This window comes from Talpa europaea (assembly GCF_964194135.1).
Source record: "Talpa europaea genome assembly, chromosome: 16".
NCBI classification, from domain to species: Eukaryota; Metazoa; Chordata; class Mammalia; order Eulipotyphla; family Talpidae; genus Talpa; species Talpa europaea.
In genome coordinates, this window is record NC_140084.1 from 42,025,388 (window position 1) to 42,095,020 (window position 69,633).

The 69,633-nt window shown below is 54.6% G+C and overlaps 4 protein-coding genes across 7 annotated transcripts in view; 1 reads left to right on the plus strand and 3 right to left on the minus strand.

Annotated features, from left to right (window-relative positions):
- Window positions 1-23,143: 23,143 nt before the first annotated feature.
- Window positions 23,144-35,709, minus strand: LOC311186419 (uncharacterized protein C19orf47; the record flags this gene model as incomplete). Of its 3 annotated transcripts, XM_084257434.1 has the most annotated exons (9): window positions 23,144-23,350; window positions 24,006-24,354; window positions 25,630-25,700; window positions 27,386-27,535; window positions 29,800-29,937; window positions 31,410-31,491; window positions 33,081-33,195; window positions 33,295-33,382; window positions 35,667-35,685. In XM_084257434.1, 9 exons carry the CDS (start codon window positions 35,683-35,685, stop codon window positions 23,253-23,255), a joined length of 1,110 nt encoding a protein of 369 aa, XP_084113560.1. The 3 variants fall into 3 exon arrangements, with proteins under 3 accessions (XP_084113560.1, XP_084113561.1, XP_084113562.1); XM_084257435.1 differs by lacking the exon at window positions 23,144-23,350 and having other exon boundaries at window positions 23,860-24,354; window positions 27,386-27,538; window positions 31,413-31,491; window positions 35,667-35,709; XM_084257436.1 differs by lacking the exon at window positions 23,144-23,350 and having other exon boundaries at window positions 23,860-24,354; window positions 35,667-35,688.
- A 14,239-nt stretch (window positions 35,710-49,948) lies between these two features.
- PLD3 (phospholipase D family member 3) lies at window positions 49,949-57,223 on the plus strand (the record flags this gene model as incomplete). Of its 2 annotated transcripts, XM_084257431.1 has the most annotated exons (11): window positions 49,949-49,981; window positions 50,069-50,143; window positions 50,228-50,370; window positions 50,832-51,015; window positions 52,530-52,650; window positions 52,734-52,861; window positions 53,913-54,113; window positions 55,419-55,558; window positions 56,062-56,227; window positions 56,619-56,718; window positions 56,806-57,223. In XM_084257431.1, the coding sequence occupies 11 exons, from the start codon at window positions 49,955-49,957 to the stop codon at window positions 56,991-56,993; spliced, it is 1,473 nt and encodes a 490-aa protein (XP_084113557.1). In that variant the 3' UTR covers window positions 56,994-57,223. The 2 variants fall into 2 exon arrangements, with proteins under 2 accessions (XP_084113557.1, XP_084113556.1); XM_084257430.1 differs by lacking the exons at window positions 49,949-49,981; window positions 50,228-50,370 and having other exon boundaries at window positions 50,112-50,143.
- Window positions 57,224-58,305: 1,082 nt separating this feature from the next.
- HIPK4 (homeodomain interacting protein kinase 4) lies at window positions 58,306-63,042 on the minus strand (the record flags this gene model as incomplete). The annotated part of the gene is made up of 4 exons (XM_084257422.1): window positions 62,563-63,042; window positions 60,924-61,280; window positions 58,997-59,833; window positions 58,306-58,485 (listed from the first exon to the last, which is right to left on the minus strand). The coding sequence occupies exons 1-4, from the start codon at window positions 63,025-63,027 to the stop codon at window positions 58,306-58,308; spliced, it is 1,839 nt and encodes a 612-aa protein (XP_084113548.1). The 5' UTR covers window positions 63,028-63,042.
- A 2,494-nt stretch (window positions 63,043-65,536) lies between these two features.
- PRX (periaxin) overlaps window positions 65,537-69,633 on the minus strand; it is a 9,665-nt gene continuing 5,568 nt past the window's right edge. Inside the window, exon 4 of the mRNA XM_084257417.1 lies at window positions 65,537-69,633. This exon is cut by the window's right edge and continues 17 nt beyond it. Within this exon, the coding sequence (XP_084113543.1) occupies window positions 65,709-69,633 (3,925 nt within the window). The 3' untranslated portion in view covers window positions 65,537-65,708.

The window sequence follows — 69,633 nt, forward strand, 5'->3', positions numbered from 1 at the left end:
AATTCAATCCTCACAGCGACCCCACGAGGCAGGCACTTTTATGATCTCGATTTTAATGAAGAAACTGAGGCACAGAAGCTCAATGACTTGCCCCAATCGCCTGACCAGAAGTATGAAGCTAGGATGGGACCCCAGGCAGTCCGACTTCACCACCACACAGCATCTTGTCTTAGGCAGAGCTGGGTTCTGGTCCCTGCTCCCCAACTTTATAGCCTCCCCAAACCTCCAGTTTCTCCATTTGTCAACGGGGTTGACAGCGATGCCTTCATCAGAGGCTCATGCACAGCAAAGACTCAATACAACACCCCACCCGGGAGGACATCCACTCTACAGAAGACAGCGGGGCCATCCTACTCAGGAGAACCGGCCCAGGGTGCTGACGCTGACCACGAGCTCTCAGTGTACTCCCCACGCAAGGACATCTGAACTGGGGGCTCTTCTGGAACACACTCACCGTATCATCTCAGTGCTAAAATGCTAACGTTTTCACATGCTAACATTACTGAAACTGACTGGCACCTCACAATCCTGCATTCTTTTCACCTACAGCATCCTTTCCAGAAAAGCAGTCATCCGATCAGCAGCGGTACTTACAGGGAACAGCGTCTCGTGGACTGGCGGGCACAAGGAGGCACAGGTCAGCACTACATGCCCGGAAGGCATGATGCCAAAGAGCCAAAGGGGGCAGAAGAATGGGTACAGGAGTAAAGGTAGCCCCAGCAACTAAATGGCAGGTTCAAGTTCAGTTCAGCCGCTTGCTGTGTGATTGGACAAGTCACTTCTTTCTTTGCCTCAGCTTCCTTATCTGTGTGTCAGACATAATCATAGTACATACCACCACGGCTGTGACAAGTTAATCCACAAAAGTCCTCCAAACAGAGCCCAACATAGCGACCACTCCACGAGGATCAGGTATTATTGTCTCCGCTGGTGGGTGGAGACAGGGAACTTCACTGCCTACGATACATATTTCTGTAATGTGAATTTTTACCTATTCCGCCTCCTTGGTAAGGAATTAAAGATACTTTTTTCTCATAAACGCCACACACACCCCCCCCAACTGCCCCATCTGTCTACTTGGAGCAGGTAGGACTGGAAACAGGCTGAAGACGTGGGTGGGCTGCAGAAGACACTGGGATAAGAATAAGCACCGGAACAGATTTCCTTCTCTTCTCTGCCGCGCCACATACACACACACACTCTTTTCCCTCACCCCACACAGAGGACCTTAGAGCACCCGCCAATAACAGAGAAACGGAGCATCCTTACCAAATGACTGGCGTCTGGCCACAAACTCCAAACCACCAAGAGCACCACACTACAGTCAACGGATCTCCCAATCGCAGCTCTGACCCAGCTCTGATCCCTGCTCGGGATCAAGTCCAAGGCCTTCGCGGAAGCTGCAGGGCACAACTGAGGTGGCCCCTGCCTGTTCTCCAGCTTCATCAGTCTGCACCCATCCAAAGTCTCTCTTTTCTTGGTCCCCTGAGGCCTCTGCTCTTTCTCACCCCAAGGACTTTGCATATGCTGGTCCCCCTATCCTACCAAATCTCCGTTTCCTCAGGGAAGCCTACCCTGACGGCCCCGCCCACTCAGCGCCCTCACCTCTACAGCACCTCGTCCCTGGTACGTCCACCTGGTGATTCCACAAGGCAGGGGTTGGGGGTCTGTCCTGGTCCCGACTCCCTAGTCACACCAAGCACAGGGCCAGGACCAGAGCTTTAATTAGTTCAGGACAGCTTTTGAGCTCCGAGTTTTGCCAAGTGAAACATAAAATCAGGCATTCACTCGTTCCACAGATCTGGCGCCCATGCTGTGTCCTCGCTGCTCCAGGCACCAGGCAGGCAGGGGCACAAGTGCCCAAACACAACTCCCTGCCTGGGGAGGGCTAGGGGAGGACAATGCATAGGTACCTCAGAAGCTGGCAAATGTAACGGAGAAAAACAGCACATGGAAAACTAGGTATGTGGGGAGGGGGTGAGAGTTTCTAATTTTGTATACGATGGCCAGAGAAGGGCTTGCCAAAATGGCAAAATCCAAATAAAAATCTGAAAGACAGAGGCAGCCAAGGGGGAAAAGGGGGAGCACGCCAGGCCCGGGGTTCGGCTGAGGAGGGACCTGCGTCGGACAGAGCCAGGAGGGGGTGGAGGAGCAAGGTAGGAGATGTGGCTACAGAGGAACGTGGGGGAGTCTGACTGGGCAGGGTCTGGGAGGCCACTGTAAGGGCTGTGGTTTGAACTTGGAGAGATTTGGAGAACTGGAGGGGGTGGGGGCGGCATATGAAATCCCCTGGTCCCAGGGAGGCAGGGGCTACATCCCCGCCTTCTCAGGAGGAAGCCCCACTGCAGTGGCCTGCACCCCCCTCCCCGCGCAGCTTACACGCGGGCCACGAAGGCCCACACTTTACAGATGAGGACAGCAAGGACGGGAAGGATTCGGCGAGCGCCTGAGGCCACGCAGCAAGGACCCAGAAGGAAAGACTGTGCTGCCTGAGGCCCGAGCCTCTGCCCCCTCCTTCCAGCCTCTGTTCCCAAGAGATGGAGCCACCTCCCTTCTCAAGGATGTCTGTTTCCACACTCCAGTCCGTCCTCCCTTAGCCTCCACGGTGCCCTGAAGACACCCCTCCCCACTGCCCCGACACACACGCACACAAGCGCTGGTGCACACACGCCGGCCGCCAGTCTGGCCGAGAGGCCCTTCCCTCTGCATCATCACTGACCAACATCCCCCCCAGCCAGGAGCCAAGAGAAAGGACCTGGTCCCCATCTCATCCCCGGGGCACCTGGGAGCCAACAGGCAGGGGGGGTCCTGACCACGGCTAACACTAAGCACTCACTGCTTGTAGGCGAGCCGCCCTGTGAGATGCTGTTACTACGCTCATGCTTCAGATGCGAAAACTGAGGCCCAGAGAGGAAATCACATGCCCAAGACCACACAGAGGGTGTGTGCAGGAGACGCTGACTAGCTGAGCGCAACTGGAGAATTGAATTTGTACTTTTAATTAAGATTTGAGTAGCCACTTGCGGCTAGCAGCTGGCATGTACACGGAAGGCATAACTTTCTGCGACCTCCGATAATGACACACGGGATCCTGCAGGCAGGAGGGGTGAGGGTGAAGCAAGGGCCATGGGTGCCCACAGGAGCGTCCCACACTGCCAAAGGCAAGGTCTCAGGCTGTGCCGCTGCTCAGGAGCCCTGACCTACTCACCCCAGCAGCTGAACAGGCCTCAGAAGCACAACCCACGCCTGGAGTCCTGGTTGCAGCCAACTTTGACCACCACTTCCAGGTGACACAGGTGGCTTCTCTGAACCTCAATATCCTTGTCTATAAAATGGGACCATAATACCAACTTGACCAAACATGTTTACGTTATCTCAAAAGCTGCTTTTTGTTTTGACAACCCAGGGTCACGGTGGAGACCCAGTCGGACGGGCTTCGCAGACGGGCAGCAATTACCCAAAGGTGAACTCCGAACTCAAGAGCCAGTCGGAGCCTCAGTCGGGACCATGGTGAGTGGCTGCCATGTTAGATCATCATTAGCTGGTTGAAAGGAATCATCCAGATGATTCATGACATGCCAATTTAAGCTTTTTGAAAATATCATCTAAATGAAAACACACAACTAAAAAAAGCAGACAGGGCCTCCCTGGTGGCACAGGCGGTTGAGCGCCGCACTGTGAAGCTGTCCACAGCCTCTGCAGTGCGGGTTCGATCCCGGCCAGCCGGCGAGAATCCCACATGGCGAAGCAGGCCTCTCCTGCCTCACCCATTGCTCCCCTCAGCAGCGTATTCTTCAGTCTGCCTGTTCTGTTCCCCGCTCTGTCTCTGGTGAATCTTCTCACCCTCCCGCGCATCTGGCCCATACCCCGGTTCTTGTATAAATAAATAAATCTTTAAAAAAATAAATAAATAAAGCAGACAACTCAAAGACACTATCCCAAAACACATGTTCAACACCTGCTACCGCCACCACCCCTCCCCTGTCTTTGAATAACAGTTTGAGAAGCAGGGTCCTGGCGCACCCCATTTCCAAAGCTGAATGTAGCCTGCTCCTTGACTTTCTCCCCCTCCTAGGCCACCACCTGAGTCCTACCCCCCCTCTCCCGCCCAGGTCCTTCCCACCCGCCTCCTCCCCTCCTCTTTAGGGTTAAAGCCCTGACTGCTCACCACCTCCCCAAGACCTTGCTGCTTGACCAGGGTCTTGCTCCCTCATGTTCCCTCACTCCTCTCCCCCGCTGTCAGTATCACCACACATCAAGATACACCCCCCCCCCCAGGGCCTTAACCGGGCGATGCCCCTGCCTGGCCAACTCCTCAGGCTCCCTGAGGCCCCTCAGTCCACAGCTCTGTTCCTTTCCTTGACCACACCGAGGGGGAGTGATCTAGCGTGATGGTAACTTCTCTGCCTGCTTCACTAGACTGGGGCCCACGCCCTGGCACTCAGAATTATACCCGACACACACGGGTGCTCAATCAATTATCTGCCAGAAGAACGGAATGCGCAGATGACCATGAACAGTCAATGGGTAGGTTCAGAGGCCACTCACAAATCAGACCCCAAGGTAGAGGCGAGGGGAGCACCTCCCACTGCAGCCCTTCCTGCAGCCTCAGAAGGAAGGGGCTCCATGAGCATTCGGGGCAAAAGGGCCTGCACCCCGACTTCCAAGCAGGCAATGAACAGAGCTAACCCAGTTATTTCTGGATTTGGGGCCAGTTCCGTCTGGGAGAAGAAAAAGCAAAAAAATCATTAGAACAACAGTCATGGCCCCAGTAAGAGTGGCCACGGCACTGGTCAGACGCACAGAGCCAGTCCTCAAAAGCAGTCAACGGAGTTGGATTCAACTATCCTGTCTATCACCTTTGGGTGAACCGAATAACCTCCCTGGGTCCTCACTTCTCATGTATAAAACGGGAAGAAGAGTTGCACTAAACTCCTTGAGTTGTGGCAAGGACTGCTGAGAGCAGGCATGTAAAGCCTTGGCACTGTGCCTGGCACAGAGAGGCCCTCTGCTAACTAACACAATCAGAATGTGGGCATTCCACGTGGCTCGCTGAGCCTCACTTTCCTAGCTACTAAATGGGGATGATAACTGTACCCACCTCACTAGAAACATGGAGTTCCACCTCTGAGTTCCAAGCGCGGAGTGCTCAGGACGGTGTCTGGTCAGCCAGGGACCCGGCACAGGGTGTGATTAATATCCCTGACCTGAGCCCTCCCCCAGGGGGAACCTCAGCTAACTGGCCCACCCCCAAGGATCCAAACACAAACCCCCTCTGCCAGCCAACAAGCCCAGGCTGGCTGCATCGATAGCCCTTTCTCTGCTCACAGGTGCCCATCCTAACACTCTCGGCAGCCGCTCAGATCCACCAAGTGCCTTCTCAGGAGGCCCCAGGCCAAGCACTTTCTAACACATTAGCTCCCTAATCCTCCCTACAACCCCACTCTGTGGGGATGTTCCCATCTTCAGCTGAGCAAATGCACCTCAGAGGTGAAATGAGGTTCCCAGGGTTTTATAGCAACTAAGGGAGGAGCCAGGAGCAGAGCTCACACCCAGGTTGACTGCCCCGAGCCCTGAGTACTCAGCTGAGGCCCACTAATCCATGAAGGCCTTGAAACCAGGCTGAGAAGGGCTGAGGAGGGGGCATGGGCGTGGGAGCCGCCCCAGTCCGGGCCCATGAGGTGGCAAACCAAGGCAGGCTTGGATTTCTGGCCTCACCCTTAGAAACAACATCTGCAGACGAGCTTCCTGAGCAGGACGGCCGGGCTCGAGAAACTTCCTCCAGGGACCTCTGACATGTTGTCTCCCCCTGGCCAGCCACAGCTTGCTGTCCCTGCTGCACACACGCAGCACAGTCAGGCCCGGCTGTGGGTCTTGCCACCCGGGGGCCAGGCCGAGCTCCCACCCAGTCGCCCCTCCCACACCCGCTCCCTCCCTCCTGGTCCTGCTCCCAGGGCTGTCTCCCCCAGCTGGGCCTCTCACTGCTTGGCTGGTTGTCCAGAAGAGCCTGCCACGGAACCACCCCACCGTGCAGCCCAGAGGCCTGGTGGTTGAGTCTTTCGCTGAGAGCTCTGGGAAGTGGAAGAGAGGCCCAGAGAGGGTTGTCCCTGGGTCCCCAAGAGGCTCAGAGATCAACTGCAAAAGACTCTCCTTCCCATTCCCCCATCCCAAGGGATTTCTGGAAACCCCAGGAGATTTAGTCTGAAGGGGCTTCACTCCTTCTAGGAAGATACCCCAAGACAGGTCTGGGGAAAACCACACCCAGGCTCCTGCTCACAGTGCTAATAAGCAAGCCTGAGGTACAAGGCTCAGGGGAGAGGCTGGAAGCCGTCCTCACCCACGGTTACTGAGCGCCTTCCCCGGCCGGGGGAACTCTGGAAACATCGCCCAAGTTAAGTGCCCAGTGCCCAGGTTGAGGCCCCCCAGGCCTCAGTTCTCACCACTGTAAGGTGAGAATCAGAGCCAACTGCTCCCTGCCTGTGGGGCCTTCACTCAAGTCCTCCCACGGCTCCTTCCCAGAACTCCAGTTCCTACCTACATGCCACCTCCTCTGGGGGCCCTCCCTGACCATCCCAGCTAAGACAGAAGATCCCCACATTTTCCTCTCCGACCCCAATTCTCTTGGTCCTCGTCACATCAGTCACGACCTGATATGGGAGATGTGTCTGCGGGGCACCTGTCTCTACTAGAAGGCAGCCGACGAGTCTGGTCTTCCAAGTTCTAGAGCAGCGCAGGAATGCCGCAGGCCCACAGCATACGCAGACAGCAGACTGCAGCGCTGTCAGGTACTGCTATTGTTCTGCACTATTATTTGAAATTAGCCAGCTGTTTTGGTTGGGGAGGGGGGCAGAAAATCACCCTGAGGCGCTCCCCATCTGTCTGTCCCTAAAGGGAACAGCTATGGGCCCTGGGGAAAGTGGTGTGAAAACCACAGGCCTGCTTCTAAGGCCATGATTCTACTCAAGGGGGAAGTGGGAGGCATGTGAAACTCCCTGACCAGCTCTGTAAAATCTCCCCCTGCCCTAGGCAGAAGTCAGGGAACCTCTTTCCGGGCAAGGGGCACCTTCTAAAACCCCAAATATGGCCAAGCTCTTCCTCACGCAATCTACAGAGCTCTGCGCCCCCCAACCCCTCAGGCCCTGACCTCCGCTCCTACCCACACCCTCGCGCCCCAGCCAGGCCACACAGACCTGTGTAGCCCATCTTACTTCTGCAAGGTGGTCCCCTCCCACCTCAAGGCTGATGCTTCTCCTCATCTCACGGCGGCGATCTGGGATCAGCGCAGAGGCCTTCCCCTATAGTCCATTTAAAGAAGCACCGAGTGGCACCTGATTTTAACTCACTGCCTAGCACCCGCCCCTTTCACCTGCCCCTCATTTAGTCACCTGGTTCAGGACTTGTTTCCCTCAGCTCTGTGAGGTCAGGGCCTCTGTCGAGTGCACTGCTGTATCCCCAGCACCTGAAGCTACACCAGGCACACAGTAGGTGCTCAAGAAATGGTGGTAGATGAACACATGCCTGTCCTCAGCTCTGCAGTGCCTGTGGAATCAAAGCCACACTTCCCATCAGGCCCACAGGGCTCTGTGCAGCCGGCCTGACTCCCACCTGCACTCCTGCTGGCGCCCACCTTCCACTTGCCACTCGTTGGGATTGAGGGGTGAGTCCACAAGAGCACCTATGGAAAGAGAGTTCAGCTGAGCCTGGCAGAAGCTAGAAGGGGCTCAGGGCAGCAACTGTGTGGGAGACGGAGGGCGCCTAGATGTCGGTTTTTATGTGATTGTAATCCCTCCCACTTCCAAGCCTCTAGAACTTCTGCTTCCTCCTCTGGAAAAAGTGGTGATGCTAATTTTGGTCCTGCCCTCCTGCTGGTATTATCTGACAAGGCTCTAAAAACTAGGAAGGGCCTTCAAAATCCTAGCAGAAATAGTACTAATAACAATTGTTAAGCCACCCTCTTCTTACTGTAAGCGTACTGCCATACCAGCACAGTTAGAAATGCTTTCCACAAATTATCCCATTTAGCCTCTATAATAACCTATCAAGCAGGAATCATCATCATCCCAAGATGTAGATGATGAAATGAGCTCAGAAGGGTGGAGGAACCTGCTCAAGGTCACACAGAGGCAGGCTTGAACCCTGGGCTCTGAATCATTTCGATGCATTTTTTAAAAGATTTATTTATTTACACAAGAATTGGGGTACAGTCAGAGGCGCAGGAGGGTGAGACAATACACTGAGACAGAGCGGGGAACAGAACAGGCAGACAAACAGAAGACACTGCTGAGGGGAGCAGCGGGTGAGGCAGGAGAGGTCTGCCGTGCCATGTGGGTTTCTCCCTGGCCGGCCAGGAATCAAACCCGGGCTGCAGACAGCCTAACAGTGTTGCGCTCAACCCGCTGTGCCACAGGGGAGGCCCTCAATGCAGTTTTTTTAAGATTTTTTTTTTTTACTTATGCATACAAGAACTGGGGTCTAGGCCAGAGGTGAGTGGGGTGAGAGGAATTACCAGAGACAGAATGGGGAGCAGAACAGGTGGATTTACTGAAATACACTGCTGAGGGGAGCAGCGGGCAAGACAGGAGAAGTCTCGCCCCGTGGCCAGGTCAGCAACCCGGCCAGGGATCGAACTCATGCCTCAGTGGCTGGTGATAGCTTGATGCACTGAGACTTTAACCCTTGCACCACCAGGGAGGCTCCCAATGCAGCTTTTTAGAGGTTTTTAGAGGACACCATATTCCTGGATCCTGATTGCATCAGGCTGGGGGGCCAGATACAGGGACACTTGAGAGGACCAAGGGTGGGGTGTAACTCATTTAATCCTCTCAACAACCCGATGTGGTGCCCTTCTGGGCTCACTGCACAGAGAAGAACAGTGTGGCCCAAGGTAACACAGCGAGAATGTGCCAGCGCGAGACCTCACACACATGCCACTGTGCCATCCTTGCACAGAGAACCCCGGTAGCTGTCTCTCTTGCTGTCTTCTCCTGTCTCCTGGCATACACTCTACTCTGTATTAAAAGCTGCCCAGGCTCAACTCTAAGGAGGAACCATCTCATCACAAGTCCAGAACAGCTGGACTGGCTACAGGTGGGCATCACCACAGTCCTAGCCTCAGAGGGTAAGAGAAATGAAATGCAAAAGGACCCACTCCAGCTTGGGAACTGCTGAGCAAAGAGCACAAGGCAGCAGGGGCAAGCAGTCTCTGTTTAAACCCCAGTGTGGTCCTCCCCGGTGGCACAGTGGTTGAGCGCTGGGTTGCGAAGCTGCCCGCAGCCTCTGCAACACCAGTTCGATCCCCGGCCACCGGGTGAGGGTCCCACATGGCATGCAGACCTCCCCTGCTGCCCACTGCTCCTCTCAGCAGTGTACTTCGTCAGTCTGTCTGCTCTGCTCCCCGCTCTGCCTCTGGTGAATTCTCTCACCCTCCCGCGCTTCTGACTGTACCCAGTGCATGTATAAATAAATCTTTTGAAAATAAATAAATAAATAAACCCCAGCGTGGCCCCTATGGCCTGACAGACTCAGAGCAAGGCAACGCCTCCTTAGAGGCTCACTGTACGACTGCGTGGACAAACACCATATCCACCCTGCGGTGCCGCTAAGTCACTGTTCAGTTACTTGTTGACAAAAGTTTCACACTGAAATCAAACCAGGCCGGGGGTTACATCCCAGCACTACCCCTTCCAGCTGTGAGACCTGGGCCAGATCATTTTGCTTCACAGCAAGTGTTCTCAGTTTCTTCATCTCTAAAATGGGTACCATACTTCTACCTACCTCATAGGACTCTATGACAGGATGCAACCATGCCTGTCCCATGGCTGTGTTTTGAGATTTTAGTGAGGTCATGTGTGCCTGTCACATGCCTGGTGTACGGTGAAGGGTCAATAAACACTGGCTCTTCAGTTCTAAACATGACGTGTCTCCCTGTGTCTCAGTTTCGTGGTATAAAACAGAGATCATGACAACAGCACCCACAGCCTAGGATGTGAATATTCAGCAAGCTGATGTGAATCGACTGAACAGCATGCGGCACAGAGAATGCACTCAATAGATGGCAGTCCTCAACCTCAGGATTGCTGCTTATAGTGCTGCTGCTCCCCCCATCAGATGAACCCTCAAAAAGCTGTCAGGAGGAGACCAAAGGAACAAACCCTCAGTGGAGTAAACTTCCACAGACACACACTCAGAGACCTCTCTCTCTTGGAACCACCATCCATGGACGTCAATCGGCTTAGAAGCCAATGGTGTGGACCAGAAGTGATTGTCTGCCCCTTTGACCACATCACCAACCCATGTTACCTGGGTCAACCAGGGACTGTGGTCATCCCCCTGGGAACTCCAGACCTAGGGCAAAGGTTACAGGGCAAGCCGAGGTCACGAGATGGCCTGGGGAGCAGGGGCAGAGGCCTGCCCCAAGGCTGGCTGCTCCAAGCAACCGGTGAGTGACCAGCGTGAGAAACCAGGTCCGTGAAGGGCTGGGTTGCTCCAAGTGCTTCAGAGCAGCCTTTCTCTCTGGTTGGGCCAGGCCATGAGCGGCCCCTCCCAAATCCCCTTGACCTATGCAGAGATGAACAGCTGGAAAAACAGCGCTCAGCCTCATCTTGTTAATGGTGAGACCAACTGCGATGGACTGGTGGGAGCATAAACGTGCTGGAGGGCTGGACTGCTAAGCAGGGAGACACAGACAGCCTCCTGAACACACTGGTGCCTGGTCCCTTCACCCCCACCAGGACGGAACTCTCCACATTTCACTGAAAAGGAAGAGTGAACAGGTTGAAAGGCAGCCCCTTAGAGGACCTGATTACTAAGGCCAGACCTCCTGCGAAGCTCAAGGGGCCTCCAAATGAGAGGAAGAGGGTCCTCAGAATCCCAAGGATCGAGAGGTCTCAGCCACCGGGCCCTGGGGGAGAGGTATCCCTCCAAACACTCCTTCCACCTAAGTCTGAACAAGAATTCCAGGGACATAGCTCCTGGAATCCAGCTCAATACCTTCCTCCCCTCCCTAATACGAAACCTGAAGTTCAGAAACCTTCAGCCAGTGGTTTCTAAGACATCTACCCCACCCTTCCCAGGGAAAGAAAGAATGTGCCACAGAGGAGTCCCACACACCTTAAGATTAAGTTTAATAATGAAAGCGTTCTGAGCAGACAGCAGCTGGAGTGACCACGCAGAGCCCCCCGCTCAAGGAAGAAGCTCGACAAACGGTGATCCTACCCCCGCACGCCCCCAGCCCGTCCTCCACCCTCGGGGTAGACTCCCAGCCCCACCCACCGAACACAGGCGGCAGAAGCCCCTCCTCATCGGTTGGCATCACAACCTTCCCCACATACGCCCCTGAACACCCACTTGGGCCGGTCCCGTCCCGCAGAGAGTATAAACATCGCAGCCTTCCTCCAGGCACCGCGCTGCTCTACCTTCTCAGGACGGCTCCCCCCAGCACCTTAGTGGTATAATCCACACGGCGCTCCCCCGGCCTCACTTGGTACAGTCCCCCCCCCCCCAAAAGCCCCCCAGCTCTCTAAATATACTACGGGAAAGGCTCCCACGGCCCGGAGTAAGTCCAGCCCCCTCCGCTGGGGCCGGCGCGCCCCCTCAATGGCTTGGCTCTCGCTCGCCAGCCACGCTCTCCCCGCACACCCCACTGCTCGGTCCCAGCCCGCACACACTGGGGTCTGCGCCCCCAGCCCTTGATGGTTCGGTCCTCGCACCTTTGGTATGTTCCCCCCCCCAGGCTTCGGTGGTACGGCCCGCCGCCTCCGCCCCCGGACCCTCAGGGCTAGTCCGTCCGCCCCCGCGTAGCCACCCCACTCAGTCCCGGAAGGGGGGACTCGAGGACCGCGGCCCCCGCCCGCCGGGCGCTGGTGGTACGGCCCAAGGCAGCTTGGCCCAGGCGCTAGGGTGGGGTGGGGGGGTGTCCGGACGCGACCATCACGGGGGGGGAGCTCCGGGACACGCGCTGGCGCACTCACCTGTCACCGGCGGCCGCCCAAGCTCTCCGGCGGGGCTCTACTTCGGCCCATCGTCGCGCTGTGCTTGCTCCCGCTCCTTGTGTTTCCTGGCGGCGGCAACGGCGGCGGCAGCGGCAACGCCTTCTCAGAGCCAGGCCCAACGGCTCGCGCGGCGCGGCCCCCCCGCCCCCTCCCCCCAGCCCCCGCTCACCGCCCCCTCCCACCCTCTGGCCGGAAATACCGCCTTCCCCTGCCACAAACAGGAACTGACGTACAAAAAGCGAGAAAGGGGCGCTGAGAGCGCTAGAGCGCAGGCGCAAGGCGCGGGAGCCGGGCGACACGCGCAGGGCGCCTGCGTACAGAAGGCATGTTTGGGCCGAGGTGGCCAGGGGAGATGCCTCGCGCAGGCGCCGACGGAAAGCGGAGATAGGATCGCGCCGGCGCAGTAGGACTGTGACGCCGGCTTTCCCTAGAGGCTGCCCTCCGTGTTAGTTCCCGGCAGCCTCTGGTCCTTATTTACCTATGCTTTGATCTCGTTTACTGAGCGCTGCTCTTTGCTGCGGGTTCGGAGGCTCTTCAAAGAGCCCTGGAGCAGGGGTTAGAAGGGGTTGTCTTTTCACTGCATCCCTCAGGGTTGCGCTCCGGCTCTGAAGTCATGCACACCCGGATTTGCATGTCCTTGCTGGTGACTGTGGGCAGAAGGCTTGACAGTTTTCCGTGCCTCAGTGTCCATATCGGCAACATGGAAACAATCTAGCTGCGTCATTGGGCGACTGGACGATTTTATGTAAATAGTTTTTATCAGTTAGCCTGTGATTCCAAATTATTAACCCTAATCTCTTCCTATGTTCGATTCAAATGGCTATAACTTTTTAAATGGGATATTTTGTGCTTAAAGAGGCCTTAACATTGCCCTGCAGCAAAAAGTTTTGCACAGATCTTGAACCATGTATTTGCTGGTGTACGAGGCAGCTGTGAGACATCTGGCTCCCAGTCTCGTCTAGGTTGGGTGGGGTTTGCTAGCTTCTGAATGTGGGTTCCAGTATGCCACACAGTTTGGCAAGGGTGCTATGGTTAGTGCAGAGTTTTCTAGAAGGCTTGACTGGGAATTGAATCTTGGATCCACCTAAATCTGAGACTCTCAGGCAAATCCTACTCAGTAGCGGGTGAAATTAGCCCTTAGCTAGTTTCCAGCTCGCTGGTATTCCTAATTCCTGGTCTTCCCCATCAGTGTTGAGAACTCTGCCCATTACCTCCTCCACCACGGTCCTGACCATTTTAGTCTCTTACTGTCTGGCTATAGATTGGTCACCACTGCACAGAGCCCCACAGGGGAAGACTGGCTCATTGCTGTGTACCCAACACCATGCCCAACAGAGTGGGCTCTTGGGGAATATCTGTTTCAAGAATTAACCCTTTTGGGCCTCCCAAGTGGTGCAAGGGTTTAAGACGAGGCACTATGGGTATGTCTGCAGCCGCTGCAGCATAGGTTTGATCCCCAGCACGAAAGGTGCATATGGCCCAGCAGACCTCTCCTGTCTCACCAGCTGCTCCCCTCAACAGTGTATGTCAGTAGATCTGCCTGTTCTGCACCCCACTCTGTCTCTGGTGAATCCTCTCACTCCCCACACCTCTGGCTTGTACCCTAGTTCTTGTATGCATAAATAAATAAATCTTAAAAAAAAAAAAGATTTAACCCTTCTGCAACGGTCTGGACACAGGATTCTGTGCCTACCCTCTTCGCTCCTCTCCATGCTGAACAGCTCACGGGCCATCCCTCCCCATGACCCGAAGTCTTCTTGGACTAACTCCTAGGGCACCTGCTGGATTCTCTCACTGTGCATGTGCGTGCGGATAAACTCAAAGCACTAGTAGGCAAAGACAATCGCTTCCAAACTATTGTAAAGACTTAGTATGCCACAAGTATCAGCGAACCCTATTTACCTTATTTTGTATGATGCATTCTGAGATTTCACTTTTCCAGTGCTGTTTGAGATCCTGCTGAACTGCTTTCCTGCCCGCATGCCTTGCCATTTGAAAAACACTGATGATCTGGGGAGGAACCTTGTGAATGGCTTTGGAGATGGACAGGCCCTAGTTCTAATCATGCTTGTCCCATGACCTTGTCAAAATAACTTCACTTCTGGAAGCCTGTCTTTCCTGATTGTGAAACAGTAGCAATAGAACTTATTTAGCAACTATTAAATTGTTAAAACCTCTGAGCAGGTTCTGTTCTTAACACAGTCCCACCACTGGTGTGTTTTTGTTGTGCAATCTCAGAGGTTTTTTTTAAGATTTATTTATCTATGCATACAAGAACTGGGGTGTAGGCCAGAGGTGGGGAGGGGTGTGTGTGTGAGGATTCACCAGAGACAGAGTGGGGAACAGAACAGGCAGATCTACTGAAATACACTGCTGAGGGGAGTATATGGGAGACAGGGAGGTCTGCTGTGACATGTGAGTCAGCTCCCTGGCTGGGGATTGAACTTATGTTTCAGGGTCTGGTGATAGCTCAGTAGTTCTGAGACTTAACCCCTTGTGCCACCAGGGAGGCCCAATCTCACAGTTTAGATGCCACAATAGGTTTAGGGGTTTGACCAAGGTCCCGGGACAACTTGGGGTGCAGGCAAGGTTGGAACATGCGCTGTCCTGATCCAAGAGGCTGGACTTTGAATTCGGTTTATGCTGGAAAATAGATAGTATTGTCTCTACTTCTGCCCCGTGTTGCTTCAGCAAACCACTTAGTTGTCATTTGGGGGCCTTTGTCTCTCAGTTTTTTTTTTTTTTATAGAGGCATGCTTTATTTATTTGTTTGCTGGTTTGTTTGTTTTGTTTATACATGCACTGGGTACAGTCAGAAGCGCGGGAGGGTGAGAGAATTCACCAGAGCCAGAGCGGGGAGCAGAGCAGGCAGAAGGACCGAAGTACACTGCTGAGAGGAGCAGCGGGCGGCAGGAGAGGTCTGCGCGCCATGTGGGACCCTCCTCTGGTGGCCGGGGAGCAGCCGGGGATCGAACCGGCGCCGCAGAGGCCGCGGGCAGCTTCGCAACCCAGCGCTCAACCGCTGCGCCACCGGGGAGGCCCATTTGTCTCTCAGTTTTGACATCACGGGTGACTAAGAAGAAAATACCCTAAAACCCAGAATTATTCTTTACCCTCTAGTCTGTGGACTCCTGGCCATAACTGTAAATATGGGCCCCATGCACACTTTTCTGGGGAGAAAGGCCAGTAGCTTCTCATGCAAAGTGTGCCCCAAGATCTCTTGATTATGAAAAAAAGATTACGAAGCCTGCTCTGAGGGACAGAGAGAGTGCCTCCTCAAAGCCCTCCTCTGTCCCCAGGGAGTCCAGTTCAACCTTCTCACAGAGATTGGGCTCCTGATGGTGACTGGACAAGCCACGTGGACCAGCCTTAAAGAACCTTAAGTGGCCTCAAGCGGGGAGGCGTTCACTCCATTCCCATGAGTTCTGGAGTGTGTCCCTGGCAGTGCTAGCGTGGCCACGGGGAGAATCCCTGCCACATGGGCAGTCAAGAGATACAAGCAGAAGAATCAGAATCCCCTCTCCCTTTCTTTATCCTAAGTGAGAATTTTCAGGGGAGAAGGTCTATAGCATGGAGCAGATTCTCAAAGAAGTCTGGAACCATTAAAAAAAAGTTTTTATTTAAAAGAGTTTCCCACGTTATACAGAAATCTTGAAATAATATCTTTGATTCCCCAGCCAGCAGTTACTAAGCCCCACCCTAGATGCTACTGTGTTGGGAAGATTCTTTTAGAGTAATGTGAAGTGTTTGGCAGAAGTACAGCTAAGCCTCAGGGATTCTGTAAATGTTGGTTCCAATTTCCTTTTTATAAAATGTTTCAAAAATTGTAATAGAAGACACCATGCACGTCCAACTTGTCAACATATTGGAGATTCCCATAACATTGAAATTGTCATGCTAGGCTGACACACTTCTGTGCTGACCTTGGGAGGAAGCTTTTTCTACTCTCAAGAAAATCAACTACCTTATCAATCTCCAAAAACAGATGATGGCTTCCCATTGTCTGTGTAAAGGCCTTCCCATAGCCTTCAGGGACCCATGTGAGCTGTCCTGCCTACTCTTCTGATTTCATCTTTTTTTTTTTTTAAATAGAGGCATGTTTTATTTATTTATTTGTTTGTTTGTTTGTTTTGTTTTGTTTATACATGCACTGGGTACAGTCAGAAGCGCGGGAGGGTGAGAGAATTCACCAGAGCCAGAGCGGGGAGCAGAGCAGGCAGAAGGACCGAAGTACACTGCTGAGGGGAGCAGCGGGCGGCAGGAGAGGTCTGCGCGCCATGTGGGACCCTCCTCCGGTGGCCGGGGAGCAGCCGGGGATCGAACCGGCGCCGCAGAGGCCGCGGGCAGCTTCGCAACCCAGCGCTCAACCGCTGCGCCACCGGGGAGGCCCTTCTGATTTCATCTTGACCTTGGTTTGCCCCTGACCACCATGTTTCTTCATCTTTTCTCCACTCTTCCAAAAAGCCAAGCTCGCTCCCACCCCCAGGTTTTGGCTCTTGCTCTTCCTTTTGCCTGGATGGCTCACCCCCTTAGTCCTGATCTTTGCATAACTGGTCCTTTCTTGTCTTTTAGAGAACTCACTTCAAATTTCACCTTTTCAGGAAGCTCTTCCCCGGCCACCCTCAAATCTAGAAGAACCGTGCTCTTTTTTATCTCATTACCTTATTAGAATTCCCTACTGAGCCCTCAACACTAAAGGATATTATTTTGTAACTATCTTCCCCCAAAGCAGAATCTAAATTTGCCCATGAGGGTAAAGACCTTGTCTCCCACCGCTGTATTCCCAGTCCCTAGAACAATGCCTGGCACGTAACTGGGACTTGGGGATTGGTAAGTATGTCTTGACTGAATATGGTTTTGATTAGGAAGCTTGAAGCTCTATACTGGGCTGAATTTTCTTTAAGGTCAGAACTTGTCTACTCACAAAAAGTTGAACAAATAATAATCTTCTTTTTGTCTTTATTGAAGAAGTCCGTATCAGTGACAGTGCCAGCAACTATAATATATCCATGGCCTCATTAAATGTTCTTGCAGGTAGAAGTCTGTGTAAGACCTATTTTGCAGAAGTAAACACAGGCCCAGACAGGGCAAGTCTCTCACTAAACATCACACAGCTGTAATGTTGAGATGCCCAACTCTATTCCTAAATATGTCTCAGGCCGAGTCCTTATTTTTACCCAAAGCACAGGGCTTCACCTGTGTGGGTTCAGATTTGAGATACAGCAAAGTCTTGTTTTACGCTAAAGTATGTGCATTTGAAACACAAAAGACCTAAGACATCATTTCCCACATATTAAGACAAATGGATAACATGAATATCACCTAATTTTTTTTAGGTGATATTAACTCCTCAAGAAGGGAGTATTTAGGTGATAATAACTCCTCAAGAAGGGAGTTATTTCACATCTGCCAAGGTGATTTATAAACTTATGTGCACTGTTGCCACAAGGTGGCGCCAAATGCGTAGCGCATCCCTGCTGGACCCCTGCTGACTTGCAGACAGCAAGTCTTGGAATCAAGTGAGCAGAACTTTCTTCAAGCCATTAAACAATCACTGTTTAACAGGAAGCTTTTACAGAATGCCTAAATGCTACATGTGATCCAGAGCTGGGTTCTGAGCCAGGAGGGAAATTGGCAGCTGTTGGACAATTGATGACACTGGAATGTGAAGTGTGAATTAGATAAGCATTCTGTGTCCAGGTCAGATTTCTTGGATTTTGATCACTGTGCTGTGCTTGTGAAAAGAGAATGCTCTTGTTCTTAGGAAATGCAAACGGAAATATTCCAAAGCAAGGGGGCATGATGTTCTTCAACTTAATTCTCAAAGGGTCCAAAACCACAGCATGCAGGTAGGTATATATGTTTATGTGTGTATATATTGGGGTGGAGGAGGGAACAGGGAGACAAATGCAGCAAACAATTGTCAAATCTAGACAAAGCACACAGGAATCCCTTGTACTGTTCTTGCTACTTTACTATAAATTTACAATTATATTAAATAGTTACTCAAAAAGCCCTTTTGTAGCTAGTAAGAGTGTCATCAAAGGCCCTTTAATGCTGGTGCTGAAAATCATCCCTGAAAATCACTGAATTCAGTGATAAGATTAAAAAGCACTGGGCCTAGCATTGTTTTAAGCCTGTCACACAAAACTCATTTTGTCTTCAATGATCATCCTGTGAGCAGGTACTACTATTTCTCCCATCTTCCTCAAGAGGGAAGCGAAGCACAGAGGAGTTGAGTAACTTGCCCAAGATCACACAGCTGCAGAGCAAAGTTTGTCCTCAAAACATACCATCTAGGAGGTGGATATGACACGGGTCACTTAGGAGCAAGCACTGTACTAAATAAACATGGCAGGGGAGTAAGCGGCAGTTTGGGGGGAAATATTAATACAGTGAAGGTAGGTGTATATGCTCTGAACCCCTGTCTCATTGCAAAAGTCAGTCTTGGGTCCTGCAAGGCCTAACCAAAATAAAAGAAGCAAATCAAGTGACTGCTGATTCTGATGTGACTGAACCAGTTAGCCCTTATTATTTTTTTTTTTTTAAGATTTATTTTAGGGGTCTCCTTAGTGGTGCAAGGTGTTAAGTCTCAGCACTATCAAGCTACTGGCAGCCACCACAGCACGAATTCAATCACTGGCCAGGGAGCTACCCACATGGCGCGGCAGACCTCTCCTGTCTCGCCCACTGCTCCCCTCAGCAGTGTATTTCAGTCAGTCTGCCTATTCTGCTTGCCACTCTGTCTCTGGTGAATCCTCTCACCTCCCACACCTCTGGCCTGCACCCCAGCTCTTGTATGCATAAATAAATAAATCTTAAAAAAAAATCCACGAGGCCACAGTGATAAAAATAAATGACTGAATAAGTTAGTAAGAAGGGAGAAGAGACGAAGATCCCTTACAGAAGAATTCCAAATAATTTATGTCATCACTTTGCCCTTGGGAGGTGGAACATCACACAACACACACACACACACACACACACACACACACACACACAGAGCTTCGGTGTGAGCCTTGCAGTGACTTCCCTTCAAAGCATCCAACATGGAGAAACCTGACAAATAGCAGGTGGTTGGGGTCAAGTCAGGGATCAAGGTCAACGTAAACCGTGATACAAAGTATACATCTATGTGACCAAATGGTATATACTTCTGAGCACTTCCTCTGAAAAACACAACCCTCTCTAACCATGAGAAAAACATCAGACAAATCGGAATGCCGGCCATCAGAAACCTGACCAGTGTTCTTCAAAACTGTCAAGGTCATCAAAGTCTGAGCTGCCGCCATAGCCAGGAGGAACCTAAGGAGACACGACATTTGTCAACATAAATGTTTGATGCCATAAATGTCAAAGTATCCCAAAGCAGCAAAGATGTTAAAACAGGAAAGCTGAGAGCAAAGGGGAGGGGGGGTGAGGGTGAAGAGGGGGCTGGTGGATACTAACATATCAGTACTGGTTGGTTACTTGTAACAAATGTATCAGACTAACCTAAGTTGTTAGAAACTGATGGCACAGGTACAAACTGTTCTGTAGGTACTTCTCAATTTTTCTGCAAATGTAAAGCAGATGTAAAATGTTTAAATCTGTTACTAAAAACAAGGAGGAGGCATTTCCTGTCTGGTGAGGTTTACAAAGGCTGGGTTTGCGCTCACAAAGGAGGTAATAAGGTTCAGTGTAGGTAGAGGTTGGGCCTTCAAAGGCGGGTCTGAAGGAGCTGGCTCAGATCACCCAAAGCAAAGGTCAAGCTTCCTGCAGCTCCCAGGGCTCAGGCATTGAAGGAAAGGGCAGTGGGGTTGGCCTGAGCGAGGGTCCACTGGTGAACTACCATAGGTGACAGGTCCAGGGACGACCTTGTCTCAAGATCATCATCCAAACAGAATCACCCACCTGGACTGGCTCGGATGGGGCTCTGTGGCTTGGCATGACCCCATTCCCACGCCTCCCATTCCCACGCCTAAGGCATGAGGATCAAAGTCTTGCCTTTTGTGGTGTTACCCTTGCTCTGAGTCCGTTAACTTAGCAAAGCACTTCTTTAGTACTTCCCGGCACACAGGCAGTGGTCGGCACCCCTGACCTGCTTCCCCCAGTAGCCTCCAATGAGAAAAGTCCCATTTCTTAATCCTTTTTGAAATGGGGTGCTATGTGTGGAAATAAATCACTTGATTCTGGGAGGAGATGAGTTCAGATTTGTTATTGATCCAATATCATTATTTGCCCTGATGTGCTAACATCGGAGTTCAAATTCAGCCCTGGACCAACCCTATGCATAAGCTAGGTCATGCACAGCAGCACCGCCAGGGACGGCAGGAGACTGAAAGCAGCAGATTCCCTTCCAAAAGACATGATTTTGCGCCTCCCTGGTGACACAAGGGGTTAAGACACAACCTATGAAGCTATCCACAGCCACTGCAGCACGAGTTTGATCCCTGACCAGGGAGCTACCCATATGGCGCAGCAGACCTCTCCTGTCTCGCCTGCTGCTCCCCTCAGCAGTGTATTTCAGTGGATCCACCTGTTCTGTTCCCCACTCTGTCTCTGGTGAATCTCCTCACACCCCCCACACCTCTGGCTCGTACCCCGGTTCTTGCATGCATAAATAAATAAATCTGTAAAAAAAAAAAAAAAAAAAGACATGATTCTATCAATCAGGCCGTTAATATGAGTGTGTGCTGGTTTGAGTTCACCAAGCAGGTAAATTTCAGGTAGGTAACTGCGGGTGCCATCATCCTCTGCTCATATGGATGAGTGTGAGCACGCATATGCACACACATTAGTACACCTACGGAAGATTACTGTAGACCTTGGTAACACCAGTGGAGGGGGGGCTAGGAAACTGGGGAGATTTCACTGCTGAACCCTTTTTATTTTATGCATTCTGGACTCTGCGTGTGGACTGTATATGCTCAAACATGCTGAAAACAACCAGGGGAAAAATAACCCACCCCATGTGGGTCCCAGTTGTTGGGGCTAGTTTGGGGAAGCACCAGGGATGGGGGAGATATTGGAGTTCTAAAGTGGCATCTGGCTCTGGTCCCTGCAGATGGTGGCAGGAGGGGCATGACTCTCCAGGCCAGAGCTGCAAACACTTGCTGGGATGAGCTGAGGAGGGCAGGGGGACAGGGACACACAGAGAATGCTAGAAACCCAAAACCACTATCCATATCAAGATACCCATCCCGCTTTCCAAAGGGGCCATTTCAAATCTGCAGTTGAGATAACATGACGTAGGGGGGAGGGGGGAGGAGTGACCAGTGATGGGGTGAGGATCTGGGTCTGCCCCTGACATCCATCCCAGGGCTGCCACCTGCCAGCGGGGTCCAGCCCTCACATAGAGTGGCCCTGACCAGATTTACCTCCTGCTGGTAAGGTGGTGAATGAGCCAGCTGCATTTTGCTATCGCTGCGGTTCCAATTACACATCCAGAAATGACCACGGGCTCTTAAATTTAGTAACCAGAACTGTTCTCATGAACCTGACCATTGCTACAATCACCTGAGAGGTGGAACCAGAGAACGTTTTCAAAGGGCAGGAAAAAAAGGGAGTTGAAGATCAGCTGGAACCATGCCCAGGTACGAGGAACTCTTGGTGGCGCTGACAAGAAGGTCCCGGAATCTTCTGAGCATCATGACCATCGTTTGCTGTCCTTCTGAGGTGCCACCCCAAACAGCCCCATGAGGGTCTCACCAGGAGACGGGTCCAGCCCCTCCCACCCCAGGCCTGTGCTTGGATGCAGCCTGACTGAAAATGACCAGCTCCAGAAGATGACGACAGGCCTGGATGGAGGTTGTACAACACGATACACTTAACACCCCTGCACAGCACACTCATTAACTGGTTAACTTAAAATTGGAAATTTCGTGGTGCCTATTTTACAATAAAGAAGAAACCAATCCATGATCCGTTCTCATCTCATCCTCACCTACTCTCCCAGCGTTCCCACCCTGAGACCGTCCCTTATCATCTCCTGAGCAGAACCTGTTCTCCACATGGGCAAAGGCCCCCAATTTCGTCTCGGTCCTCTCTCTATGCTCTTTTCTGAACACAGGTGTCCCCTGAGCAGGCTCTGAAGCTGTCAACCACCAATCCAGTGGGCCCCAAGCTCTGCACCCACCAGCCACTCACCTCCCAGTCAACAGAGTGAAAGCCCCAAACTTCCTGCCCCACTTGCAGCTTCCCAGCTGCTTAGGGCTCCCACCTAGGCGGATCAGCCATGCCCAGCCCTCCCTGCCCCAGCTCCCCTGCCTACCCATTCCCCTGCAGCAGCCACCAGGAAAAAGCCCCTCAGATCATCTCTGGTCTGCTCCAAAGCCTCCAAAACTCCCCAAGGTCTCGGAATGTATCCAAATTCCTCTCTGGGTGAGAAGCCCCCCGTGGTCTGGTTCCTGCCCACACACCCCGGCCTGTGCTGACCGCAGGCCCCTCACTGGCTGGCCTGCCCACTCGCCAGTCAGGTCAACCACTTGGCCTTCTCCACGCCCCTCGCCCCATCTCAGGGCCTTTGCCTGGCTGCTTCCTCTGCCTGAACACTCTCTCCTCTCGAACTTCACAGAGTCACTTCTTGTCACCTCCTCCGTGAAGCCTTCTTACCCATCACTCCGCTTTTTTGGACAGTGTGATGACCACTTCACTATACTCTCCCTTCTAGAGCCCAACCAGGTGGCAGGGGCTTGTCTGCCTTGCTGAGGGTGGGGGGCCAGGCCTGGCCCAGAGGCAGGGCTATGCAGCAGTGCATATGTGAACGATCAAGTCCACAGAAACCCATCACCTCACAAGTGGAGCCTGCCCCTTGGACAGCCGCCAAAAGGCAGAGTGGCAGTCACAGGTGACATCTAAGGAGGGCGGGCAGGGGCCAGAACCCCTGCAGCTTTCTGGGGAAAGGGAGGCCTGCCGGCAGGGTGACCATGATCGTGACTCCCTTGGACTTGCGGGTTGCAGAAAAGATATGGCCCACATGTGTGCAGGGTGCTGGACACCAGAGCCAGAGCCAGCCTCTTGGTGGATCCCCACCCACGCTGTGCTCTGTGTGAAAAGCAACCCCGTGACTCACCCTGAAGGAGGGCAGGGAAACGGTTTGAAAGTCACAAAAATATATTAAAACAGCGGTCTTCTCTCTCGGCGCTGGTCTCCCATCCCCGTGCCCCGGCCCACCACCTGCCACCAAATTTCAGAGAAAAAGATGCCCGGGGCAGGAAAACGGAGGTGCCCAGGAGCAGCCCAGGGTCTGGGGAGGTCCCTGCAGCCTGGGAGTGAGGGCAGCTAACAGTCTTTACAGGTTTGACGCCACCGTCGACGAGGGGGCCGCTGGGAGGCTGGAGGTACAGGAGGGTCAGGCAGGACGCAGCGGACAGTCGGGCCTTGCCACCGGGACAGAAAACAGAAGAGAAATGAACAGAGTGAAGAGAGGCAGAGACAGAGAAATTAAAGTGGGGGAGGGGAGGATCTTGGGAAGTTGGCAGGGCAAGGGATAAAGGAGCCCCTCCGGGCCACACCGACTCTGGGGCCAGGGACTGAGAAGTTGGGGTTCCAGGCAGCAGGTGCTGCTGAGAGGAGGAAGGGGAATGTGGGAGAGGAGAGGGGGCTTGGCACTTGGGAGAGGTAGAGAGTCCTGCCCAGGCCACAGTCAGAGAAGAGAGCGCAGAGGATGGAGAGGAGGGACAGTCCCAGGGCGGCCAGGCCGGGCCACAGTGACCACCTCAGACTCAGTGGAACTGGGTGAGGCCCCAAGAGCTCAGGCCCAGCCTGAATGCCCGAGGGAGACGAGCAGCATCATCCAGAAGCTTGCAGAGGGGTGGGCACGCCCTCGCTGACACCCCTAATGCAGCCAGGAGCCTGGGAGGAGCCTGTGCCCCTCCCACCCTGTGGGCTAGAAGGTCCTGCGGCCCAGTCTTTTGAACACACTCACAGTGCCCGCGTGGTCCATCTGGGCACCAAGGCTCTCACTCGAGCCACTGCCCCGGGGCCCCACCAGAGTCCTCTTAATGGTGACCTTGACTTCGGCTGAGGACTTACTCTTGGTGCTCGTGACCTGGCTGTCCTGGGCCTCGGGCACAAGGGCAGCCTTGCCCAGTCTCTGGATGATGCTGACTTTGGACAGGGACTCTGGCTTCCTCTCTAGTCCAGGACGTGGGGAAAGCGCCAGGCGCCGTAGGGTTGGGGCAGTGGCTGTAGCTGCTGAGCTTGTGGCCTTGGCTTTGACAGTCAGTGCCGGCTGGGGACTGGCCTTCGCTGGACCCCGGCTGAGTTTCTTCAGGACCCCGGCGTACTGCAGGACAGAGCTGCTGCTGTCATTGTCGCTGTCCCAAGCCAGATCCTCATCCATCTCTGGAGTGGCCCCCAGGCGGCTGAAGACTCCCGTGGGCTGTGGAAATCAAGAGATAGGACAAGTGAGTCACGAAGCCACTCAACACACATTCACAGGGAGGTAAGCCTCTGCACCTGGTCTCAGGAAGCTCACAGTTGGGAGGAACACCCTAGAGAATGGCGAGTGCCTAAAGGGGAAGTCCCGCCCGGAGGAGCACTGGCATGGCCTGGTGTGCGGGGTGCTGCTGGGGACAAAGGGTGACTGGCACAGGCCGGCCCGACCCTCACAGGACTCATAGTCCAGTGGGAAAAAGGGACGTGGATCAGAAACAACACTAATAATTCTCTAATTTTGCATCTCTAGAGAGGGGAGAGCAGGAGACAGGGAAACCCTAATGTTGAACCCAGGCCCTTGAGGGTGAATCCAGCGGCGTGAGCTAAGCTAAGTCGCCAAGGCAGCAGTGAGAATCAGACTCACAAGCCCTGGCTAGGTCCAGCTCCTCATGGAGCTCTTCAAGTCACAAGAGCTTGAGTGTTTTTATCATGCTCAAAAGGTCTTAGGAAGTGAGAAAAGGCCAGGGTGGGCGAGCTTGGCGAGCACGGGGCTGAGAGGCAGAGGCGCTGCTGGAGAGCTTCACCTGAGTTAACCAAGGAGCCATGGAAACAGTGCATTCCACGCACCAGACTCGCCGCACCACGAGGCACAGCTCACTTAATCCTCGTGACCAGCCTGAGAGGTGGGTACCATACAGATGAGGAAACTGAGGCACGATGGGCTGAGGTCTTTTGCCAAGGCTATGCAGCCAGACTGTGGCAGGGCCAGAGTCACACCTGGGGGAGGGCCGCATCCAGAGCAGGGCAGGGAAGCCTCCAGAGGCCTGTGGTGGGAGGCTGGCCTGCCCTATGGGAGAGGGGCTTAGGGGTTCATGGAGACCAATTAAGAGGCTACTGCCATCCCCAGCCAGGGAGGAGAGAAAGCTGCAGGCAGAAGGTGCCATCAGACTGGTGGCTGCCTGAAATGTGGTCAATGGACTCTCCTGAGACCAGGTCTGGGACAGCACCTTTAGGGGAAGATGCTGAGGCCAGTTGGGGACACGGTGATGGGAAAGGTCTGAGGGTGGCATCCAGGAGCCTGCTAGACCCTTGGGGCTAGAAATCAGGAAAGGTCAGGGCAGCAGACAGGGATGCCGCCAGTACAAAGAAGGGAAACTGAGCCTGGAAAGATGGGTGGGATGGGTGGGGGGCATGAGGGGTGAAAGGGTGGGAAGTCAGGAACACCACCCATGGAAGACAAGCACCGAGAGCCTGAGTGGCGCCCTCATTTCCAACTCACTTTATGCCCCGTCGTCGTGTCTGCCTTGGTCTCGGCGCCGAGGCGGTCAAACACGGACGTCCTGTGGAGACCTGGGGAGGGAGAAAGATGTCAGTCAGCACCTGCGGAGGCCTCACCGGGCACTGAGTGGGCACCAGGAGGGACGACACACCCAGGCCGGCACCAGTCAGCTCAGGAACAGGCAGGTACCGGCTTGGGGGAGGCAGGTTTTGAGTTGACCTTGACCCATGTGCTTCCAGTCGGTGTCAAATGCACAAAGGATCAACTAAAATCAACACTTCAGTTCCTTGCCCCTTAGCACAAGTGCATGACTGGTGTGGAAGCACTCTTAGTCCCGACTTTCTGGGGCCATGGGCTTCTGAGAGAATCTGATGAACAGTAATGACTCCACGTCCTAAATGACAGTCCAGACAGGGACGTCTGCATAGCTTCGGGGCAGAGACGGAGTCCCCGGCCTCACAGACTTGTTCTCTCCTTCCCAGCCAGAGCCTCTCCCGCAACCACACTTGGCAGGTCCTCGGTCAGGCCAGGCAGCAGTGAGCTCCAGCCCCCTCCTTGCACTTACTGAAGCGGAGGGGCTGAAGCAGCGCTGCACATCACGTGCCCATTCAATCCAGATGTGGGTTAGGCCAGAAAGAATCACCCAGAGCCTTGGAACAAACGAGGCCCCCACGATCAACCCAAGTTCCACTGAGTGAATGAGATGACGGCAGCCTGACGGGAGACGGTCCGGACTCCAAAATGAAATGGGTCAGCAAAAGCTGTTTCAACTGACGGTCTTCCAGAAGCCATCGCACCATTTTCCACGGAACCAAGAAACACTTCCCCTTTGAATGCATGAGATCACGTTGGTGTATTGTGTGGGGGTTCACAATGATTGATACAAGTCTGAAACTTGGGGAGGAAAAAAACCCAAATAGCCAGTAGTAGCAGAACGTGTACTAAATGATAATATGAAAACACTATGGGAGCATTAGACAGTGTGTCGAGGAAGGCAGATCCACACACACTAATGTGAAAAGATCTCAATAAAGGGGCCTCCCCGGTGGCACAGCGGTTGAGCGCTGGGTTGCGAAGCTGCCCGCGGCCTCTGCGGCGCCGGTTCAATCCCCGGCTGCTCCCCGGCCACCGGAGGAGGGTCCCGCATGGCGCGCAGACCTCTCCTGCCGCCCGCTGCTCCCCTCAGCAGTGTACTTTGGTCCTTCTGCCTGCTCTGCTCCCCGCTCTGGCTCTGGTGAATTCTCTCACCCTCCCGTGCTTCTGACTGTACCCAGTGCTTGTATAAACAAAACAAAAAAACAAACTAACAAATAAATAAATAAAACATGCCTCTATAAAAAAAAAAAAAAAGATCTCAATAAAGAAGTCACAGAACAGGGCCTCCCCGGTGGCCCAGTGGTTGAGCGCTGGGTTGCGAAGCTGCCCGCAGCCTCTGCAGCGCCAGTTCGATCCCCGGCCACCAGGTGAGGGTCCCACATGGTGCACAGACCTCTCCTGCCGCCCGCTGCTCCCCTCACCATGATTCCCTCTCCCTGGCCCTTAGGGACGAGGCATGAGCTGAGGGACTGGGGAACCCCGCGATGCTAAGGATAGGTCGAGAGGACAGAGACGGTGATGTGTCCCCTCCTCTGTAGCCATCATGGCTGCCCCCTTGGTGTAAGACCCTGGACCCGCCAAGCACCCAAGGAACCGAGCCTGCCCGAGGCACCAGGCAGGGAAAAGGGGCATGCAGGGTGTGCCCCCATGATGCAGGTACCTTTGGCCGCCTGCTGCTGCTCCAGGATCTTGCGGGTCCGGGGGGTGGTGCCTTTGGGCATGTTGATGATATATTTCCCTTCCATCTCAGCAGTGACCCGGCGCCGCTTGGCGGGGACAGCCAGGCTCTCCTCCTCCCGGCGGGCGAGGGCTGCTAGAGGGAGGAGGCGAGGGTGAGCACTTTCTGGGGTGGCCCATCCTCCGGGGGGCTGCACGCCCAGCAAAGTGCACACCTGTGCTCCTCTATTTCCATGCACTCCCTTGACTGGAACCCCGTATCTTCCCAATCACCCCAACCCCACTGACTCTAAACCACTGAGAAACAGGCGGGATGGGGCACAGAAGGTGCTCAGAAACCCCAGGCAGCAGCTGGTCTCCCCCAGGCAGGCTCACCATCCTGCCCTGCTGGACCCCCTCTGACATGGGCCATGGAGGTTCCAGAGCTCCTGCCAGGCAGGGTTTCAGGGGTGTGCTCACTTTTTAAAAACTGATCTTGGGCCTCCTCTGGTGGCGCAGCAGTTGAGCGCTAGACTGCGAAGCTGCCCGCAGCCTCTGTAGCGCCGGTTTGATCCCTGGCCACCCGCGAGGGTCCCACATGGTGTGCAGACCTCTCCTGCCTCACCCCCTGCTCCTCTCAGCAGTGTATTTCGTCAGTCTGCCTGTTCTGTTCCCCGCTCTGGCTCTGGTGAATTCTCTCACCCTCCCGCACATCTGACTGTACCCAGTGCTTGTATAAATAAATAAATAAATCTTTAAAAAAAAAAAAAAAAAAAAACCCAAAACTGATCAAGCTGTATACTTAGAATTTTTGTGCATGGTGATTAAGTAAATTCTACCTCAGTTTTCTAAAAAAGAATCTACTGTACTGTGTCAAGCAGTAAGAAAGCAGTCTCTCCCAGCTCACTCCCTTTTAAAGTACTTGTAGGAACTAATTTTAACTTTCTTGTTTGCGGGTGACAAGTCAAAAGGTGACAAACAAACACAGCATAAAAGGCGTGCCTGCCATCGAAGCCACTGGGCGCCAGGGGCCTTGTGTCAGAATGGTGAAGCCCCTCCCGAGGCATGTTTCCAAGATCACTGTTGTGGGGATGATTCCAACCAAGGCAGGAGAGCACAGTGGACAGAAGGGCTTAGAGCCTGAAGGCCAAAGTCCCAGTCTCAACATTGAAGCTGAGGCCTAGAGGCCAGCCATGGGGAAGAGTGCTTTGAAAGAAGGGCACAAAGGGTCAAGACCCCGTGCTGGGAAGGAGGCTGGAGGGGAGCTGAGCTGTAAGAAAGGAGAAGATGCCCAAACGAATCCTAGGCAGGGCCCTGTCAGGTCACATGGGAAGACCGGATTTCACTACCACAACAATGGGAAGTCCTGGAGAGTCACAGAAGGGTCTGAGGGGATCAGATTAAAGCTTTTAAAGTCTCCCTATGCTGCTACAAAGGTAGTTTCTTTACCTCTGACCCCAGGCAGCAAGCACAGGGCCCAGCACCAGTGCAGGGCTCAGCAACAATCTGTTAAAAAAAGACTGAGGGGCCTCCCTGGTGGCGCAAGGGGTTAAGCACCGCACTATGAAGCAATCCTCAGCCTCTGCAGCAAGAGTTCGATCCCCGGCTGGCCAGGGAGCAACACACATGGCAAAGCAGACCTCTCCTGTCTCACCCGCTGCTCCCTTCAACAGTGTGTTTCAGTCAATCTGCCTGTTCTGCTCCCCACTCTGTCTCTGGTGAATCCTCTCACCCTCCCGCATCTCTGGCCTGTACCCCAGCTCTAGTGTGCATAAATAAATAAATAGTTTTTAATAAATAAATAAAAAAGACTGAACCGGGCCTCCCTGGTGGTGCAAGGGGTTAAGCACCACACTATGAAGCAATCCACAGCCTCTGCAATATGAGTTCGATCCCCGGCCAGCCAGGAAGCAACCCACATGGCACAGCAAACCTCCCCTGTCTCGCCCGCTGCTCCCCTCAGCAGTGTATTTCAGTCAGTCTGCCTGTTCTGTTCCCCACTCTGTCTCTGGTGAGTCCTCTCACCCCCTGCATCTCTGGCCTGTACCCCAGCTCTTGTAGGCATAAATAAATCAATCTTTGAGGAAAAAAAAAAAGACTGAGCCACCAGGAGTCAACAACATCGCAGTGTGCACTTAAAACTCTGCTAAGAGGGTAGCTCTCATGTCAAGTGTTCTTACCACAACAAAGTAAAACAGAGACTGAACCAAGCACAAACTGAGAACCGCGGGGCTCAAGTGCTTCCCGCTGTCCCACGAGGGCCCACCAGCCCTGCCCTACAGATGTGGAAAGATGCCTGCATGCAGGATGTGCTTGGCACTTTGGACATCTTGGGGCCACGGGACCATGACCCCCAAATACCGTCTGCCAACCTACATTCACCTTCACTGCCTCCCACCTCCTGACTGGGTCCCTCACCGGCAGCCTTGGCGCTCTTCGCTGCCATCTTGTTGGACACGGTGACCGAGATCTTGGAGGTGCTGGTATCCGGCCGCCTTGGGGGAGTCCCGGGTGGGGAGTCGCGGTTCAGGCTGTTGGCAATCATTCGGGAAGCAGCTGCCAGGAGGAAATGGGGGAGAGTCCAGTTGGATGGGGCCAGGACGGAGTCCAGTTGGATGGGGCAAGCCTCAGGATGGAACAGGCAAGGGGAAACTACAGTTGCCCTGGGCTGCACCATCCTCATGTGGGGATGCTCGGAGTGGGGTAGGGTCCCTGCCCTGGGGACCTTTCCTGAGGTCCCGGACTAGACCAGTTCCTCTCACACCTCTCCCAGCAGTTACCAGTCCCGTGCCAAGCTCGTCCAGCCCCTCCAGCTCCACCTCAGCCAAGCTAGTCTCCAGCATCTTCCTCATACCTCCCCTCAGAGCACCAGCTGCTCTAACTGGGTGCAGTTCCCAGGTACCAAAGTGCTCCCTCTGTCTCTTCATTCAGGTCGCCTCTCATATGGCAACTCCCCAGAGAAAACTTCCCTGACCACCCCATCAAAAACAGCACTCAGTGGGCCTCCCTGGTGGCGCAAGGGTTAAGACGCAACCAAAAAGCAATCCACAGCCACTGCAGCATGAGTTCGATTCCCTGCCAGCCAGGGAGCAGCCCACATGGCGCAGCAGACCTCTCCTGACTCGCCCTGCTGCTCCCCTCAGCAGTGTACTTTGGTCACTCTGCCTGTTCTGTTCCCTACTCTGTCTCTGGTGAATTCTCTTACCACCCCCCACACCTCTGGCCATACCCCAGCTCTTGTATGCATAAATAAATAAACCTTTAGAAAAAAAAACAGCGCTCCATCAAACTCTACCCTCCTTCCCTATACTCACCTCCTTTTTCTTCACAGCCTCTCAGCCTGATACTGAATTACATTTACTGATGGATGTTCCCACAGCATTAAAGCTCAAGGGGGAGACACTGTCTATTCACTGTGCACCCCAGTGCCCACAAGGATTTCTGGTACCTCATAGATCCCTAATAAACAGCTACTGGAAAGACGAACCCAATCACCCAACCTCCGAACTAGACAGGTTCTATTGGAAACCATTTTTACAGACCAGGGAAACTGGGCGCCACGGAGGGGTCTAGTTGCAGCTGGGCTGGGGCAAGGGGGTGGTGACAGTCCTGGGCAGCCCCTGTCTCCTTGGAGCAGAGGAGGGATGTCCTAGGGTGCACAGTGGGGAGCACAGCACACAGGCCAGAGGGCCACTCTGCTGAGAAAATGCATGTGGGTTCGCTCCTGCAGGCAGGGGCTTCAGTGTTGTTGATCTATATCAAACAGGGCGTCTCGACACAGAAACATATAAGGTTCTCTACCAATCTGTTGATGAAAATGTGAGCAGAGGTTTTCAGGAAGAAGCTAACTTAGGGTTGGCAGGGACTTGCGAGAAAGAACTACCACAAGTGAAAATTGAATTTGCATATAGTCTTCCCTAAATGTAGCCTCAGATGACTTTGCTTCCACCTCTGTAATCTGCAGCCATGCCCCTCATTTACTGTTGGGGTATAGGAACAAAGACGAGGAGGTCTGAATACAGACTCACCACAGGAGGTGCCTCGACGAACCTCCCCTGGGAGGGGGCTGGGGCTGCAGGGCACCGACTCAGTGGCAGCTTTGCACATGTCCTGTAAAAAACAGGGGCCTCTGGGTTACCACGGGAACAGGGACATAGGCAGGGGATGAGGGGACCCAAACACCTAAATCACACTGGGGGGATCAGAGCCAGGGCTGCTAGAAAAAAGATTTCAGAACCTATCCCTTCTAAACATGAGAAAGCAGCAGATAAACCCAAACTGAGGAACATTCTACAAAGTACTTGTCAAGGTCATCAGGAACCTGGGAGGACTATGAAATCCAAAGAGACTAAGGAGACGTGATAAAAAAAGCAACATGGGGCCTCCCTGGTAGCGCAGGCGGTTGAGCGTCACACTGTGAAACTGTCTGCAGTTTCTGTAGTGCGAGAATTCCACATGGTGCGGCAGACCTCACCTATCTCGCCCGCTGCTCCCCTCAGCAGTGTATTTCAATCAGTCTGCCTGTTCTGTTCCCCGCTGTCTCTGGTGAATCCTCTCACCCTCCCGCACATCTGGCCTGTACCCCGGTTCTTGTATAAAAATTAAAAAAAAAAAAAAGAATATATGTGACTTATTTAAATAAAATAAATGCAACATGGATCCCAGGACAGAAAAAGGACATTAGTGGAAAAACTGATCAAATCAAGTAGCTTAGTTTACAACAGCGTCCTAAAGTTCATTTCTTAATTTTGAAGAGGTTGCCATTAGGGGGAGCCTGATGAGAGAGAAAGTCTCTGCACTACTGTTGAGGTCCTCCAGTAACCCGTAACTGTTCTCCAATTTACAGGTTTAAAGAAAACGTTCTGCTCAGTGACTTCTCTGTGAGAGAGCCCTCCTGTCCCGGGGGCCAGACAGAGGGAGACCTGGCCCTGGGATGGAGAAAGCCACTAAAAATGACAAGGAGGACCCAGGTCAAGTGGAGCGTCTGAGAGAACAGTTTGCAAGTTGCCTTCTTGGGCAACTGAGATGGGGAGGAAATGCGCTAAACGCTGCCCTTACCTGGGGAACTTTATAACGTGTAATAAGCTAACGTGTGAAGGACAGACACAAGGCCTTGTGTTTGCGACAAGTGCTTGCTGAGGGTTAGCTGTGCCCACAGGACAGGCATTCACTCCAGGCCTGGCGCTCGTGCCACACACGCTCTCAGACAGCAGGCTGCAGCTGCCCTCCATGGTGGGGGTGTGGAAAGCCTGGTTCAGTGAGACTCAGGGAGGTGAAATCACCAGTGTAAATAAAAGCAAAAGGACCAAGAATAGAAGTCACCACCTGGGTCCCACAGGCAAGCTCCTGTCCTGGGGATGGACAAGCGTCCTCGTAAAGCTATCACCAGGAGGTAAGAACTAGTAATAATAATCACGCCGAGTGCCTTTCTTGAGGCCCGACTGGTGACACTGCACTAGGGCATTATATATACAACCACCCTGCAAAGTAGGTGTGCCAATCTACAGCTGGAGAAAGGCTCAGAGAGGTCAGACAATATGCCCAACGGCACACAGCACAAGGAGGTCTCAGCCTCAGCATCCAGATCCGCCCATCTTTGCTTAAAAATTTCCTTTGCTTAAAAATAGTGGCTCTGCCACTATTCACCCCACTCCCGGCCCCCAAGTCCCAGGGCAGAGGGGCTGGGCATTTGTACCCACCTGGCGGTGCACCACCTTGGCATGCTTGAGGATGGCAATGATGTCACCAACCACAGTCACCCCCAGCTCATTCATGATCTCCTTGTTGAGGTCCAAGAGCATGCTCTTCTGGATTCTACGGGGGGGTGGGGGTTGGCGGTGAGGCCACAGTGGACCATGGTGAGCGGCCTTGACCCCAGCCACCTCTCCCCACCCTGACCCTCAGCCGCCTCACCTGTTATCTACAAACATCACGGCGTAATTGACAGCAGGTCCTGGAGGAATGCCGGCTTCCTTAAAAAACTGGATCCACTCGGAAGTGGCTGGGATATGGACAGAGCTTGTTATTCTCTTTACTTTCTTTAGTGAACAGCAGCGGCAAAACCACAATATGAAATACAAACCACTCAGCAGGCCCCTCAATGAGTGTTCTGTGGGGACGATGAGCTAAGCCCTCCCCATAACTCTGTGAGTTAAACAGCATCTAGACACCCCTCCTCCCCCACGCCGGCCTCCCTGGTGGTGCAGCTGGTTAAGTGCAGTTCTGTGAAGCTGTCCTCAGCCTCTGCAGCGCCGGTTCGATTCCCGGCTGGCCAGGGAGATTTCCACATGGCGCGGCAGACCTCTCCTGTCTCACCCGCTGTTCCCCTCAGCAGTATACTTCGTTCTGGATTCTACGTTCTGCCTGTTCTGCTCCCTGCTCTATGTCTGGTGAATTCTCTCACCCTCCCGCACCTCTAGCCTGTACCCCAGTGCTAGTATGAATAAATAAATCTTAAAAAAAAAAATAGGACACCCCCCCACTCTTTGCCGAGGAGGTGGAGAGAGGCTGTGCTGCTCTTCTCCCAACAACTCTGTCCTGCCCTGGAGCGTGACGTGCAGCATCCCTTCCTCATGCTTGGCCAATGACTGATTCTAGGGAGCTGGGACTCTGGGTTCTCTGCCCCGGTTCCCATCAGTGGACCCAGGTTGAGAGGTTTACAGGATCCGTAGGTGGACGGAAGCAGGGTCACAGAGCTGGCCCCTGAGCATCAGTAAGGCCCCTCCTTGCCCCAGGAGCAGCCCTGGAGAGAAACGTGGAGCTGGCGAGCACAAACTCAGAGCGAGTTCAAATCCTGACTCCACCATTCCTGGCTGAGGATATGGGGCAAGTCAAGGCCCTGAGTTTCAGTGTGCTCATTTGTAAATTTGGGATAATAGGTTCAAGAAGCATTTACTAAGCAGGAGGCCCAGGCCCAGTCCTATCCTAGGCACAAGGGATTTCACTGGGTGCAAGACAAAGCCCCTTCTCTCGTGGAGCTGACGTTCCTGTGATCATAGCGCCCACCTCCTCTGGTCACTGCTCAGCCTCACAAGAAGGTCCACACGAACAGCTTTAAAAGGGGCCTGGTCCAGGAGTCACCCTCAACCCACTGCAGTGATGACAATGATGATGCTGCCGCCACTCCTACACATGATGCCAAAGCCAAAACAAATGAGCCTCCCTGGTGGCATAGGGCTTACATCTCAGCACTATCACTGCAATGGCCTCAGTTCCATCCCTGGCCAGGGAGCTGACCCACTGGCGCAGCAGACCTCTTCTGTCCTGCCCGCTGCTCCCCTCAGCAGTGTATTTCAGTAGATCCACCGTTCTGCTCCCCACTCTGTCTCTGGTGAATCCTCTCACTGCCTGCATCTCTGGCCTACATCCCAGTTCTTCTGCACAAAATAAACAAATATAAATCTCAAAGCCAAGCCCAAGATGGTCGTTTATTTCATCTGGAGGAGGGAGGGGTTTGTGATGGGATGGAGGGGCTGGCGATATTCTATTTCTTCACCCGGATGGTTAGAGGGAGTCTGCTTAAAAGCCTCTTTTATGGAACCAGAATGTGTCCCCACAAATGTACACACAAGTAGCTAGATTTTTGTAAACACACCCATGCAGCCAGCGCCCAGATCAAGACACAAGGAATTTCCACAATGCCAAAAGCCCCTCCTATTCCCTTACTGGCCACTAATTCCTGTCCCCAGGAAAAGCCTTCCCGGTCCAACAGCACAGATAAGCTTTGCCTGTTTCTGCATTTCATTGATGTGGAAATCAAAGACATTCCATTCCAGATATCTGTTTTTCAATTGCTCATCCCCACACAAATACTTAAATGTACTTTTCTATATGTACAATAAATCTCAAAAAATAATTTAAAGCTGCCAGCTATCTCTGTGTTCTGGCAATCACAAAATAATGAGCTTCAGAGCGCCAAGAGAAATGTGAGCAAGCCATTAACATTTGCTAAGAACTATGCCCAAAAATTTATAGGCAATAATCGCCTTAATTCTTACATTCCAGGGTCTAATGACTGTTAACATCCCCATTTTATAGGTGAGAAAACCAAGGCTCTGGGAGGTCTGCGGGCCTTCACCTTCCTGGGTCTCTACAGCAAGACTGCGCTGTCAGGAGGCCAAGATACAGACAGGAGGCAGCAGGCCCTGCCCCCGCGTTCCCCAGCGCACAGCTGTTCCCGTCAGTGACCCTGCCTTCCCTCCCCCAGCCTGCCTCCCCCAACCAAGGCCATACCTCAGAAAGGGCAGTAGGGACAGGGAACCCCAGAGAGAAGGCCACAGACTCACCCATCGTCACTGAGACCATTGTCTCCCTTCCCCTGATGCTGCTCCCTGGATCCTGGAAGACAGAACGAGGGTAGAGGGCCCCTTTGTTGCCACCGGCCATGAGTGTATGTCCCTCTCCCGCTGCCCGTCTGTCTGCCTGCCAGAGGAGTTCCTGGGCTGGGGGCTCATAGCCCAGGAATAGCCTGGAGCAGCTGGCAGGAAGTCCACAAGGGACAGGGCTGCCGCCACACTGTCATTTCTGCCTGGGACAATGCCCAGGACGGCAAATGTCGACAGCTCCATTCCCGCACACCTCAAAAGGTCTGGCTGCAACAGGAGAGGGACCAAAAAAAAAAAAAAAAAGACACTCCCAGAGCAAGACTTTAACCATAAATACCCATTTATTCATCCATTCGAAATTGATTTACAGAGAATGAACTATGTGTGGGCACTGACTGAGGAACTAGGATACGGAGATGAATAAAAACACAGAGATTGGCATCTCAGTGGGGACGGAGAGACAGAGTAAACAAACAAAATGGCAAGATAATATGTCAGAAGGCCTTCAGTGTCACAGAGAAAGCATGGCCTGGGAAGGGGGCGCTGCAATTCTAAAAAGGGGGATCAGGAATATCCCTCTTAAATGACATTTGGGGGCCCGAAAGAGGTGGAGGAGCGAGCCATGCAGTCTTATAGAGGAGGCTGCTTCCAGGAGAAGGCCCGGCCAGCCCGGTGCCTGAGTCAGCAGCTCCTCCAGCGTGTCTGAGGGGTGGCGAGGGGCCGGTGGAGCCAACAGTGGAGGGAGCAAGGAGGAGGATGAGAGGAGCTGAGGGCAGAGAGGTGAGGCACCAAGCCATAGGGCGCTCAGAGAAGAAATGAAAAAGCAACCTTCACTTAGATGAGCAGATGTTAGAGAGGTGTTAAAAACATATTAGCCCCCGTGGAGACTTTCTCCTGGACATTAACAGCAGTCTTGAAAGGGAACTGAAGGAAGTAACTTTCTCACCCGATGACTCAGTGCTGTCTGTCTCCGGGTCAATTGTCCCACACGGCCCGGCCTGAACTTCCCCCTCAGCCTTCTCTCGCGTGAACCAGTCGTCTCCGCCGTGCCCTCTGCCTTCTTTCATCACCCTGCTCTCCTTCCCACACAAACCCTCTGTTCTGATGCTTCTCCCCAGCCCTCCTCCGCCTCGTCTCCAGGTGCAGAAGGCCTCCTGTGCAGCGCCTCTCTGTCCCCCATCACACACAACCTGTACCTCCCCATCTCCCGACTTGATAGTACAGTAGTACAGAGTCAAGGCTTCAGAAGTCGACTGCAGGGCTCAAGTCTGATTTTACAACTTACTTGCTGTGTGGCTTTGGCAAATTACTTCACCAGTCGGGCCTCAGTGTCCCCATCTGTAAATGGGGATAGTACATAACTTACCTTAGAGGACTGCCCCAGGGCTGAATGAATTCTAGGTGCATAGCACTTGAGACAGCACCTGGTGCACACTGAGTCCTCTACAAGTCTGGGCTATTTTTATCCTGCCCAGCCTTCCCTCTAAACCCTTGCCTCCCTGTTTCCACACAAAATGTCACCTGTACCTGGAATGCTGAACTGCTCCCAATGCCTGCTTAGCTCTGCTCCATTCTACTGGTTCCACCTGCTTTGGGAAGCTCTCCCCCAATCCCTGCCTCTTGCCTTGGCTAGGATCATCCTGCCTTCTCTGGGTCCCACTGCTTCCCTCATTGATGAACAAGATCACAGATATCACTCTTCCCTGGCTCTGCCTCCCCAAGATCCACGTTCCCTTCTGATTTTACCCCTAGATAAAAACACAAACAGCAACTCTCACAGAGCAGGGCCTGGAAAGGCTTTAGTAAGTTAGAACTTCAGCACCTCGCATACCAGGCACTAGCTAGGCAGCAGGACCAGAGCCAGGCAACATGCTCACACCTCACAACCTCCCCCAGAGTGAGGACTATTATTAGCCCCATTTTAATCAACAAAATAACTGACCTGTCAAGGTACAATCATTTGCCAAATGCCACATCTAGCAAGTTGTTTTACTGGGATTTAAGAACAAGTTCTCCCTGATTCCAAACGCCCATGCATTAGCTCCTGTTGAATGCTTACAAGCCAGGCACTGAGTATGTGTGTGTCTAGCTCACACTAGAGACTCCTCATGAGGATGGGGGGGAGGGAGAAGAGCAGGAGGAATATAAATGATTCCCATGTTACAGATCAGAGTGGCAAGTCCAAGGTCACATAGCACGTAACTGTAGGGCCAAAACTTGAACCCAAGGCTGTCCCAGGGCTGTGATTAACTCCAGTTGAAGCATTACCACAATCCAGGTGCTATGGTCAGCTGATGCTTACCAGGAGCCTTTAAGAAGTCTATAAGTGATGATATCCTCCCACTGTGGCTGCAGAAGTCTCTCCACCATTAAAAGTCCATCTCCAGCATAGACTTTCTGAGTGGTAAAAAGTATAACATTAATAACAGGAAAACAACAGCTCCCAAAACTCAAGTAATGACCACGCATCAGACTCCCGTTATATCCAGTCTCTTAAAGGCTTGGATCCAAATCCCAAGTGTGCCACATTCTAATCCTCACTCTGGGGTGAGCGGCTTAACCTGTCTGGATCTCATGTTCCTCAATTATAAAATGAAAAAGAGTTCTTATTTAACCCCTTTAAAGTGGTTAAAGGAATAAAATGATTTCATTAATCCCAAGCCCTAATAGCAATGCTTGGAAAGCGTTAAGTGCTAAGTGCATTAAATGAAAGAAATCTGCAGTGAACTAAGGAAAGGGGAGGTCAGTCACTGACTGTCATATGCAAAGTGTGAACAGGGAACAGAGTGTAAGATAACCTGATGGGGTCCATGGAATCTGGCAAGGAAGATCCCGGCTGCACAGTTATTCCCTCCTGAACTGGTGTTCTTTCTGTTACGGTCTACAACACTTAATGAACTGTTCTGCTACCATTACATTTCAGGTTGTTTTCCTCCTTCTCATGGTCAGCAAATGCTAAGTTCTTTATCAAGTTACCAACACAAAACTCTCCTTGTTAAAGCCACTGATTAAAGGAAAATGTACCAGCAGTCTCAAAGAAAAAGAAAAATCTAACTCTACAGGATTCAGAGACATTGGCAAAAAAGTGGCAGGACGCTGATTTGCCCAACCCCAGATTCCAAGTTTTTCCTATTGCTGTCCTTGAGTTTCCTCCCTCGCTCTAACTCTTTGGGATGCCCAACTATGCCAGTGACTCTCAGGGGCACTATTATTATAGTCCCCAACTCTTGAGCTCCTACTGAATAGTGTGCCAGGCCCTGTGCTAAGGGCTTGACAGGAACGTTTCATCAGCATCCTCACATGGACTCTGTGATACTGGGACTAACAGTCCTCATTGTATCAACGAGGAAAATGAAGTTCAGAGAGGTGAAGGCACAAGCCCACTGCCACACAGCGGGAACTTGAAATCTGTCAGCCTCCAAGTCCCACAATCTTTTACTCTCTCACATGCAGATCTTCCAAGCCAAGCGCAAACACCATCACCCATAACAACAGTATAGCAATGAAGCACTGGTGCGAAGGGCCGAGCTAGGGTCTCCGGCAGGCACGCGCCGTCTTCTCACTCCGACCCCCAAGGAGGATGCTAGACTCGCATTCTGATGCCCCATTCTACAGGGGAGGAAACTAAGGTTCAGAGAAAGAAGTAGCTCGTCCCGGGCGCGCAGAGGTGCCGGGACTGTGACTCCGGAACCCCGGACGCCCTCCAACCCCCACGGCATCCGGCCCCGTCCCACCAGCCCCGGCCCGCGCCTCACCTGGCCCCTCGGCCCGCGCCCACTCGCGCAGCCCGCCCGCCCTGCCGGCGGCGCCAACTGTCAGACCCTCCTCCCTGGCCGGGGGCCCGCCCCGGAAGTACCGCCCTCGCCACCGGAAGCAGGACCCCGCCCGCGGCCGCTCTAGTCCGCGGGTCCGCCACCACCGAGAGGGAGGCCGCCACCGTCACGTGACCCCCACCGCTCCCAGGCTCTTCCCTCCTCCCGCGCTAGCGAGGGGCGCGGCCAATGAGGGAGGCGCGTGCCGGCCCCGCCGCCCGCAGTTCCGCCCGAGTGCGCCGGCGCGGGGCTGGGTCCCGGAGCGGGAGCCGTCAGGTGCAGGTACTGTGCGGTCTGGGGGTGCGGCGCCCCCGCGGCCGTGTTTGTGTGGTCCTTCCGCCTGTAATGCATATCTTCCCTCGTGTCGTCCTCGGTCCCTTTGTGTCGCCAGCCCTCGTATGTCGCATCACACTCAACTAGTCATCGTCCTCCTTGTGTCGCCATCAACCCCCTTCGCTCGCTTTCCTTCTCGTCAAGCTCCCATTACCACCCTGTGTCGCTGTCACGCACACACACACCCCACTTTAAGTAGCCATTGTCTTCTTAGCTCCCTGCGCGCACCTCTTGTTGCCATTTCTCCTTTATGAAATCCTCCCATCTCATAAGTCGTCATCATACCTACCCCGTGCCGCCTTCACACCTTCTGTCACCGGCTCCTTACCTGAAGCCCAGGCTTCCCGTGTCATCCTGCCTCCCTGACGCCTTTGCTCCTGTGACAGTCACCACCCATGCCTCATTGTAGTGTTCCCCAGGGAGACCCCCATCTTCCCTCCCTGTCTCCATCATTAACCTGTGTCACCTCTCACATAATGGCCACCGTATGGGGTGCTAGAGCCCGTTATCTGGAGTGTGCCAGAATCCTGGCTACACCACTGAACCTCTGGGCAACCTTGACCGGCTCATCACACCTTTACAACCTCAGCATCCCGTCCATCAAATGCACACAAGGACACCTTGTGTGATTGTGAGGATTCTGACAGTTTTTTTTTTTTAAAGATTTATTAATTTATGTACACAAGAGCTGGGGTACAGGCCAGAGATGTGGGGGGGGGATGATACACCAGAGAGAGTGGGGAACAGAACAGGCAGACTGACTGAAATACACTGCTGCCCTGGAGCAGTGGGTGAGTCAGGAGAGGCCTGCTGTGCCATGTGGGTAGCTCCCTGGCCGGCTGGGGATCAAACTCATGCTGCAGAGGCCGCGAATTGCTTCATAGTGTGGTGCTTAACCCTTTGCACCACCACAGAGGCCCTTCTGCCAGTTTTTTTTCTTCTGCTATGCCCAGCTTGACAGGGTAGTTGGGAGGATGTTATAATTAACCATGTCACTGTCACCCTCATCCACACTCACCCCCCCAACAGCCCTCACCATGAATCATACTCATCATTGATACCTTCTATCATAGCAACCATCCCTTGTCACTCCCTCCTTATTGTCCTCACCTCTACCACATCACCACACCCGAGGGGATGGTCCATCAACATCATAAACCTTGCACATGGAAATACTTAATCCCTATCTTTTTCCCTGGTTAAATTAGGTGATCCCCCATCCTCTGTGGGGAGATCATTTAGCCAAGGTACAGAGAGATGAAGTATTCAAGTATGTGGCCAATGTTGCCAAATGCTGTAGCACCCCATACTCCATGGGAGTTGAGTGGGGGCATCTTAGGGAGGGGGGAGATTCAAAGTAATTTAGACTTCCCTTGACTTCTAGAATGGGGGTAGAGAGAGGATGAAGCAGGTCCCACCCACATTTCAGTCATCCCTCAGCAACACTGAATCCCCAAGTGAAAAGGTAAGTGTCTTACTAGCCTGTCTTAGGGAGACAGTGTAGGACAGTGGTAGCAATATGCCCCCACGGCATGTATTATTTAAATAGCTGTGTGACTTTGGGCAGGTGACTTAACAACCCTGTGCCTTAGTTGCTGCACCTGTCACATGGGAATGAAAAGGGAAGTTATTCACTCAACAAATAGTTTTAAAGCGCTTTCTACATGCCCAGCACTGTGCTAGATATTGGGGCCACATCAGTGAAAAAACAGACAAAGATCCCTGGCCTCGTGGAGTTTACATTCTATCGGGGTAACAGAGAATAAACCAACAGGTAAGTAGATTATATGATGTGTCCAAAAGGGGGTGAGGAATACATGCTAAAGGTTGTAATTTTAAATAAGGTAGTCAGGGAAGGTTTACTGAATAGGTTATACTTGAACCAAGTTAAACTTAGAGGAGACTTAGGGAGAGTGACATGGCTGTCTTGGAGAAGAGCATTCTAGGCAAAGAGAACAATATGTGCAAAGGCCTTGAGGTAGGAGTGTGCATGGAATATTGTTAAGAATGGCAAGGAAGCCAGTAAGGAAGGAGAGGGGTGAGGGATGAGGTCAAGGGGTCATGAACACAGATCATCAGGGGGTCACATGAGCTGTGGAGAAGATTTTGGCTTTAGCCAGAGCGAGGTAGGATCCACGGCAAGATTGGGAGGAAAGGAGGCATTTGAGCTGATCTGATGTGATATGACATGACCCTGTGACAACTCCAGGACTTGTACCCAAGATGGATTGGCAACAGCAACCAAGAAGAGTCCTCATCTTAATGCTGCACTCACATATCCTTTGTATCTGGAGAAAACTTCAAATGTCCCTTTCAGAAATGGGGAGCAGAAGGGGGGAGGAGCTGTAGGTAGAATTTTTGAGAGGCCACAGCCCCTGGGTTCAGCAGGTGTCATGGCAGGAGGGAGGACATCTACAAGTGTACAAATGCTAAGCAACAAAGCAGCAGTTGTCTACACCCGGGACCTGGAGGCAGCTGGAATTCAGATCCTGTCTCCACGATTGCCTTGCGGTGTCCCTTTGTGCCAAGGACTTACCCTCTCTGGTCTTTACTTCCCTTATCTGTTAAGTAGGACTGGGGGGTGGGGGGGAAGACCAGTTGTTCGAGCCCTGGCTGGGGCAATAAGCAAAAGAAACCTGCCCACATCCTGCCCTTGTACAGGCTCAGGCCTCGCTCAGTGTACCAAGGAAAAGACATTAGGCCTTTGGTTCAACAGGTCGTGGTTTGAAAGAGAGCTGAGCTCTGAGTTCCGAATCCCAGCTGACAAACCCATTCCAGGAAAGCTGAGCCCTGCCATGTCATTTGAAAAAACAGGGACAATCACACTTCTTTGTCCCAGTCCTGCTGTGTTTTATTGAATGGAGCCATCAATCCTTTTCAGCTGTGATGTCACCATCTCCCGCCCCTGTTTTATTGTTTTTCTCCAAGCACATTCTATTACTCACTTACTTATTAACACGCGCGTGCACACACACAACATCTTTACTAGGGTTTGGTGTTGTTTGTTTTTCTGTTTTGTGCTGTATCCCCTGTTCTAGACATGGCCTATCAGTGAATGGTTGCTGAATACATAGTAGAAGGAGCAGATGAATGGACCAGCCGGCCACTGGGCACCCACTGTGTGCTGTCCCTGTGCTGGGTGGTACTGGGGACATGGTAGTAACTGAGACAGGTCCTGCCTTCCTGGGTCTCCCAATCCAGTGGAGAGACAGACCCATCACCAAGCCAGGATGGAGAAGTACAGACAGGGATCAAGGCTGCGATAGAAAAGCCCAGTGCTCCTGGGAGGCTGCCTGGAGGAAGTGGTATCTAAGTTCATAGTAATGAGCAGCCAAGAGAGAAAAAAAAGATATGCTAAGCAGGAGGAGTAGCTGTGGGAAGGTTGGGTGGTGAAAGTGGGGTTTCGGTGCAAGGAAATGAAAGACAGTAAATACGACTGGGGCATAAAAGATGGGGAGAGAGTAAGATAAAGAAGTTATTAGGGGAAGATCATTTGGGGCTCCAGGAGCTACAGTGAGAAGCTGGGACTTTGTTTTAAGGACACTGGCAGTGGGGGAGGGGGAACTTACACTCAGAGCGAAGGTTGGAAGAGTTAAGTGGAGGCTGGGACCCAAAGGAGATGACTGGAATAGGGACCCACGTGTGGGCAGCCAGGTCTAAGCCATGCGGGTAGAGGAGAGAGACCCTCAGAGGACAAGTTGTAAGGGATCTGCAACAAGACCTGGGGCTCAAAGGTAATCAGGGAGGGCTTTCTGGAGTAGGTGGCACCCAGCCTGAGACCCGGGGGATTGTTGCGCTACTTGTTGCTCATTTCTCTCAGCTCAGATATGACCTCCTCCAGGAAGCCTACTTGAAATGGGGCCTCAGGGGCAGTTTGGGAAAGAGGCTAAGGACACTTGAGAACATGGTGAGTATAAGGGGCTGAGGACACCTGGGAGGAAGTGTCTAAGAAGCCATGGGACTTCCAGAGGTGGAATTCAGGAAGGTGTGGGGAGTTGGAGACAGCTTTGGAGTCAAAAAGAGAACTGAAGTTGTAATAATGCAGGGGTCCGTAGGGGCTCAAAGGTAATCAGGAAGGATTACCTTTCATTTCCTTGCACTGAAACCCCACTTTCACCATGCAACCTTCCCACAGATACTCCACCTGTGCAAGTAGGGTCCTGGGAGACAAGAAAAGAACATTTGTACTTAGTCCTGAGGGCAGTGGGGAGCCACAGAAGGGTTTTGACCAGAGGCAGGACAGCTTAGATTTCAAGTTCCAATTCAGAAGTATTCACCATTCGTGATGGTGTGTTGTTATTATTGTTGTTTTACATATTTAATGATTTTTCAGATCAAGCCTTGTCTCCCAATTGAGGCACCTTCTAGGAGCCCTTGGAAATAAAGGTTCTGCTCCTCAAAACAAAACAAAACAATGCAAAAAAACACAGTTTGTCACACCTGTGCTCTGTTCTCTTTTCTGTAGACTTGACTACAGACAACTGATTATTTAAACCAAGGAGTCTGCACAACCAAGTGAAAATTGGCTCCTCTAAACACGAGAGTATTTTTGTTTTGAACCCTAAGGACGGTCCGTAGGTTTGTCAGTGCTCCAGGGATGGCTTAAATTGACCTTAAATTTCACTTTCAAGCTGTGATGCCCTTATCTGAGCCCACCCTGTCTGTCTGGGCTTGGACCATATACAGTTAGACTCAGAGGGAATGTTGGAAGGGTTATTATTATATATAAAGTACATGTCTCTGGTTCTAGAGAGACATCAAAGAGAACCTTTTCCACCAAATTTTCCAAACACCCATACAATGGTTTTCACATGCTGGGCACCGGGGCTAGAGGAAGAGATCAGACAGGGCACTAGGGGACCTACAGATCTCCCCTGCCAACTTGTATTGGGGATTTCTGGCTACCTGCCTTCCTAGATGGATGGTCTCATTAACATTTCCCTGGAGACATGAGGCTGGCAAACCCATCTCCCCACTGGTCAGAGAAAGAAAATGAGGCATGGAGAAGAATGCCTCTTCCCATTTCCACACAGAGCCGAGATGTAAATCAGGGGCCTTGGGGCTCTGAGACCCAACCCCTAAGTCAGTCAAGGGTGTTCCAGCCACCACCTTCTAGCCAGTATAAGATGATCCCCCTTTTATACATGAGGCCAGCAGCATTCAGACAAAGCCCCAAGTGGAGAAAGTGACAGAGGTGGAATTTGAACTTGGATTCTCTGAGCCAAAGTTCTGCTGGTGGATGAGAAGTCAGGTCCCTGACCCCCCACTCTCATGGGGGGAGGAGGCAAGACCAGGTTGCTATGACCGAGCTCAAGGCCTTTCTTGAAAGCTCATTGGGTTTTGCTTCCTCTTCTGTGGGCTGTGTTATCACACCCCAAGACAGGCACTGCCACAAACCAAGGGGGCTGGAGGGGATATTCTGTGGGCTGGGAGTGGGCACACTTGCTGGCAAGAGCTCGCCCCACTTCACCTAGGCAGTGGAGCGCAAGGACCAGCCTGGGTGTTGCCCTGGGGCCCCATCGTGGGGTTCTGAGTCCCTGAGAGCACAGGAACTGAGCTGAGCTGAGGACTGCCTGGATCCCCAGCCTGACCCAGTCAGCTCTACCTTGCTCCCCCCACCCCCCACACAGATGTAGGAATGGGGGTTAGGGGGCTACCAGATACTGCTCCAGCTGAGGCCACAGCCCTTTTCTGAAGACTGGGATGTGGGAAAATAAGCACCCCAGCTAGGACCCCAAGTCTTAGAATCTTATTTCTGTAGAAGTTCTATGTGCATGGTGAAAATTTAAATAGTAAAGGCCTGTAATGAAAAGTGAGGGGGACAGGAAGAGGGAGGGGGACAGGCAGAAGGATGCCTATTAGGGGCTTTAGGATCCTTGACAATCATGTATATTGAGAACCCCTCCTCCTATGTCCATTCTATGCACTAGATATGTGTTCATTTCTTCCGTTCAAATAACCCCCTTGGATTTTAGACAACTCAAATTTTATATGTTCAAAACATGTACATATACATGTGTGTGCATAGGTATTTACTTGTTCATTATTTAGTCTTGGTCTTTCCCCCCAACTTACCCCTCCATCTGTCTTTCCCAGAGCAGCTATTGGGGCCTCCCTTCTTGCGATGCTCAGCCCCAAGCCCCAGGAGCTATCCAGGAGTCTCATCATGACCTTGAATCCACATCAGATATGACTGGAAATCCCTTCTGGTCAGCTCCACCTTCAGAATGGATCCACACCCCACCTTCTCTCTGCCCCTTGGCAGGCTCCACCCTGGTCCTGCCCACCCTCTCCTCAGCTGGGTCATCCCTCCACCCCTCCCCCTAGCCAGAGAGCCCGTGAACACCTATATTACTGTCCCAGGGCTGCCTTAACAAATCAGGCCTCAAAAAAAACCCCAAAAAACAAAACAGGCTTCCAAGGTGAAGGTGTGGGCAGGGCATTCTCCCTCCAGAGGCTCTGGGGATCTATTTCTTGCCTGGTCCAGATTGTGGTGACTCTGGTGCACCTGGTTTTGCAGCCCCATCACTCCCAGATCACGTGGCCTTCTCTGTCTCTTCTCGGAAGTCTCTTTTAGAAACACTTGTCATCGATCTAGGAACCACCCAGGTAATCCAGGGCGATCTTATCTCGAACTCCTGAATTTAATTACATATGCAAAGGGCCTTTTTCCAGATAAGGTCCCATCCACAAGTTTGAGGGGTTATGCCCATGTGGGACAGTATCTTTTCTGGAGGCCACTATTCTACATACTGCAACAACACCCAAGGCATTACATCCCTCTTCTGCTTCTAACCTACCTGTGGCCCCACTCTCCTCCTTGCCACAGTCTCTAGGTGATCTGGCTCTGACTCCTGTCCTTCTCCAGCCACCCCCTCCACTCCACTACAGACACATTGCCTCCTTGTTCTCCCCCCTACACACCAGGCACATTTCTGCCTCAGTGCCTTTGCACTGGCTATTCCCTCTCCTTGGAATGCTCTTCCCTAAGAAGGCTACTTAGCTAGAAGTCTAGCTAAGTAGCTCCCTCTGCTCCTAGAGGTTTTCTTCTTCAGGTGTCCCCTTCTCAGTGATGCCGTCCCATATTCTTCATTTAAAATTATAAACCAGGGCCTCCCTGGTGGCGCAAGGGGTTAAGTCTCAGCACTATGAAGCTATGGGCAGCCACTGCAGCACGAGTTGGATCCCTGCCAGGGAGCTACCCACGTGGCGCAGCAGACCTCTCCTGTCTCGCTTGCTGCTCCCCTCAGCAGTGTATTTCACTCAATCTGCCTGTTGTGCTCCCCAATCTCTCTGGTGAATCCTCTCACACACACCCTCCACACCTCTAGCCTGTAAACCAGTTCTTGTATGCATAAATAAATAAATCTTTAAAAAAAATTATAAACCATCCCCACCCCTCCCCATCCCTCTTCCCTAATTTTCAACAGCACTTATTACCTTGCAACATATAATTTACTCTGTATCCTGTTTTTTGGTTTCCTCCTGTCTGTTTGCTCACAGTGGTATCCCCAGTGCTTGAAACAATACCTGGTGCACAGTAAGGTCTCAATAAATGTGTAAAATTAAGGAACAGCCTTAGGAGAAAAGGATACTAGTGTTACCATGCCCATTTTGCAGATGGATAAAGGAAGGCACAGATGCATAGTTACTTCTCCAAGATCCAACAGTCAGTGCTGAGGCTCATCAAATCAGACATGTGGCTCTCGGCCACCCACAATTTTAACTGCCTCCCCAGTCAACTCCAGCCTAAACTACCTCTCTAGTACCAGTTTTCTTTTTAAACATTTTCTTCGGTGTGTTGCTTTGATAAAAATATAACGGAAGTTAAATTTAAACCTGTAACTACAGAGCTGCCATCACCGTGAATTTGAAACCCAAAAGGTCACTGACAAGAATGAAGTCCATCAATTTTCTTCCTGCTTTTGGTTTGTTATTGACCACCCCAGCACCCCAGAATCTCAGAGCTCCATTCCACCCTCACTTTTCCACACCCCACCTCTTTTTCAGTTTTATTTGCTCATCTTTGCTTCCCTAATTTCACACGGCTTGCTGTCCCAGCCATTCTTAAATAAAACATTTCTCACCAACGCTACACCAAAAAATAAGTAAAAGGCAAATGTTTCCTGCTCCCCATCTCCGCCCACCCACCCACAGCCCAGCCGGTAAGCCACCTCCGAGACTCCTCTGCTTCTCCTGTGACCTCTGGAGCTCCAGATGACCTTGGTCTGTGGCCCTTTTTTGCTGGATCCACCGGACACATCCTCATTTGTCTCCCAGGAGACGCTCTGCCCTTGCCAACCTGGGGGTGTGGGGGGGGGTAGAGGCTTCCAAATTGTCATTTCAGATCTGGGCGGGATCTTGGGGTGAGGAGAGAACCCGACTCCCTTTTGGAATTCTCTTCTTTTTTTAAAATCTCAGTAATGCACCCACATGAATTTTTTTTTTTTTTTAAGTGACAGAACTTGGGACAAGGCAACATCTGTCTTGGTTTTATAATTAGGTCCTAACTGCCTAGAGACGTTTTCGATACTTTTTCTGTAAGTTGCTTCTATTTCACAATTTTAAAAAGAAAATAGGCTACAATAAAAAGCAATCCTGATCTACCCCTAAACTTTCCTCTCAAGGTAACCACTACTGCCTGCTGCTCCCTCTCGCTGTGACAAGCCTTTTCTGCCTTTATCTGGGCTTCCCGCCCGGGGCAGGGGTCCCCCGGCTTTCAGGGAGCGGTGGGCGCTGAGGAGCGCACCCACTTATTTCTCCCCTGGGATTTCAATCCTGCTTGTGAGACAGACAAAAGGAGGGAGACTCTGTTACCTCCAGCCGGAGCCTGGACTTCGAAAACAGCATTTGCAAAATCCCTATCAAAATATCAGTTGGCTGCCTTTAAAAAGTCAAATACTGTGACTTTTTTAAACCAAACACTCGGACAGAAAAGCCACTTCTGTCTACACCCGCGCCCCCCCCCCCCCCCCGCATCGCAGGGGCTGTGTCTGCCGCTGAGCTTACTGCTTCGCCTCGAAATCATATTCTTCAGTCGATCTGCCCATTTTACTGTCACGCTTTTTAAAATCATTCATTTCATTTATATATTTTTTCCACTGGGCAAGGTGCATGTCCACGCTACAAAAATTCACGAGGTTTGCCGCCGAGGAAAGATGTGGCCCCCCTAACCCACTCTGGGGCTCTGGGGTGGAGGGTGGCAAAACCCTTCCCCGAGCCGTGCTATCTCCCCAGCCCGGGCCAGGTTGGCGGGACCCCACTAGGGCGCCGGGTCCCCCCCTCTCCCTGCGGGGAGCCCGGGTGGGTGCGCGCATTGCGCAGGCTCCCCGCTGCAGTGGGCGGGGGCTCCGCGCGCCCCGCCCCCCGCCCGCCCCTGCTCAGCCTGTTGGGGCAGAAGCTTGGGGCCCGGCGGAGGTAGCAGCTGCCGCCTGCGGAGCAAAGCCGCGGCCCCTCCGGGGTAGGGTGAGGAGGATGTCTGGGGGGATGGGTTGGGGAGGGGGCTGGGGGCTGGCGGGGAGGCCCTGATGGTCCTGCGCTCCCGGACGGAGCTGCCTGGTGGGTACCTGCGGGAGAGAACAGGGGGGCCACCTGGGAAATGCTCCCTCGGTAGTCCCAGGGCTCGGGAAGTCTGGCACACAGATATCCGGCTCTGCCGACCCCATTCCGAGCCGTCTTTTGGGGACTCTCTGGATGAGAGCTCAGAGAAGAGAAGGTGCTATTGGGAAGCTGTGCGAGCCCTGATGAGGGAGGTGGTGGGTGTTAGGGGGACAGGGTGGGCACTGAAGGGGTGCAGGGCAGACCACGCACACAGAGGGATGGGAAGAAAGCAGAGGCGTTGACCCCTGAGGGATTTCGAAATTCCTGCTGACCAGCAGTCAGCTTCCTCCTTTTGGGGTGGCTGGCGTGGTGCCAGTGGCCCCTGTGATCGCGAACATGGAGACTCAGTGAATCCCATGAGTCCGAAGACTGATCTGCCTTCTGTGATGGTCCCTCAAAGCCCAAAACACCCCACACAGTGCCAGCTTTTGTTCCCCGCAGTTTGGAGACGCTGACACACCCACTTTCCCACCTGGGCTTTGACGCCCCTGGCTGCCTGGCAAGATGAAGCCTAAACTGATGTACCAGGAGGTAGGTGGAGGGGACTCTGGGGGGATGGCCTGGAGGGTGGGGTCCACTGAGCTGCCCTGTCATTCCCCCCACTTTCCCCTCCCCCAGCTGAAGGTGCCTGTTGAGGAGCCCACCAACGAGCTGCCCATGAATGAAATCGAGGCTTGGAAGGCTGCAGAGAAGGTAGGAACCCACCGCCATGCCCAGCCTGTCTCAGGCAGAGGCTGGGCCGCGCCCCTTGCCTGACCCATGGTCTCCTCCCCACAGAAAGCTCGTTGGGTCCTGCTGGTCCTCATCCTGGCGGTGGTAGGCTTCGGAGCCCTGATGACTCAGCTGTTTCTATGGGAATACGGCGACTTGCATCTCTTTGGGCCCAACCAGCGCCCAGCCCCCTGCTATGATCCCTGCGAGTAAGTGGGGGGCCTCGATGGGGTGGGGGAGTGTGAGAGGACCTGCTAGGCCAGGGACACTTAGATACACACTAAGCAGAGCCTGCACTCAGTTTCCCCCAGGGCCCGTGACAGAGTGAGGTGACTCAGATTTCCAAGTGCACCATCAAAGGCTCTTCCCTCCGTGCCCACCCCCTTCCCACACTGTTTCCATGGCAACCACAGCATCACCTTCTCTCCAGGTCTGTGAACAGACAGACACACATGGCATCTCCATTCACACCTGTGGACACATACACACACACACACACACACACACAGGGCCACCCCACCTCTGGACAGACAGATGCACAGACACACAGACTCCTGAGTACAGGCACACACAGATATAGTTTCCATCCTCCACGTGTGGACAGGTGAGCACGCCATGCCAGCCAGTCCTCTCTGGTCCCCTATGGCTGATGCCGCCCCCTACCCCCCAGAGCCGTGCTGGTGGAGAGCATTCCTGAGGGCCTGGACTTCCCCAATGCCTCCACGGCCAACCCCTCCACCAGTCAAGCCTGGCTGGGCCTGCTTGCCGGTGCCCACAGCAGCCTGGACATCGCTTCCTTCTACTGGACCCTCACCAACAATGACACTCGCACTCAGGAGCCCTCTGCCCATCAGGTACCTGGCAACCTGGGCCCGGACTGGCAGCGGAAGTGGGGGGAAGAGGGGGCATGGTGGGAATCACCCTCCCGCGGTCCCAGAAACAGTGGGCACGTCTCATACAGTGAGTTGGATGCGGGCATTTGGAAGCAACTGTCTTCACCTGGCCTTCTGGACCGGGGGCGTTTGTCACGGTCATCAGGAGGCCGCTGAATGTCAGCGTGCGGGTTTGGTTACGAGGGATTAGGTTGCCAGAGGTCAGCAGCCCACAAGCTGCCCAGCCCCATCACACAAAGAAATGCAAGAGCGAAGTGAAGGACAGTGGCGAGGCCCCAAGCCAGGCTGCCACTTCCCAGCTGTGTGACCTTGGGCAGGTCACCCACCTTTCGGATGTAGTTTCCTTATGTGCTGAATGGGACTACTAGCGCCCTCCTCTGATGTCACAGCGGGGCCAGTGGACGGCGGCCCTCCGCGTGAGGCTGCAGCGGGCTAGCCCAGGCGTGTCATAGCCGGTGCCTGACACAGAGTCAGCTGTCCTAAGTGTGTGCAGTTATTATGTCCGTGCTCTGCTCTGCAGGCAGATTTAAAAGCCATCATGCTTCAGGGTTTGAAAAGGAACAGCCTGAATGCAGATCCCCGTCCATTAAAAGACAGTTTTTCCTTCTTGGTGACAAAGGGGCTTAATAGTGACTCAAGTTGTGGGGTTCCTTAAGCACAGTCTAAACCACGAATGCCAAAAGTTAAAGACAATATGAGGTCCAGCTCCACGCTGGCTCCCCCTGGAGGGAATCAAAGCACAAGCACAGACGGTCTGAGTGCGAGTCCTGCCTCGCCGTTGAGTTCTTGGCGCTCCTTTTCCACATCTGCATCTCAGGTTAGAGCCCATCTCATCCTGGAGACCAGTGAGAATTCACTGACTTCGGACACGAAGGGGCTTAGAACAGGGCCAGCTCGCAGTACTGCCTGGGAGTCGATGGCAGTCACGGTCATACACCTTACACCTGCATCGATTAACGATGCTTGGGTCCACGGTGCAACGTGGAAATGACAACGGTGCCGTTAGGCTGTGTAACCCAGCCTGGGTGTGTCGTAGGCCCCACCTTCTAGGTTTATCTAACCACACTCTGTGATGTTCATGCGAGGACGAAATTGCCTACCAACGAATTTCTCAGAAACTAGCCCTGTCATTAAGTGACAGGTGACCATACTGTTAGGCATCACCAAGCCTTCCCGACCGCCAGCCAGGGCACCTGGAGGTCCCTGTGATGCCAGGCATGGATACTTCCAGGCAAGTCCTGGAAAGGGCAGGAGTGGCAGAGAGGCCTTAGTGGGATGCAGAGCAGCTGATGATTGAAATAAATAACAGGTCTTCATGTGTTAACCTGTAAAGCCTTCCTAGCCATTCTGGCCAGCGTGAAGCCTGCTCACACCCGCTCATCTCTCAGAGCCCAGTCTCAAAACAACCCCATGGGGAAGGGGGAGCGTTGGAGAACTGGCTGGCCCAGCCCCTCATAGGCTTCTCCTCCCTCCAGGGCGAGGAGGTCCTCCGGCAGCTGCAGACCCTGGCGCCTCGAGGGGTGAAGGTCCGCATAGCCGTGAGCAAGCCCAACGGGCCGCAGCCACAGGCGGACCTGCAGGCCCTGCTGCAGAGCGGTGAGCTAGGTGCAGCTGGGGGCGAGCTGGGCCTGGAGGGACCCAAGTCAGCCCCTGACCACCCCCACTCCTATCGGTCGCAGGTGCCCAGGTCCGCATGGTGGACATGCAGAAGCTGACCCATGGCGTCCTGCACACCAAGTTCTGGGTGGTGGACCAGACCCACTTCTACATCGGCAGTGCCAACATGGACTGGCGCTCCCTGACCCAGGTCTGCCTGCACCTTGCCCACCTGCCCTTTTGCCCCACTCCCTGCTCCACAAGGCATGCATCTAGCCTCCAGTTGCACCCTGCTGTAGAGTTCTATACTGACTCTGCAGTGGCTTCCTTCCCACCTCCTACCAGACCTCCCTAATCATCTCCCATCCAGCCCTCTACCGCTTTCCCCTGCTCTGGAAGTCTAGGATTCCCTCTGATCCCCAGTGGCAGCTGCCAGCTTGGCACAGGGCATTTGAGGCCCCTTCCACCCATTTGCCCTTCCTTATTCACTCCCTGAAGGTGCTCTCCACCAAGGCCTGTTCTGTGTGATGTTGGAAACAGCTCCAGTGCAGAGGCAGGCCTGGGGCCCAGAGTGGTCAAGGGAGAAGGGTCAGGCCAGGAGCGGGGACCTCTAAATAACAACCATTATCTAAATAACAACCTAATGCGTTACCTGGAGGAACTGCAGAATTAATACAAGACAGCAAGGAGGGTATAGGTTAGGCAATAATAATTTGTTCAACAAATATCTCCCAAGTCCCTAATGTCACCCATTCTACAGGGAGATGCTGAAGTTACAGCTGAGGCAGAGTCATCCCTGGTGTCCAGTGTGGGGCTAGGTTTGGTGCCAGAATGAAGGATGAGGGAAGCCTAGGGATCATGAGAGCCCAGGAGAATGCCTGATGCAGTCTGGTCAGTCAAGGGAGGCTTCATGGAGGAGGAAACTCAGCTGGGACCTAAGAATGAGTAGGAGCTTGCTAGGTAGAGAGTAGAAGCAAAAGCCTATACAGTGGTTCAGGAAACCTAGAGCTTTGGAATAACAGAATGATTTTCACCTAAACTTAAGTTGTTAGCTATGATGGGAGGTACTGGGGGACCAAGTAGCAAAAACAGGATAGATGAGCGCAGAGAGAGCGGTGGGTAGATTGAAGGGCAGGAAGGGGAGCCAGGGGCTCAGGAAGAGAGAAGGGGGTGGCTGAAGAGCAGGGAGAGGTAACTGCAAGTGTCCATGTCATCTGTGAGCACCAGGCTAGGCCCCTGGGCTCAGCGCTACCCTCCCACAGGTCAAGGAGCTGGGCGTGGTCATGTACAACTGCAGCTGCCTGGCTCGAGATCTGACCAAGATCTTCGAGGCCTACTGGTACCTGGGCCAGGCGGGCAGCTCCATCCCATCAACCTGGCCCCGGCCCTACGACACCCGCTACAATCAAGAGACCCCAATGGAGATCTGCCTCAATGGAACTCCTGCTCTGGCCTACCTGGCGGTGAGTCGGGGAGGCGGAACCTGCCTTGCCCTGGTCCATGCTCTCATTCACAGCCTCCAAGACCAGTGAGCCATGGGGCATGGGAAGCAGGGGTTCCCTACCACTAGCCCTCACACCTGCTTGCTCTGCTTGGTCAGGGTCCTGGATATGTCCCAGCCCCTTTCGGCCTCAGTTTCCTGTGGAAAATGGATGTCAACATATAATCTCTTGGCGCTCAGAGGGAGGTGCCTTTGGTGTCTTCTTATTGCCCAATACAATGCATGTGCCTCTTCCTATATTCAATTATAATTAAATATAGTCCCCTAAAGCACAAGATGGGGTTAGGCTGCCTTCAGATGTAAGTTAGGGGAGGGAGGGAATCAGGCAGCCTGGAAGGGGGGATGTAAAGGCTAAAATAAAATAAACTTTAGCCAAAAAAAAAAGCAACAATTAAAGATTCAGTTCTTTAGTCACATTAGCCACACTTCCAGTGCTGGGTGGCCACATGTAGCAAGTGCTGCTAAGGGTACGGAGGTTTTGCATCACTATGGAACATTCTATTGGACAGCTGCCCCTGGCAGGCATGGCCTCTAGATGAAGCACTGCTTTTAGCTGTTGACGTTTTCACTCACTGGGGTGGGCAACCTAGGGCCCCGTCAATTTCCACCAAGCGAGTTACCTGGCCAAGCCCAGGAGTGTTGTGGGGGCGTAGATGCAGGGACACAGGACTCCCTGGGGGTTCTTTGCTCCAGCAGTCTCCCCCAGGGGGAGTGCTCCCCCTTTCTTCTGCAGTGAGAATAGAGAGAGCTGGGTGAAGGGCTGTGTGGCATGGGCACAGCAGGAGTGCCGTCGGTGTGGGTGGGGAGCAGTTGGGGACTAAGGGGGTCTGAGCAGAGGCTCTCAAACCTGAGCTGCATCAGAGTCACCGGGAGGGCTTGTTGGTACGCAGATTCCCGGCCTCCACCCTGATTCGTTATGCTCTGTGCCATGAGGCCCAAGGATTTATAGTTCTAAAAGCTCCCTGGCAAAGCTGTTGCTGCCAAAACAGGGACCTTATAGCAAAGGTTTGGGTTAGAGCATACATTTTGGAACCAGACAGCCTAGATTCAAATCCCGGCTCTGCTCACCAGCTGCGTGACCTCAGGCACGTCACTTACCCTCTCTGAGCCTTAGTTTCCTTGCCTGCAAAATGTGAAATAAATGTAGTCATTACGGGGCTGAGGAGTCACTGACACTCAGAGGACCTGGCTCATGACCTGACTGTACACCATCCACTGTGGAGTGTCCCCAGAAGGCATGTGTCTTGACTGTCCCCTCCCCCCACAGAGCGCACCCCCACCACTGTGTCCAAGTGGCCGCACCCCAGACCTGAAGGCCCTGCTCAATGTGGTGGACAATGCCCGGAGTTTCATCTATATCGCAGTCATGAACTACCTGCCCACCATGGAGTTCTCCCACCCGCACAGGTACCGCTGGGCACGGGGACAGGGCTGGGGCAGGGAGCTGATGTGTGCAGGGGAGGAGGCAGGAGAGAAAACAGCTGGGGGCCAAGGCCAGGGGATAGAGAGGGGAAGCCATGGGAGAGGCAGAGGGGACAGGGAGGGACACGTGGGCAAAAGATGGGGGCTAAGAATATTCAGGTTTGGGGCAGCAGGTGTGGGGTTTGTGACCTGTGATAGGAAGGGGAAATGAGTGGACTTTCGGGGAGACAGAGTAGTTTGGGCAGTAGACAGGCAGTGGACAAGACAGTTGGAAGACTGGGTTTTGGGGGCAGGAATGGGAGCCAGAAACAAGGGGATATGGGATTTAAGGAGGCAGGACAGGATGGAGGGGCAGCGGTGGGGTGGCCCTGGGTTTGGGGGCCTTAGAAGCTGAAGCAGGGCCTGGGCCTAACTCCCTAAAGCTAAGGGTGAGGTTTGTGGATAAAGCCACTCTCTGAGTCAGGTACCCCACCCCCTGCCCTGCCAAGGTTCTGGCCCGCCATTGACGACGCGCTACGGCGGGCTGCCTACGAGCGGGGTGTCAAGGTGCGTCTGCTGATCAGCTGCTGGGGACACTCTGAGCCGTCCATGCGGGCCTTCCTGCTCTCCCTGGCGGCCCTGCGTGACAACCACACCCATTCCGACATCCAGGTGGTAAGCGTTGGCCCAGGCCACCCCTTGGCCCCAGGACTGGGGGCACAGACCTCCTGCAGCTCACTTGTCACCCGAGAATGTGACATAAGGGGTCCCACGGGTCAGGGGGGACTGGGGGACACACAGAGGGGTCATGCCCAGTATGGGAAGGCCCAGAGGAAAAGGGGGTGTCTGATGTGAGACAGAAGGGACAAATAGGAGCCATTCTTGAAGTCACAGCATAGCAAGTAAGGTGACTGAGTCCTCCCTTTCGGCCGGCATTACCGAGTCCTCACTGTGCTGCCCCCTATTCTAGCCCTGAGGGTTCCATAGGAAGCAGCCAAGTTCCCAGTCCCCAAGCAAGACCCCCACCCTGCATCTCACTCTCTCCCTACCCTCCCCTCCTTCTCAGAAACTCTTTGTGGTCCCTGCGGACGAGGCCCAGGCCCGAATCCCATACGCCCGCGTCAACCACAACAAGTACATGGTGACCGAACGTGCCACCTACATTGGTGAGTGTCCCGAGCATCACTGGGGGTACCGGGATGAGGGCAGGGGGCCCTACCATGGGCCCTGACTCTCTGCCCCCCACCCCGTAGGAACCTCCAACTGGTCTGGCAGCTACTTCACGGAGACGGCGGGCACCTCGCTGCTGGTGACACAGAACGGGCGGGGCGGCCTGCGGAGCCAGCTGGAGGCCGTTTTCCTGCGGGACTGGGACTCCGCTTACAGCCATGACCTCGACACCTCAGCCGACAGCGTGGGCAACGCCTGTCGCCTGCTCTGAGGCCCAGTCTAGTGGACAGGCCACGGCCTGCAAGGCCCCCACCAACCCAGGTGTCCTGGGTACCAGTCCCTATCCCTGTGCCCCCGCTTCTGTCTACCCCATTGTGGCTCTCCAGGCTCCCCCCCCTGCTCTCCCACCTCTACCTCTGCCTCCACCGGCCTGACGCTGTGGCCCTAGGACCCAGCCGAGCTGGGGGAGGGATCAGCCCCCGAAGAAGTGGGGGTGCATGCTGGGCCTGGCCCCCTGGCCCAACCCCCTCTCCAGGGCAAAGAGGGCCCAAGATTATAATAAGTAAATAACTTGTCTGTACAGCCTCTACCTGGCGAGTCGCATGAGGTGGGGGCAGGGTGCCTGGGCCTGGGCCTCTGGTGGGGACATGGCTGTTTGTGTGTCTGTCCTGAGCCCTCAGCGTGTGACTGCGTGCTCTGAGCCCTCAGCACACAGCCAGCGAGGGTGTCTGCACACGGCGCCCATGAGCCTGAGTGCACCAAACAAGCATCATGCAAGCTCGTGGGTCAGTATGAACCGAGCTCCTGTGGCCTGCGTGGGAGCACGTTTGCCCAGCATGTTCCAGCCCAAGGAGCACACACTGAACCCGGCCGCATCCCAAGGGTGGGCTCACATGTTGGGATGCGGACTCCTGCCCCAAGAAGCGTGAACGAACCCCTGCCAAGGGAATTTACATATCGCATGGCCCAAGCACGGACGAGGGCATGCCTAGCCGGTAACTTGGCAAGTTAAGGTCAACAGACGCTGAGACCTTGACATTTTGGCCAGCTGGCACCTGCTGAGCACTGAGAATATTCTGGGGATGGATTCTCAGAGCCAAGGACTTAGTGGGGGACGGGCCAGTGTGCCAAGTGCAGCCTTTCCCTCGAAGTATCACGGCAGCCCAGCCCCCTGCCTGAGCCAGTGGCCGACCGAGCACAGTATCTCAAAGTGGGGTGCTGGTGCCAGCCTGAGCCCCACCCAGCTGCAGTCCAGAGCTCAGGCAGGGATGACAGGCATGAGCAAGACTGAACAGTTCTTTATTGAAATAGCAGAAGCAGCAGGACCAGGGTGTGCTCAGGACCAGCAGGGTGTAGCCCCCTCCTGTGCCCCTCTGATCAAGGGGGCCACGAGCCAGACTCCAAGGCCCTCCTGCAGTTTGGGGTACATGTGCAGGCAGGCGCTATGGGTTAAGGGGGAAATGGAGAAATTCTGGAAAACTCTATTTCTGTAAGAATAATCTGTGGGTTTGGGGATGGCTCTGAGGAGGGGATGCCAGCCCAGCTAGCACAGCCCCCAGTGATGGGGAAAGGTAGGGTCACCATCAATGGTGCCCGCCAACGTGCTGCAGAAAGCTGGTGGCTCGGGGTGGACCGTGCGGGTGGGCGTGGCGGGGCGGGAGGCCCTGAGCCCGTGGCCCCCTGACGCTGTCCAGGGTCCAGTCTGGCTCACTCAGCCATTCCCCGGAACAGCTGCTGGGGTCGAAGAGCTCGGGGCCTGGCCTCTGTGGGGGAGTGGAAAGAGGGCCATCAGCCAAGAAGCTCCCCACCCGGGGCACCTCCAGCCTGTGCCTCTTGGACTCCCTCGCTCAGGGCCCACCTGGCCCTCAACACATCTTGGGGGCTTAAGCAGTGTGTGCTGAGAACTTCCAGTGTCTTGAGGGTTGTTAGTGTCTCTGAGGCTGAGTCACAGCTTCAGCGGGTGGGTGAATGAGTGCCTGGGCCCTGGGGAAACGTCCTCTAAGTGGACTGCCATGTGCTGAGTTCACAAAGTCTGAGGGTGGGTCAGCATGTGCCGAGCCTGTTCGAGTCTTAATTATATCCCGGATATGGGTTGGTGTTGCTGAGCCTTGCACGAGGCTGGGCTAGCGGGTGTTGGACCCTGGACCAGCTGCAGGCAAGGCTGTCGTCCAGGAGGCCAAGCCAGAGCCATGATGCCCCCATCCTGCAGCTCTGGGGAGGCCCTGACCTAGACCCTGCTCCCAGGCTGGGCGCCAGCCCGCCCACCTGGCTTACCTCCGCCTCCATGGCCAAGTCCTTGATGTCGGGTCCATCGCCGTCCCGCTGCGGGATGGTGGGCGGCTCCGCGGAGCCCCCACAGTGCTCCCCTTCTGCCCAGCCGCTGCTCCGGCAGGGCCCGTCGTCCTCGGGCGAGGCCTGGCTCAGGCGGATGAGATTGCTGAAGTTGGAGTCAGACTTGGAACCTGCAGGGGGCTTGCGGGCTTTGTGGCGGCCTGCCAGGCGGCTGCCGTAGAAGGCCAGGATGGGCTCGGGGCCTGTGTCCGGCACCCGGCGGGCAGTGGTGGCCACCTTGAGTGGAGCTAGCATGTCGGGGACTCCATCGGCCCGAGTCTCACCCCACAGCCCATGCCCCGCCTCCTGCAGACTTAGGTCATCCATCTGGTCGATGGCCCTTTGCATGCCTGGCGCCTTCTCCTCACGGAAGTAGGGCCCACTGCCCATGCCCACGGCCTCCTCTTCCTCAGCCAGACGGTAGTAGGGGGGCCCATCTTCCACAGCGGCCCCTACAGGTGTGGGGGTCTTGCCTTCCACCTGCAGCGAGAGGCGGCAGCCGCGCAGTGAGAGCTGGTAGTAGCGGGTGGTCTCGTGGGCGCTGCGCAGCTGCTGCATGGACACGAAGGGGTGGCGCAGGGCCGAGCTGGGGCTGATGCGCTCGTGGGACTCCCACGTTAGCATGCGCTTGATCAGCTCCACCATGCTCTTGAGGTCGGCGTGTTCAGCCAGTGCCTCACGGTCCGGGAAGGTCAGCCGGCTGGCGGCTCCCCCGCCGTTCACTGTCTCAATCTGGTCCAGCGACTTGAGCATGTATTTGCGGCGCTCCAGGGGGCGTACCTGGAGGGGCACAGTGGGCAGGGGTTGGCCCCGAGTCCAGGCCTGAGTCCTAGGCCCTCCTGCAATGGGGCACACATAAGACACCCTGGTTTCCAGTCTGCCCTCCAGTCCTGTCCAGAGCTCTCCTGTTGCTGTGAAGTCTGCACTCCTGAACCCTGAGACTTCCGGTTCTGCCCACGCTCTGACCTGAAACTTTTTTGCTGCTGGGAGGGCCACACCCGTTCCCCACCCCCCCTTCCCAGTCTCATGGGGAGCTCTCCTGCTGTGCAGGAAGGACATCCAACTGTGTTCTTGGTCCTCCTGTCAGCTAACCCAGAGCACTCACTGACCCACATTTTACAGCTTGCCTGAGACTGTCAGATGTATCCAGAGGTGGGTCGAGCAGAGTCCAGTGCCTACCAGCATCTAGCAGAGGGTCTCCCCTAAACCTCCAGTCTCTTCAGAATCAAATTCAGACACCTCTTGCTGCTACAGCCCCCAGACCCGATCCCAGCCCTCAAGTCCAGATGCTCCTCACTGCGATAGTTGGCCAACCCTCACCGTAGCGCTACCGGAGGAGCTGCCATACATTTTTCAGGCCCGCCTGTGAGCTCACCCAGACGCCTCTCGTTGCGACAGCCCCCACAGCTGGCCAGACTTCTGTCCTCTCTGCTGTCCAACCAGGCTCTTCCAGCATAGATCACTGGTCTCACCTGGGGCTGGGCTCACCTGGGGTCTCACTCAGCTCCCGCTTTCAGTTGCCACTTTCAACCCAACCCGACCTCCTTTCTTCTCTGTGGTCTAACCCAGATCCCTCATGCCTTCATGTGACCCCAGATCTAAAGCTGGCGGAGGAGATGCCTTCATTTTCCCAGTCACCTCTTGCTTACAGTTCCTACCTCCGACCCCCAGCTTCCAGTCTTCTCTGGAGTCTCACCTAACTCTGTCCTGCTGCAGCAGCTCCCAGAGTCAACCCTGCAGCTTCAGTCTCACCCAGATCTCCTGCTGTAATGCCCCCACAGCTGGCCCGCCAGCTCCCAGACCTCTCTGCGGTGTAACCGAGATGCTGTTCTGCTGCAGCGGCCCCCACACCGTCCCACCTGCTCCCTACCTTGGTCTCAGCCAGGTAGTCGGCCGAGGACTTGAGCTGCCAGGGGTTTGTGGCGTCGGGGTGGGGGTTGCGTTTGAAGAAGTGGTGAGCCTTGCGGGCAGCATGCAGCAGGTGGGGCTTGGGCAGGCCCTGGGTCTCGCAGATGTAGCGCACCTGGTCGTACTCGTTGTTGCCCGGGTACAGGGGCCAGCCCAGGTGCAGCTCGGCCATGACGCAGCCCAGCGACCACACGTCCACCTTCTCACAGAAGGGCAACCCCAGCAGGATCTCGGGGGCCCGGTAGAAGCGCGACTGGATGTAGGGCTCCTTCACGTAGCGCACCTCGCTGAAGATGCTGGCTGAGCCGAAGTCGATCACCTGTGGGGGCAGGGAGGCGTGTGGGCGGGGCAGCCAGTCCATGCCCCGGCATTTGTGGGCCTCAGTCTCTTCTGTGTGTTCTGTCTCTCTGTTGCATGTTTGTCTTTGTTTCTCACCACAGGAACTTATGCCATGAGGGGGAGGATCCCCCCTTTTCTCTCTCACCCCGCAACTTGCCCATCAGCAAATCTTGCTGGTTTTACCCTCTGCAATCCATCCACAGTCCCTGGCCTGATGGTCCTGCCCACCATCATCTTCCACCTAGACTAATGCAGGAGGCCTCCTCATTGGACTCTAGACCAGGGGAAAGGACCCTTCTCCCCAAGTCTGTTCTTCCAGGTACCCCTCCCCAAGGGATCCTGTGAACACCTCGATCAGATCACTTGAGTCCCACCCCTGCTCAGAACCCTGTGGCTTGACCACATCCTGTGATAAAAGTTGAAGTCCTCACTGTGGACCCGAAGGCGCTAACAGTGAAGGCGCTAACAGTCTGCCGTCACCTCCTCCCACATTTCCCCTCATTCATGTTTTCCTCCAGTCACTTGGGCCTCTCGCTTTTTAAATTTTTTAAAATTTATTTACAAGAACTGGGGTGCAGGCCAGAGGTATGAGAGGATTCACCAGAGACAGAGTGGAGAGCAGAACAGGCAGACTGACTGAAATACACTGCTGAGGGGAGCAGCGGGCGAGACAGGAGAGGTGCCATGTGGGTAGCTCCCTGGCCAGGGATCAAAGTCATGCTGTGGTGGCTGCGGAGTGTTTGACAGCACTAAGACTTTAACCCCTGCACCACCAGGGAGGCCCTCACTCTGTCTTCTTAAACAAGCCAGATGCATACCCGCCACAGGGCCTTTGCATCCACACAACTCACTTCTCTCTTCCTCTGGCCTTTACTCAGTGAGGCCTCCCTGACCAACATGTCTCAAGTTTCACTTATCACCATTCCTCTTGCCCCAGTCACCACCCCATCCTCTTCCACCTGATCTTTTCTCCACACTCGCATAACCACTTATCCTGCGAATCTGTCTCTCCTACTGGAATGTCAGCCCCACTAAGCCAGGGCTGGGTCAGAGGAGCTGAGCTAGGAATTGAACAAGGGTGGGGAGCCCCGGGGTCCGGAAGGGAGATGCTGTCAGATTGGGATGGGGTGTAGGGGAGAGGCCTCATGGAAGTGAGGGCGGGGCCACCTCAGGGCTGGGAGGCCAGTCCAGGGAGACATCAGCATCCAGGGTTGGGGGGCTGTGAGAACAGGGATGCTGCTGCCCGGGGCAGCCCCACTCACCTTGACCCTGAAGGGGCAGCGGGTCTGGTCCACCAGCATGATGTTCTCGGGCTTTAGGTCGGCGTGGATGATGGCCAGCTCCTTGAGCCTGGCCAGGGCCCTGAGCACCTGCAGGGTGACCGTGCGGATGTGGCGGGCGGGGAGGGGCGCGAAGTTGTTCTCTTTCTGGAATTCAAAAAGGTTTTGTTCCAGCAGCTCGAAGACCAAGTAGAACTTGAGGGCATCGTGGAAGAACTCGAGGAAGCGGATGATGTGGGCCTCCTCAGGGTCCAGGCCCCTCATGCAGCGCAGCAGCTTCAGCTCGTTCTTGATGATGCGGTTGCGGTACGCGTCGTTCTTGAGGATCTTGATGGCCACCATCTCTCCCGTGCTCCGCCGCCAGCCCTTGGCCACCTCCCCGAAGGTGCCCTTGCCCAGCACCTCGATGATGTCATAGCAGTCGGTCTCCGACTGGATGGTGGCCATGGCGCCTCTGCCGCCGGTCACTGGCCGGCCGCTGCCCCGGGTCCACAGGCTCTGCTTCCGAGGTCTCCCACCCCGCCGCCGGCCCCGACCCCACCGCAGTGGGGGAAAGAGAACCTCACTCGTGCCTCCCCCTGCGAGCTTTGCCCCCGTCTTCCTGGCACCCCCCCAGCCCCCTGGGCCACACCACGAGTCTTCCAGGGGCCGCACCCCTCCCCTGAAGCCCTCCTGGCGTGGGACCAGGGGCCCCAGCCCCCCCAAGTGGGTTCCAGGTTGCTGAGTGGCTCCGGTTCTGTTGTTGGAGACCTGAGCCCCTGGCTGGAGTGGGGGGTGGGGTGGCAGGCTGAGCCCCCTCCCCCGCCCAGTGGCGGAACCCTGCAGGTCTGGCAGGTGACAGAGGGGAGTGTGATTGTGGACCCTGGCATGTGGGAATGGGACCTTCCTAAGCGGAGGTGAGGAGATGCAGGCTTTCAGAGCTAGGGGGTCGTGTGTGTGTGCGTGTGCGTGTGTGTGTGTGTGTGTGTCCACTGTGGCCACCAGGCCACCATAGGGGAGGTGTGGCTGCAGGAGACCAGGTCGCACCAGGTCTTGAATGTCAGGCTGTGAAGTTGGGACTTTTGGTATGAGGACCCTGGGGAGCCACAGAGGAGCTTTGCGCGAGGGAAGGCAGGGTCATGTCAGAAAGCTACTGGGTGAAGAAGGGTGGATTAGAGGGGATGAGAGGGAATTGAACTCATGCCTTGGAGGTAGATCTCAGGGAGGCCTTGGAGCAGGGCCCAGGTAGAAGACTGGGAGGAGAGAGGAGGCAGGTCACACTCAGGAGACCAGGTGACCAGGTGACCAGGTGACCAGTGACAGGACAAACAGGTTTGGGGAGGTGGAGGGAGCCACCCAAGGGTCTAGCCTGAGTAAGGATGGTGCGGACATGGACAAGGAGCAGTTTGGAGAGGAGAGGTTAAGGTCTGCTTGGGAAATTAGAGCATTTCAACACTACCAGTGCTTTAGAAGTCTTATCTGATCTTAAAACATTCAAGTTTCTTTGGGGTAGCTAATTTTAATAGCTCCTTTTTACAGTGGAGAAAAAAGGGTGAGGGAGGGGATGGGGGTGAATGAGGGGATGGGGGTGAAGGAGGACCTGGGACGAGCCCTGGGGGCCCATGGAGGGGAGAGGAGAGACTCAGGAAGGAGGGTCCCTGAGAAGTCAATAGCCGGGAGGCAGAGGAAAGGTGCCTGCGGGCACTGACGCAGCAGCCAGCATGGTAGGAGGAAACCAGCCCCAATGCTGGGGCTGAGCAGGGGCCTCGGACCTCTAATATAATTCCTGCCATGTTTGGGGGAGACAGAGAAAGCACATCATGTTGGGCAGTGACCTGAGGGAGCAGGCGTGAAGGGAGGTGTGGGAATAAATGGGGGTGTTGACAACGGCCCTTTAGCCTCTAAGGGTGGGAGAAGTCAGAGAAGGGAAGAGAATGGACAGGCAGATATTTTGCCCTGGGAGGAAATCTGAACAACTGCCTTCTTACTCCAGTCTGGGGCATCACGGAAAGACATGGAGGAGTCCAGAGGCCCTAGTGGGGGTTAGGGGCTGAGATCCAGATTCGGGATGGGGTTTGTATGTGAGAGAACGGCCCCTAGGCCCTAGGAGCTGAGGTCCAGCAGTGACAGGGACTGAGGAACCTGGGACTTAGCCCTTAACAGGCAGCCAGCAGGCCTCCCTGATGGCCTAGGGGTTAAGTCTCATCACTACCATCATGAAGATCCACCTCCAAGGCATGAGTTCAATTCCCGACCAGGGAGCTGACCCACATGGTGCAGCAGACCTCTCCTGTTGTGCCTGCTGCTCCCTTAGCAGTGTATTTCAGTAGATCTGCCTGTTCTGCTCCCCATTCTGATTCTGGGGAATCCTCTCAAACCACACACACACATTTCTGGTCTGTACCCCAGTTCTTTTATGCAAAAATAAAATCTTAAACTAAAAAAAAAGAGACAGCCAGTATCTGAGGTGAAGCTCTGAACCCATGATGCTAGAGAGGGGACCAGGAGGGACCTTTCTGGGTGGGGCTGGGGTGCAGCAGGTAGTTAAACCAGCCGGACCGGAAAGGGACAGTCTTTACAGGGAGGTGCTCTTGGTGGTGAGGAGGTGGCCAGCAGGGGGCAGGCGGGGAGCAGTTGTTCAGTTTCCTCAGGACGCCTGTCCTGTCCCGGTGGGAATGCATTTCCTGGTAGGTCAGGTGGACTTGCTAGCACACAGGTCCCCCAACTATGCTCTTGGGGGTAACTTCTCAGAGTCCCGCTCAGTGGCCCCTGAGACTTCTGAAGGGCTAGGGCAGGCTCCCTCCTATGGGGCCACCCCCACATTTCGCTAACTCTTCTCTACCAGGGCTCGAGTGCGTCCTCAGGTTCCCCCACTTTCCCCCTCAGGGACTCGTTTCTCTGCACCCTCCCCACCGTCCCCTGGTGCAGAGAGACCGGACACATGGCAACCTCTGGATTACTTTATTCACATGGCACGATATGGGCACTCCTGTCAACGAGACGGCGCGAGGCGCGAGGCCTCCATGGCCTTGCCCTGGTCAGTAGTCCACCTCCTGGCCACCCCCGCCCCCAGGGTTAGTGCTAGTTATCTCACACACAAAACAAGGGGGAGGCGGGATGCGAAGACAACGGCGAGTCTCCCTGTGATGTCAGATGACAGCGGCCTGAGCCCCCTCCATCCTGGTAGGGCCTGGTGCCCCTGCCTCCGAAAACCCCACGCTGGGCAGCCTAACCCGGAATCCACCCTCTTCTTTGTCCCCGCTCCTGCTCCGGGACTTGGGGCTCAGGGACACCCGCGGGAAGCGGAACTTGGGCGACTTCTCCCCACCGGGGGACTTGGCGGCTGCCTCCCCCTCCTGCCCCCGAGAGGCCTTGGAAGGGGAAGACAGGCCCACACGGGGCAGGCGGACCCGGCCTCGCCCTCGGCGGCCAGAGCTCCCTTCTCCGCTGGCCTCCTCTTCCTCCTCCTCGGGGCTGGGAGAGCCATCCCTGGCGCCCGCCTCGCTCTGGCTCTGGCCGAAGCCCACGCGGGGCAGCCTGAGTTTCGGGCTCTTGGCCTTCTCGCCCTCCTCGCCCCCCTCCCTGGCCCGCACCAGGCCAAATCGCGGCAGCCGCACCTTCAGTTTGTGCCCGGCGTCCGCCTCGCCCTCTGTGACCTGGTACTCAGCATGACTGCCAACTGCGGGCGGCGAGAGCTCCACATCGGGCAGTGAGAGGTGGAAAGTGCGCTCGGCCCCTGGAGGCTGGGCCCCAGGCGCCTCTCCCCCAGCCCCGGCTTTGGCCTCCGGAGCAGGCATCTTCAGCCTCAGCCCACCATCGCCCGCGGCTGCCTCGCCTCCCTTCGCCTCTGCTCCCAGCCCCACGTCCAGCTCAAGCTGGGGCACCGTCACAGCAGGCATCTTGAAGATGCCCTCGCCCACCAACAGCTCACCACCTGCTCCCTGCGTCCCAGGCTGGACCGAGGTCACTTGAGACGTCTGGATCCTGTAGCCTGCTGTGCCCTCTGCTAAAGAGGCTGCACTCTCAGCGGGCTGCTTGGGGGCGGCACCGGCAACCACCTCCCCAAAGCTGGTCAGCTCTACCTGAGGCAGGGAGATGCCCAGTGGGGGCATCTTCAGCGCCCCCTCCTGGCCTTCAGCGCTCGCCGGCCTACTTGTGGACACTTGCAAGTCTGACAGCTGCACTCCACCGGCGGCCACCACTCCAGCTGGCCCCCCTTCTTCCTGGCCCCTCAGCGTGATCAGCTCCACCTCTGGGATCTTAAGCTGCCCAGCTGTGGACTCTGGCTTTTCCCCGGGGCTGACACGTCCACTCTGAATTTCTGATTCCTTCCCTCGAGCTAGCCCAAAGGAGGGCATCTTCAGCTTGGGCATCTTCATCCTCCCATCCCAACCCCAGCCCTTGCCCTCCGACTCAGCCACCCCTGTCACGAGATCCCCTGCTTCGGTGTCTCGGCCTCTGATGCCAAGCTTCGGCAAGGCGAACCTGGGCCCCTTGAGCTTGGCATCAGCCCCTGCCACTTCCACCTTGCCCGTGGGCAGATGGGCATCCAGGCTGAGATGTGGGATGGACAGATCGAGAGCAGGTAACAGGCCTGCCTCCCCTGCCCCTTTGGCCTCAGCCTCGGTCCCCACGCGAGCCTTGGGGAGTGAGATGGTAAACTTGGATACCTTCAGCTTGGAGGCTCGCCCAGCCCCCTCAGTCTCTGCTTTGGCCACCTTTGGCCCTGAGAGTCCAAACTTGGGCAGGAAAAACTTGGAGGAGGGCTTGACTTTCATCTCCGTCACCTCTAGCTGCCCTTCGCCAGCCTCCACTGTGGGCAGTTGTGGGGTGACAATCTCAACAGAGGGCATCCGGAAGGCCCCTTCCTTGACCCCTGCTGCCACCTGGGGGCCCTCTGCCCGCTCCACCTTGCCTACTGCAGCTGCTTGGACCTGTCCCTCCAGGCCGAGGGCTCCTGGCAGATGTAGCTCCACAGAGGGCAATGTAAGAGAGGGAGCACCCCCACGAGCCTCGATGCCCACCTCTGGCTGCAGACAGGGAAGTGTCACCAGCTTCCCCAAGACCTCAGCACCTGCCTCACCTGGCTTGCCTCGTGATGGGGACCCTGCCCTCCCTAGTTTGGGCATAGTCATCTTGGGCATTTTGAAGCCAAATTCCTTCCCCTCTGCCTGTTCTGCCCTGGCAGCTTTCAGCTGCACCTCTGGAGCCTTGGGCAGCTTCACCTCGCATACCTTCGGAAGATGAACCTCTGGGACCTTTGGCACTTCCATTTCTGGCAGCCGCATCTCTGATGCTTTCGGCAGCTGCACTTCTGGGAGGTGCACATCAGGCACGGCCATCTCAGGCACCTTTGGGAGTTTCATCTCTGGGAGCCTCACGTCAGGGACTCTCATCTCCGAAACCTTTGGCAATTGCACCTCTGGGAGGTGCACATCTGGCACAGCCATCTCAGGCATCTTCGGGAGTTTCATCTCTGACACTTTCGGCAGCTGCACGTCCGGGAGGTGCAGGTCCGGCACAGCCATCTCAGGCAGTTTGGGGAGCTTCATGTCTGGAACTTTCGGGAGCTGCACCTCTAGGAGGTGCACGTCTGGCACAGTCATCTCGGGCAATTTCGGGAGTTTCATGTCTGAGACTCTTGGGAGCTGCACCTCTGGCAGGTGCACATCCGGCACAGCCATCTCAGGCACCTTTGGGAGCTTCATCTCTGTAACTTTCGGGAGCTGCACCTCTGGGAGGTGCACATCTGGCACAGCCATCTCAGGCACCTTTGGGAGCTTCATCTCTGCCACTTTCGGGAGCTGCACCTCTGGGAGGTGCACATCTGGCACAGCCATCTCAGGCACTTTTGGGAGTTTCATCTCAGAAAGCTTCATCTCTGTAACTTTCGGGAGCTGCACCTCTGGGAGGTGCACATCTGGCACAGCCATCTCAGGCACCTTTGGGAGCTTCATCTCAGAGACCTGTGGCAGCTGCACCTCTGGAAGCTGCATTTCCAGCACAGCCATCTCTGGCACCTTTGGGAGTTTCATCTCTGGAACTTTTGGCAGCTGCACCTCTGGGAGTTGCACATCTGGAAGGGCAGCCTCAGGCATTTTTGGGAGCTTGACATCAGGGGCCTTGGGGAGACTCACTTCGGGCCCCTTGGGCATCTTGACCTCAGGCACCGAGACCCCAAGGCCAAGGGAGGGCATCTTGATGCTGGGCAGTTTCAGCTTGCTCTCAACTTCAGGGGCAGTGGGACGGGGTTCCAGGAGAGAAAGCCCAAAGGTAGGCATTCGAAGTCTGGGCCCCTTCGCCCTGGTCTCCGGGCTGCCCTTGGCCACTTTGACCTCAGCAACTTCCTTTCCTCGAGCCCCAAAGCGGGGGAAACTGAGGCGGGGCATCTTCAGGGCCACCTCAGGCACCTCTCCTCGGGCCTCTACCTCTTTGCCCGGCAAGGTCAGGTCCACTCCCACAGCAGGCACTGCCACATCCAGGGTGGGCACTACGACCGTAGCAGCCCCTTCTCGGGACTCCAGGCATGGAAGTGTGGGCAATGTGGGTAGAGAGGGCAAGGTGGGTAGCTCCACTTGGGGGACCTGGATGCCTCCAGCTATAGGCTCCACAGCAGGTGCAGCAGGGACTCCTAACCCTAGTGTCGGCAGATGAAGGGCAAAGCCACCAGCTGCCTCGGCTGCTGGGGCCACCTCTCTTGGCCCCTTGGGGACTGAGACCTGAGGGACACCCACCTCGGCACCTGGCAGCCTAGGTCCAACCAGCTCCACCTGGGGGGCTGTGAAACGGGCTCCTGCTGCTGCTTCGGCCTCTGCTTTGGCCTTTCTGGGGGGAGGAGCGGCAGCCGCCAACCGGGCTATATGAGCCTCTTCAGCCACTTCTCGGACTCGAAGCCGAGGTAGCTGGAGGCGCCGGCGGGTGGGGGCTGCTGAGACAGGCCCCTTGACAACCTCAGCTTTGAGGCCCCGACGCAGACGGGAGAACTTGGGGAAGGAGAATTCCACATCAACAGGGGCCAGGTCTGCAGGGGCCCCCAGGGCCCCAGGCATCATCATCTTCTTCTTCTTCACGGGG